The sequence below is a fragment of the Argopecten irradians genome, chromosome 9 (assembly GCF_041381155.1).
Source record: "Argopecten irradians isolate NY chromosome 9, Ai_NY, whole genome shotgun sequence".
Lineage (NCBI taxonomy): Eukaryota > Metazoa > Mollusca > Bivalvia > Pectinida > Pectinidae > Argopecten > Argopecten irradians.
Window position 1 is genome coordinate 19770196 of NC_091142.1, and position 60948 is coordinate 19831143.

General features: G+C 37.3%; 4 protein-coding genes across 4 annotated transcripts; 3 read left to right on the plus strand and 1 right to left on the minus strand.

The window, feature by feature from the left end:
* Window positions 1-18492: 18492 nt before the first annotated feature.
* On the plus strand, window positions 18493-44681 carry LOC138330606 (uncharacterized). The gene is made up of 3 exons (XM_069278164.1): window positions 18493-18575; window positions 19110-19122; window positions 43563-44681. Exons 1-3 carry the CDS (start codon window positions 18493-18495, stop codon window positions 44679-44681), a joined length of 1215 nt encoding a protein of 404 aa, XP_069134265.1.
* A 226-nt stretch (window positions 44682-44907) lies between these two features.
* On the plus strand, window positions 44908-45441 carry LOC138330607 (uncharacterized). The gene has a single exon (XM_069278166.1). The coding sequence runs from the start codon at window positions 44908-44910 to the stop codon at window positions 45439-45441; it is 534 nt and encodes a 177-aa protein (XP_069134267.1).
* Window positions 45442-45679: 238 nt separating this feature from the next.
* Window positions 45680-54675, minus strand: LOC138331721 (multidrug resistance-associated protein 1-like). The gene is made up of 9 exons (XM_069279472.1): window positions 54369-54675; window positions 53832-54031; window positions 53050-53173; window positions 51201-51302; window positions 50402-50545; window positions 49712-49870; window positions 49175-49341; window positions 48430-48624; window positions 45680-47419 (listed from the first exon to the last, which is right to left on the minus strand). Exons 1-9 carry the CDS (start codon window positions 54651-54653, stop codon window positions 47275-47277), a joined length of 1521 nt encoding a protein of 506 aa, XP_069135573.1. The 5' UTR covers window positions 54654-54675; the 3' UTR covers window positions 45680-47274.
* A 4751-nt stretch (window positions 54676-59426) lies between these two features.
* LOC138330608 (uncharacterized) lies at window positions 59427-60656 on the plus strand. The gene has a single exon (XM_069278167.1). The coding sequence runs from the start codon at window positions 59427-59429 to the stop codon at window positions 60654-60656; it is 1230 nt and encodes a 409-aa protein (XP_069134268.1).
* Window positions 60657-60948: the final 292 nt, after the last annotated feature.

A 60948-nucleotide genomic window follows, 5' to 3' on the forward strand; every position in this document is an offset into this window, starting at 1 on the left:
TAATGTGACCGGGTGGGGTGTGTTGCTTGGTGTCTTCGGCGGCATGCTTCTATGATATAGCACTATAAAAAGGGCAACAGTTCCACTATACAAGAAGACACAACACGAACATACCGCAGTCTCCCAGTCCACTTACCTCGCACAACATACACGCAAAACACCGCATACATGGGATGCCGTCCTTACATGACCATAGCTGTTAAAAGGACGTGAATTAATCAATTGTTGATTTTTTCAGTATCAATGTTATTACCTAATACTGTCGAAGGTTGTTGATTTTCTTTTCATGGTATAACTTATCTCTAACTTGCTTTGCAGATCTAGGTCCCTCAACGCAATAATTTTTGGCCAAATTGTAGCAAACACCTACACCATTTTTTGAGCGTGCACAGCACACTGCGCCAGGATTACTTGGTCAGTTTTAACGCAAGGGTCCGCATCGATACCCTTTGAATTTCCATGTGTCCGGTTTCTCATTGCCTTTCTCCCCCACAATATTCAATTAAAGCTTTACTTTGCAGATAAACCAAGTCTTCTGGTGCGTCTACTACCGTCGTCACTCGTCGTTTGTAGTCGGAGTTCCCTTTAAGTGTCGTGCAATATCTGTGCAATGTGATGTACCTAGCTGGTTGTTGCTTTATATGTTCAAAACGCAATTGTCCTTTCATTTTTTTCTAATGCAAAATGCACCGTCACGTTTATGAATTGATGTCATTGTATTTTCATAAGATACCACGAAATGCGAGTTGGTAGTTGTCCCATTATCAGAACCCCATACTCCACAGTCATCGGGAAAATCTGCACGACTTTTGTTTATGTGACCAGGTGGGGTGTGTTGCTTAGTGTCTTCGACGGCATGCTTCAGTGATATAGCACAGTTCCACTATACAAGAAGACACGACATGAATATACAGCAGTCCCCCAAAACACGCACCTTGCACAAAATACACGCAACACATCGCATACATGGGAGTCCGTCCTTACATGACCATAGCTGTTAATAGGACGTTAATTAATCAAACAAACAAACTTTTGTTGCAGTTTCTTGTGTTGTCAAGCACTAGAAACCTGTCATTCTTTGGGCCAAGAGGGACACGTTAGACAGGAGTGTCTGTTGTGCGGAGAACATCGAGAAGGTCTTGATTGGTCATGAATGTCCTTGCATTCTTCGCTGATTGTAGATGTGGACTGGTCTGGAGTTGTACGTCTTTTGGAATCTTCATTGTTGTTTGATTGTCAACTGTCATTATCATCGTCTTCATTGTCTTCCTTGTTCGCAGCCATGTCCATTGAATCGTCACTACTGAGAATTCTAAATGTATTGTAACTTACGAAGCTTTCGTTCTTGTCGCGCGAGTTAGATTCTGTAGCTTTTGGAAGCTTGATTATTTTTTTTTTCCTTTTGGACGGACCTTGTTTTGATGGAATTGGTATCTTGAGGTTTGTGTCGACTTTCGTTTGTCTGTGGAATAGGGAGGCAATGAGTGGGGCAGTATCTGTTTCGAAAGGGCCGCTGTGATTTTGTTGGTGGTGTGGGCAATGTGTCGTCAAAAGAAGGTGTACTGCATCTCGCATATTGTGCTGGGTTGAACGAAACGTTGGCGTCTATGTTGGTCTTGTTTGAATAAATGTTTTGTTCGAGAAGAAGCGGCACGAAATATTTGGTGTCCATAGGAGGATTCGGACTTGTCCTAATGACCTTAATAGGATCTACAGAACTTAATGGATTTAATAATTCAATTATATTATCGTCTTCCATAACTAAGATAGAGATCTACCATATAAGTAACTTTGGCCGATATTTGTTTGAGTTTTACGCCCCATCGACAACTTAGGTCATTTAGGCCCAAATTACAGGGCAGGCATTAGTATTAGGATATAAACAAGGACTGTATCTAAAAGATCAGGATAAGACAAAAGGCAAGTAAAAACTAAAAACATTGTAAATTTTGATTTAATGAAAAGAGTTGCATAATATGAAATAGTTTTGGCTAAAACACATGAGACACTCAGCATACTGCTCAGCAGTAATTGCACATGGTATAAGGTCGCGGGCGAAAAGAATAATGTCTATTGGATCACTCAGGAGAGTGTCGTCCTCAGCTTCTAGAACATTTACATCTCTCACCAATATTTATTCCTTAACGAAACAACGCAATGGGAGAGGTATATATATAAGTTTGGCAGTATGACGACGGTAGCCAATGGCCAATATATCGTATTGCTTTTCACGCATTCGTGTAACTTTTACTACAGCGATATTTTTCAAACAGGACAATATATCCTCATCAGGGAGTTCAGACAATACTCCGTAGAGGCAGGTTCACGAAATGTTATACGGTACACCCAGTATTTTTGCTTTCATAAGTTTTTTCTTATGGATGCTTTCGGCCCAGGTCACAATCAGATCTGTTTCCCAGCCCTCTGATGATTTTTGCCGGGTATTTAGGAATAGTTGCAAATCTTTTCAACAACATTTTAGTTTTTGTAAGAAGGCTTTAATGTATTGTTGTGTAAATTTACGGCGTTTTTTCGTTTGTTTGATTTATTAATGTCCTATCAACAGCTATTGTCATGTAATGACGGCCTCCCATGTATGCTGTGTGTTGCGCGAGATGCGTGTCCTTGGGAGACTGCGGTATATTCATGTAGTGTCTTCTTGTATAGTGGTACTGTTGCCCTTTTTATAGTGCTGTATCTCTGAAGCAGCGTTGCTACTGTCTTCTGGTGACAATTGCAACGACTTACGAATCATATGTATCGACGACAGACGATTGTGTACAACATGGACGACAGAAGAATGCAGGATCACAGACGATTAACATACAAATTTCAGACGATGGACGAAGGCTTGAAACAAGATCGTGGTGATCGAAGTTGTAGGACGCAGGTGATGCCTATAATTGCTAGATCGACGCCCTCTCAAACACCAAGCAGTTAATTTTTTGTCGTTCTTACCATTTGTCAGGAAAACAGCCTCGTAGAATTAATTGTGAAATAACCAAATATCAGTATACTTATTTGTTCAAACAATTGAAAACCATTTGTATCTGATTGGCTATTAAATGTCTCATGGTAATCATAAGCTTAAAGTGAATAGTCGGGCAAAGAAAACCAGTTTAAATGTGTTCATTGGCCTTCCAAAAGTTCTCACATATTAATACGACGGTCAAGTTCTGCTTAGTTTCCCAGTTCTGACCATTAAAGTAAAGAAAAGTTGAAAGCATTGAAAGCGAGGCTACGTGGAAATGTAACCACGGACATAGTGAGCCGGGAGGACGTTTTAGAATTTACATACTTTAAATTAATTTCTTCGTATGCAGACAGATTTTGACGAGAGATTTTATTTTTCCATTTCATAAGAAATTATACTGGATACATTCACACCATTTTTACCGACTTTAGCCATCCTTGCCCGACTGTTCACTTTAACGATAAGAATTAATTACTGGTTAGGTACTCATAGCGATCGGTCAAGCTAAAGAAACATCATTGTTCAAAACCACGACAAGGATTACTGTATAAACATCTCATGTTAATTAATATCTTTGTTTTAAAATCATCTTTTTGATGTCTTTAAAAAACAAAAATCGTCATTGGCCTTTATCAAACACGACAGGATGTTCTGAAGTAATGAAAACGTTTTCCAAGTAAGAACCATAGTAAGTACCACAACACTGGAATGTTGCTCATGTTAATAAGGTAGTAGAAATATTGTGTGTTTTTGAAGTTTTGTAGAATGTTTGAATCAAAACCATGTAAAGTGAGGTTTTTGTAATAGATATCAAGCACCGCAGTCTAAAATAGAATGTCTATTGCAAGCACCACGACTTTATTGACCATCAGGAACCACAACCCCACATAATGATCACAACCAGTGAATGATAAGCATCACAACTTTATTGACCAACAAGCACCACGACCCCACATCATCATAACAACCATTGATAGATAAGCACCACGACCCTACATCATAACAACCATCGAATGATAAGCACCATGACTTTTTATTGACCAACAAGCACCACGACCACACATCATCATAACAACCATTGATAGATAAGCACCACGAACAAGCACCACGACCCTACATCATCAAACAACCATTGAATGATAAGCACCACGACTTTATTGACCAACAAGCACCACGACCACACATCATCATAACAACCATTGATAGATAAGCACCACGACCCTACATCATAACAACCATCGAATGATAAGCACCATGACTTTTTAATGACCAACAAGCACCACGACCACACATCATCATAACAACCATTGATAGATAAGCACCACGAACAAGCACCACGACCCTACATCATCAAACAACCATTGAATGATAAGCACCACGACTTTATTGACCAACAAGCACCACGACCACACATCATAACAACCATTGATAGATAAACACCACGACTTCACATCTTTTGAATCATATTTTTAGGTCACCTGACACTTAGTAAACAATTTACATTTTCAACTGCTGAAGCAATTTCAATGAAATTTTGCACAAACCTTCTTAGGCATAAGACCAATCAAAATTGTGAATTATATGGTCCCCATCCCCAGGGAGCTATGGGAGGGGCCAAAAGGGGTAAAATTGACTAAAATATCAAAAATCTTCTTCTCCAGTCACAGATGTGATAGAATTAAATACTATTCATAGATGGAAAGGTCTTGAGGTCTTTTACAAAAATTGGGAATTATATGACCCTGTGGTCTCGCATTTCCCCCTGGGGAGGGGGTCAAGTTTACTATAGTTTATATAGGGAAAACAGATTTATGAGCATTTTTGCTCAATTTTCATAGGAAATGAGTCAAACTTGTTTAGAATTATTAGCCTGAGATAATTAATATCATAAATATATATTGGTCCTGGTCAACCCCCTCGGGGCAGAGGGGTGGGGTCAAAAGGGGCAAATAGGCTAAAACTTTAAAAATCTTCTTTTTAAATACTGGAAATGGTAGAATCAAATACTCTTCATAGATGGACAGGTCTAAAAGTGTTTTTATGAAAATTGTGAATTATATGACCCTGGGGTTTCACGTTTCCCCTGGGGAGGGGGTCAAGTTTTCTATAGTTTATATAGGGAAAACACATTTTTGAGCGTTATTTAGTCATTATAATAGGAAATTAGTCAATTTTACTCAGAATTATCCCTGTGTGATGGCCATTGAATCTTATTACCAAATGTTCAATGACTGATCCCCAGGGGCCTTTGGGGCCAAAACGGGTCAAATAGGCTAAAACTTAAACAAGAGGCCCATGGGCCTTAACGGTCATCTGACTATTAGTACAATACAACATAGTCGTTTAAAGATTTTAGCCTATTTGACCCCTATGACCTTGAATGAAAATCAAGGTCATTCATTTGAACAAACCTGGTAGCCCTTCATGCCAGCAAGCGACAGGCTTAATATCAGGTCTCTAGGCCTCTTAGTTATTCACAAGAAGTTGTTTAAAGGATTTTAGCCTATTTGACTCCTTTGACCTTGAATGAAGGTCAAGGTCATTCATTTGAACAAACTTGGTAGCCCTTCATCCCAGCATCCTACAGGCCCAATATCAGTACCCTGGGCCTTCTGGTTCTTGAGAAGAAATTGTTTAAAGGATTTTAGCCCATTTGACCCCTGTGACCTTGAATGAAGGTCAAGGTCATTTATTTGAACAAACTTGGTAGCCCTTCATCCCAGCATCCTACAGGCCCAATATCAGTACCCTAGGCCTTCTGGTTCTTGAGGAATAGTTGTTTAAAGGATTTTAGCCTATTTGACCCCTGTGACCTTGAATGAAGGTCAAGGTCAATTATTTGAACAAACTTGGTAGCCCTTTATCCCAGCATGCCATATGCCTAATATCAGGTCTCTAGGCCTCTTAGTTATTCACAAGAAGTTGTTTAAAGGATTTTAGCCTATTTGACCCCTGTGACCTTGAATGAAGGTCAAGGTCATTTATTTGAACAAATTTGGTAGCCCTTCATCCTAGCATCCTACAGGCCCAATATCAGTACGCTGGGCCTTCTGGTTTTTGAGAAGAAGTCGTTTAAATGATTTTAGCCTATTTGACCCCTGTGACCTTGAATGAAGGTCAAGGTCATTTATTTGAACAAATTTGGTAGCCCTTCATCCCAGCATGTCACAGGCCCAATATCAGTACCCTGGGCCTTCTGGTTCTTGAGAAGAAGTCGCTTAAAGATTTTAGCCTTTTTGAACCCTTTGACCTTGAATGAAAGTCAAGGTCATTCATTTGAACAAACTTGGTAGCCCTTTATCCCAGCATGCCATATGCCTAATATCAGGTCTCTAGGCCTCTTAGTTATTCACAAGAAGTTGTTTAAAGGATTTTAGCCTATTTGACCCCTGTGACCTTGAATGAAAGTCAAGGTCATTTAACTTAGTAGCCCTTCATCCCAGCATGTCACAGGCCCAATATCAGTACCCTGGGCCTTCTGGTTTTTGAGAAGCTGTTTAAAGGATTTTAGCCTATTTGACCCCTTTGACCTTGAATGAAGATCAAGGTCATTTATTTGAACAAACTTGGTAGCCCTTCATCCCAGCTACCTACAGGCCTAATTTCAAGTCTCTAGGCCTCTTAATTATTCACAAGAAGTTGTTTAAAGGATTTTAGCCTTTTTGACCCCTTTGACCTTGAATAAAGGTCAAGGTCATTCATTTGAAGAAATTTGGTAGCCCTTCATCCCAGCATCCTACAGGCCCAATATCAGTACCCTAGGCCTTCTGGTTCTTGAGAAGAAGTTGTTTAAAGGATTTTAGCCTATTTGACCCTTGTGACCTTGAATGAAGATCAAGGTCATTCATTTGAACAAACTTGGTAGCCCTTCATCCCAGCATCCTACAGGCCAAATATCAGTACCCTGGGCCTTCTGGTTTTTGAGAAGAAGTCGTTTAAAGATTTTAGCCTATTTGACCCCTGTGACCTTGAATGAAGGTCAAGGTCATTCATTTGAACAAACTTGGTAGCCCTTCATCCCAGCAACCTACAGGCCAAATATGAGTACCCTGGGCCTTCCGGTTATTGAGAAGAAGTCGTTTGAATGAAAAGTTTACGGACGGCGTCAGATGACCTAAAAATCATAGATGGAAAGGTCTTAAAGTCCTTTACAAAAATTGTGAATAATATGACCCTGGGGTCTCATGTTTCTCCTGGGGAGGGGATCAAGTATACTGTAGTTTATATAGGAAAAACACATTTATGAACATTATTTGCCTACTTATCATAGGAAATTAGTCAAACTGGGTTAGAATTATTAGTCTGAAATAGCATTTTAACATCATATCCATATTGGTCATGGCCGACCCCCAGGGGCCAAAGGGGCGGAACCAAAAGGGGTCAAAATGATAATTTCAAAAATCTTCTTTTTGAATTCAGATTTGATCGAACCAGATACTCATCATAGATTAAAAAGTCAAATTTATAAAATCACTGACTTACTTCAAGGGCCTGATGGGCAAATACATAGTGTTTATATGCATGTTTTTGTTTCATTCTGTATCTGAACTCAGGTGACCGTTAAGGCCCATGGGCCTCTTGTTATATAAAACAGAATAAAAAAAGTCTGTGTCAATGTGGCTATGATTTCATATATATTTTTACATAATGCGCTGTAAATGTTGCTAATGTAATGTAAGATAAGAATATCGTCTTTGGAAATTAGGCTACTTATTTTCAAATCATGATTAGAAATGAAAGTAAAAACACCAGAAGTACAGCAATGGAAGAAGAATTGTGAACTGAAAGGTTAATTATTCTGTTAAATCGTTTTTCGTAACACACAAAAAGGACTATGCATATATAACTTGTAATCAGGATTCAATAACAAATTAAAGATCTTGTATTTGTATGATTTTTGAAAAATCCATTCGATAGTACATTATGTTCCTAATGAATTTTTTCATACCTGGTCATATATGAAATTTATAAATTATTAACCTCTTTTGGAGTTCGAAACTCATTGTAGTTTGTAATTATCACTTGTTCGTAGTCTTCACCATTAACTTTGTCGGCAGCATCTTCTTCATTTTCATCGCGTAATGCATTCAACATTGTCAATCTGACGATCGCCTATTTCATCATTAATGGTTTTACTAGTATTGTTCTTAACTTGTTCGTCGTCGTCGGTATGATAATCCGTTGTGGTACCAAAATCGCTGATATCATTAGTGACTGAAGTGCCGTCGTTTCTGTCATCAGTATCGGCGTCATCGTATATGGAAGTGGACTTACGCAGTGGCAGTATCTGGGTAATAAAGATCTGAAAGTGAAAAGTATACTTATTATTTGATATATGTTAGATTGTAATGTATTTGGTTTCTTTTTCCTACATTTTAACAACTAGTTGTATAAAAAAAATTTACCTTATTTTCATCGCCTTCCACTTCGTCGTCTTGTCTTTTTTCTGACATTATCAAGTATCCTGGAAATGTAAAATGTTATACATTTTGTTTCTTGACTGTAAATTTTTTTTTTAAATTTTATTCTGCAAAAAACTAGAATGAAGATAATTACTAATATGGCAATGTGCCATTGGTGTATATAGCCATTGATACTAGTAATTCTAGTTTATGTTACATAAAAACATTACAATTTTATTTTAATTTTGATTAAGATTAGACTAATACATATTGTTGTTTTATGTGAATTATATGTTCTTTATTATATTAATATATTATATTTTGATATGTTTTTTTTTTAAATAACACGAATGAGTACTTCATAATTTACAAGATAAAGTCTAAATTGTGAGGAATTGAAATATCTTTGTGTTAATCGTTATGTTGACAATTAAGTAGCAAAATTATAGCTATATTATGACATTTCTCTTTTTATAAGGACATATGGTCAATTCAAATCATCGATATTGATTAATAATGAATTAATTAATTGTGTTTAATGCTTTTGTTCACGTTTTGAAAATAAGAAGCATAATTTCCAAAGACGATAATCTTACCAAATCATCTTAAACTTACATTATATTAGCAAACATGTACATTGATCTACTACAAAATGTATCATAATCACAATTTTATCGAATTCATTGTAAAAAAACAATAGTTTCCAACAGTAGCGGTAATTAAGTAGTAAGAAGTCAAGATTTTGTCTGAACTCTCTTGACTAACAGACAACAAGTCATATTCTTGTCCTGAAAGTTTTAGTCCTTGAAATTTATTCTTTCCTTTCAATGATTGCTGAATTGTTGGGATTATAAATGATTAGGTAGTATATACGTTCCTAATCGCGGTTTCCAAATTAAGTCGCAAAATGTTTCCACAAAGAAGCAATTAATGATCCATTTAAAATAAGCACAAATATTATATTAAGACTGACCTTTGAAATATTTGTCACTCAGTAGATTTGAGAACGGTCATTTTAGATGCAGCACATTATTTAGGTAGCATAATAAAAATGTCTCGATGCAAATTCTTTTTAAGAAGCATTCATGGATTTGGTATCATTTAACATTAAATATATATATATATATATGATTAAAATAGAATTGTACCTGCTGCCCCTATTGGCATGATCGTAAAAGAGGCGACTAAATTTAGGATTTTATCTTTTCTTTTCTTCCTAACTGACTTTATCTTTCCTAATGCCTTCCTTGGCACCGACTCACTTTTGGCCTTGCGTCGAGCGTTCGCCCCTGTGAGGTAGGCTCTGGGTTCTGTGACCCCTGGCCGAGACACACCAAAGTCTATAAAAGTGGTAGTTTCTGCTCCTGCTTAGCGCTCAGCAAACGGGGGAGTGGGACGACTGGTTCGCCCGTTGTCAGTTTATCGTGACCCGGGTGGGGTGTGTTGCTTGTGTCTTCGGCGGCATGCTTCAGTGATATAGCACTATAAAAAGGGCAAATAGTTCGACTATACTAAGAAGACATAACATGAATTTACCACAGTCTCCCAAAACACGCACCTCGCACAACATACACGCAACACATCGCATACATGGGAGGCCGTCCTTACATGACCATAGCTGTTAATAGGACGTTAATTAATCAAACAAACAAACACTATTTATTACGCTTACATTAACGTTACACGAGCCAAACACGAAGAACAGTTCAATCCGATTGGATAATAATATTTGGTAGCAGTTACTAAAGCATATTGATTAAGCCCAAGCATGAATAGCAGTACATTTTACAATCATCTTTAATAATGGAATCTGTTTTAAACTTTATGTTATTATTTTTTTTTGAAAATCAACATATCATGATATGATATTTTTCTTCCTTTCAATAACCATTTGATTATAGACCAACTATCTGTAATCAAAACATGAACAATCGTTGATATAAAATTGGAGTTTCATCTTTCAACAATGGCTGTTTTAACTATGAAAATATGTTTTACGTGTACGTTTTCAAAAATTTCATCAAAACTTTCAAATTAATATATGACTATCACTTTTCAGTGTTCACACCTATTATTTCTATTCCAAATTATAAAGATTATGTTTTAAATGATAATTTCTTATCACTTTTACGAATAGCTAGTTCAACTGATATGGTGAGTTTGTTAATTGCATTTATTTCATTGTAGATATGTATATAATTTCAAGCACAATGCTACAAAAAATTGGTTTGGATTCTTGATAAATATGGTTTAAGTGTAGAACTATTTTTGTCCGTTCTCAGTTATGTTTGTTATAACATTTGAAATTTTACGTTATGATAATTTGCTTCTTAATTGTCAATAGCATTTGTAATACAAATAAATATTCGTGTGTTTTTGGAAATATCTCTCACGATCTTTATGTTTAAGATGTTTTTTACTACACAATGTTCACAAAATGCACAAATAACGGCAACATGACATTTTGCCACTAAATTCTTTAAAAACAAAATGAAACAAGAAAACATTTGGATTCTGACTAAATAACATTTACCCTTTATTGAAGAAAGTAAAGTAAGAAGAAACAATATCAGATCATTTTTTTATTGTTTTTAAGCCTTCATATTACTTTTAGAAAGTTTAAAAGTTAATAAAACTAGCGCAAATGTCTTACCTGGGCCGTTTTCGATTATGAGGTTTGACTGGTTGGACCTAGTTGTTCGTTAATGAATTAAAGACGGACCTGGTGATTTTTATATTGTTTTCATACGAGCTTTGACAAAGCCCTCACAGACCTGTATCATAAAGTGCATGTCCGTTAGGATTTATACTTGAAATGTTTGGTTGGTTTGTTTATTTTTACGTCCTATTAACAGCCAGGGTCATGTAAGGACGTGCCAGGTTTGTTGGTAGAGGAAAGCCGGAGTAACCGGCGAAAAAACCACCGACCAGCGGTCAGTACCTGGCAACTGCCCCACAATGGATTCGAACCCGCTTCCCAGAGGTGGAGGGCTTGTGGTAATATGTCGGGACATCTTAACCACTCGGCCACCGCGGCCCCTATACTTGAAATAATGACTTTTACAAACGGTCGAATCCGGTATGTTTCCGAATACACTAAAACGGTCCCCCTATAGGGGAAAGCCGGGGTAACTAACCACACAAGCACCAAACCATCTGAGTGGCATATTTTTTCTCTGCTTGGATCCTGCCATGTGCGCTTTGGCGTCAATACGGAAGTGGAAAAAACAAACTGGGACAGATACTTGATACATCGTCAGGTTGTGTTAAATGTTTTTGTGTTGTGTGATTTTGTCCATTTAATATCGCTGAAAACTCAGACTATTATATGCGAATCTAATTAATTGCAATTTATGTTCATATGATGTTAGAACGGAGTAAACTAAAACTGTAATATCTTTGTAGTTCCCACTGAAATGGAAATACAAGAAATAGTGTGTCTCGGTTTAAATTCATGTTATGGACTTTGCTTTATAGCACAGTTACTTACATCCTATTCATCTGGTTTTGATATGGGATTTTCCGAAAGAAGGACGACATCCACGACCCAGACAATGAACTCCAAAATGATAAATATTTGAGTCCCATAGGCCTCATGAATTCTGGACCTACATAGCTTTTTTGTAAATGAATAATTAGCTTGATGTATGGTTTATAATGCAGTTTATTAATACTGGGGTAGAAAAGAATGAAGTGCGGAATACTGAGTTAATTATAGGATGTAGTACTTCATCAAAAAGCATGATATATATATAGGATGTGGTACGTGGGTCGAAAACATGTGGTGCTTCATATATGGTTTGGTAAGCCAATTGATAATGAGATATAGGATGTGGCGCTTAGGTAAAAAACATGTGGTGCTTATTATATGTTTTGGTAAGCCAATTGATAATGAGATATAGATAGGATGTGGTGCTTCGGTAGAAAACATGTTGTGCTTATTATATGGTTTGTCAATCCAATTGATAATGAGATATAGGATGTGGTGCTGAGTTAAAAAAAAACATGTGGTGCTTATTATATGGTTAGGTAAGCAAATTGATAATGAGATATAGATAGGATGTGGTGCTTAGGTAAAAAAACATGTGGTGCTTATTATATGGTTTGTTATGAAGCTGAATACCGAGATATAGGATGTGGTGCTTAGGTCAAAAACATGTGGTTCTTATTATATTATTTATGAAGCTGACAACTACTGAGATATAGGATGTGGTGCTTAGGTAAAAAACATGTGGTGCTCATCATATGGTTTGTCAATCCAATTGATAATGAGATATAGGATGTGGTGCTTAGGTCAAAAACATGTGGTTCTTATTATATTGTTTGTTATGAAGTTGAATACCGAGATATAGGATGTGGTGCTTAGGTAGAAAACATGGTTTGGAGAGTCAATTGATACTGAGATATATGTCATGGCGCGGCGTCCGTCAACATTCCTTTGAATCGCTACTAGTCATAGAGTTCTGAATGGATTGTGACCAAATTTGGCCACAAACATCCTTGGTTGAAGGGGAACAGAACTTGTATAATATAGGTAAATCCTATACATCGCTACTTGTCCTAGAGTTCTGCATGGATTGTGACCAAATTTGGCCACAAACATCCTTGAGGGAAGGGGAACAGAACTTGTATAAAAATTTTGGCTCTGACCCCCTGGGAGCAGGAAGGGCGGGGCCAAATTGGTAATTAGAGGTAAATATTCAAATTCCTTCAGAAAAGGAAAAATGAACCTGTATTCAGAACATTACTTGGCATTACAAACCAGGTGAGCGATACAGGCCCTCTGAGCCTCTTGTTATGTAGCTAAATACTGAGATATCAAATGTGGTGATTAGGATATGATATCTGTAGTTATTAGACATTAGTATGTAGAGAGTTTATGAAATGAACATTAATGAAGTCGTAATTAAATGATTTTATTTATTTTAACATATAGAATGAGCAAAAGAAGAAAGGTATTGGAAGAAGGATGGAGACGTTTGAAGAGCAGAGTATGTAAATTGATTGGAAATGACATTGAATTAAATGCATGAAAATTGTGTTAAATTATGGAAGTATATTAGCATTAGATATGAGCAAAAATGTTTAGCAAGAGTTAAAATGATGTAGTTTTTAAGGCTAACTGTGTAATGCTTGTTACTTGAAGGTGGAGAAATTTGTAAAGAAGCAGGTCCCAGGACCATCAATTGCTGTCCGTTATATGAAGGAGGGACGGAAGGGAGGAATAAAGTTCTGTGGTGAATAATACATTCTTATTTGCATAAATGGTGTAAATTTTGTTTAATGTTAAGGATTTCAGGATTGACTACCCATGAATATGACATTACGTTGATAATTCATGTGGAAGGTAATGCTTCGTTAACGACATAATTGATGAAGAAAAGAATTATATGATAAATGTAGTTAAATTATATTTGTTATATTTTATAACTGTTAAACACCTCATACAATCTGTCATTGGTATACCATTACCAAAAGTGTTACCTATGGTTACAGTTGACTGGAAGTTGTTATTGTTGTATTGTTGGGCCTTACATACAAGAGAAGGTATTCTATTCAAGTTGATGATAGAAAAAAAATGGTGGATAGTGTAATATGTATTAATTACCAGTGACAAACAAATTATACAGTAGCTGCTGATGTATAGCAAAATTGAAAATAAGCATTTTTTCTGATTACAGGTTCTAGCAATATGGAAAAACTTGTTAATGAAGAGGCAGTTCAAGAGTCATTCATAAGTTGTTGTCGAAAGGAAGCAAAAGGTACAAGAATTATATGATGTTATGATGATGTGAAATGTATTAATTTGTAATTGAATACACTATTGATAAAGTAATGTTTTGTTACTGGTTAAAAAGAATATGACAGGTAGAAGGCATTTTTAGTGTTGAAGTCTGAATTACTGTTATGTACATGTTATGTATAGTTTTATTGAAGTTTATAAAAGTAAGCATCACATTAGTAACGACATATTTTTTATTTATCTGAAAGCTTGAAATGTGTATAATACAAAAAGAAACACATAGATATGAAAATTGTTTTCTACACAAGATGAAAATTAAATGATCACATGGACAGGAATTGTGTTTTGTATAATAGAGGTTATGATTTCATTTTATCTGTTTAGATGAAGAAGAGACAGAGGAGTCGGGATGTCTTGAAAGAATAACAATAGAAATGGATCCATTGGCCATAAGCGTACAAAATTTGAGAAAAATCGTTTCAGCCATTGTAAGGCAGCATGGTATGTATCTTCAGTGATATAGCACTATAAAAAGGGCAACAGTTCCACTATACAAGAAGACACAACTAAAATATACCGCAGTCTCCCAAAACACGCACCTCGCACAACATACACGCAACACACCGCATACATGGGAGGCCGTCCTTACATGACCATAGCTGTTGATAGGACGTTAATTAATCAAACAAACAAACAAACAAAGTATACCAAAGCAGCATGATATGTATACCTGTATAATAGATTAACAATAAGTGCAACATATTATGTAAATGAAGTATGATAATTCAAAAGTTTGATCTCAATATTATCAAGATTAATCCTGGCATGTATGAATTATAACGTGTTATATAGTGAATAATATAGGGTGTATGGAAAGATGTTTAAAACTGATTTGATAAATTTTTTACTTGTTTGTAAAGTCAAAAAGATTGATACAACAAAATATGTAATGTTATAGATTTTAATATCCAAAGTTAGTGTTTGTTAGATCACCATAAATTGTTTGTTTATCACCTATTATGGATACCCCGATAGCTCTATGGCATAAGATTGCATAAAGATTTGTTTGGTTAGTGGTAACAGATGGAAATATATATATGGAATCCCTTACATGATATTTCATATTTGTTTGTTTGTTTGTTTGATTCATTAACGTCCTATTAACAGCTATGGTCAAATTGGCTAAAGAAAATCAATAAGTAAATCCCATTGATATTTAAATAGACTCCGAAATGAAAGTTTGACTTGTACAACAGATGCTATGCCTTTGTTGGTGATGTGTCACTAGTGTCAAAGAAAGATTTTTATCAACAGTTGAAAAAGTCGACAATAAAGTGCAGAGAGACTATTGGGGATAGGATAGGTTTCGCCCGCCATGGGTGGCAAGATGATGTACATTTTGTGTCCCCAAATACTGCAAGGTGGAACAAAGGTAAGGATGTTACTCTGAATCACAGGTGTAGGCTAGTTCCTGTGACTCAGAAATGAAAGATCTTCAAATTCGGCCACTACACATTTTCTTATCACTAACAAGGAAATGTGTATTGGCCGAACTTTCAAATCTTGTATTTTAGAATAGCAGGAAATTGCCTTCATCTGCGCTCAGAATAAATGTTATATAGACTCATTAATATTTATGTATCAATTAAAATTTAACGTTTTGTAATAGAGGTGACTACTGTACATAATGTTTTTATCTGTTTTAACTGTTAGTGATATATATTAATTTAAAATAAATTGATAATTGCATGACTTGAAGATGCTCCACCGCCAACAGAGCATAAATGATATTCATCATTTGAACAATAATTGGTGTTTAATCGTGTATAAAAGAGTATAATTAACACAAAAAATAATATAAATAATTTATTTTGCCTTTGGTGCATGCGCATTCAGTAGTTCATTCCATATAGGATATAGTGGTACGGAATTTTTTCGGGGGACGCAATTAATTATTTTTCATATTTTTAACTTGAAGTAAAATTAGATGCTCAAACTTTTCAATGGTGGTAATGGTGTAAAGTAAGTAACTTTTGTAACTCAAGAAAAAATACCATTTATCAGCGGTGGAGCATCTTTAACTTTAATATTTATTTTTACTAATCAATGTTTGAAGTTATTTAACTTTATAAAGGAAGAGCAACTTTGACTGGGCTTGTAGAGACCATCAGATGTTACAAGGCTGGGTAAGAATTATTACTATTAAGTTTGATCATAGTGTAAAGATTTAACATGAAGTTATGTATTGTTCAGAAAGTGACATCATTTGAGTTGTGCAAGAGTATTTACAAGTATAAGATTGACAAAAATAATTAGGGCCCCGCATCGAGATGCGGGTGCCCTATAGTAATCAGGTTGTCCGTCCGTCCGTCCGTCTGTCTGTCCGTCCGTCCGTCTGTCCGTTTTTTTTCTTTTGCACATTAATGATGGAAGGGAGTGGAGTATTTTCCCCATATTTTACATGATGATTTCCCCATCCATCCTAGATCTGCTTGGTAATTTTTCAGGCTGAAATTAAATTAAAAAATCGGCCATCTTGGATTTTAACATTTAAAAAAATCACAATGTTGTTGCTCTTAACTGATAAACATTTTGTTATAACATTATGATGCAAAGTTGTTCAGAATTAAACAAGGAGTTGACTGTCCAAAGGTAAGGTCATGGGCCAAGGTTACTAAGTCAAAGGTCAAGGTCAAATTTAAAAAAATTATTTTCTCATGAACATTTTGCTACAACATTTATAATGAAGCAGAGTTGTTCAGAATTAAACAAGAAGTCAACTCACCAAAGTTTTGACTGACCAAAGGTAAGATCATGGGGTCACTGCATCAAAGGTTGTGGACACATTTTCCATTTTTGGACTTATTAACAATTTGTTATGACATAATAAATAAAATTATTCATTGCTTAATATATTAATTAAAGTCAATATGATTTGAATCAAAATGGCTACATGATATGATTAGAATCAAAAAGGCTGCAAATCAGTCATCTTGGATTTGGATATTACAAATTCAAAACATCGTGGTAGGTACTACTCACTTAGATCCAATCCTTCTTTACTGGCAACATTTAGGACTACGATGTCACAACTGAAAATACTGGTTTATAGATGAAATTTCCATGGTAGGGAGGACCATGTTTACTCATATTCACAAACGCCTACAAGAAGCTAAAGGAACAGATGGAAGTGGAACACTGTTTGGAGGTGTTAGTATCCTTGCAGTAGGAGATTTTTACCAGCTTCCACCAGTTCAACAGCACAAACTGTTTGACACCGAAATGGCAGATTCCGAACGAGTGGACTCTGAAGAATTGTCAGTACTCCTTGCAGGGTTGTGGGAAAACAACTTTAGCTTGGTGGAGCTAACTGAAATTATGCGACAGAAAGGAGACTTCAATTTTGCGCAAATGCTGAGTAGGTTGCGCACCGCTGACCATTCTCCAGATGACATTGAAGTACTGAAGTCAAAGATAATTTCTAGAGCAAGTGAGCACTATCCCAATACAGCATTACATATTTTCCCCACTCGCGCAGATGTTGAATCCTCACAACTCATCACTGTTGAATGCACAGCCCGAGGAAAAAGTGGATATAGTGGCTATTACTAAATACCCTGGGGTGCTGAAAAACTATGACTGCTCTCAAGTTGTTGGAGGTCTCTGTCACCATTTAAGACTTTGCAAGAACGCAAGGATAATGTTGGTTAAAGAATCTTGATGTAGCTGATGGACTAGTCAATGGTGCTACTGGAATTATCCTTGATATTCTGCACAATGAACAATCATCACAATGCCAAAGGCCCTCATCGTGAAGTTTGACAACAGAAATATTGGAAGACTAGCTCGTCAGTCATCAAAGATATCACTTCAATCCTACAAAGATGGTGTTCCTATTCTCCCAGTAGAAGTAAAACAAAATGCTGGAAGGTCTGATACATCTCCAGAAATCACTCGCATACAATTCCCTGTCGTTCTGTGTTGGGCTTGTACAATTCACAAAGTGCAAGGACAGACTCTGGATAATGTTGTCATTTCATTCAAAAGACTAAGGACAAAAGGTCAGGCTTATGCTGCCTTTAGTCGCATAACGTCATTAAGGGGACTTTTTCTCCTGGATTTCAATGCAGATGCTATTAAGAAAGATAACAGCGTTTCTGAAGAAATGACTCGCCTAAGAAATGAAAAAGCAGCCATCTTTTCTTCCGATAAACTGGCAAACAAAGATACTAATAATGTACGGATCTGCTTTTTCAACGCAAACAATTTAGGACAAAAACACAAACAGGATGTCGAGAAGGATCCATACATCAACACATGTGATGTTCTGGCATTAACAGAAACATGGCAAAAAACATGACAAACTAAGCATTATGGGGTTCTCCCAAAGTGGTCTCTACTGGAAGAAACGGATTTGGTTCATCGGTGGTCGGAGCTTGCTGTTGTGTGCTATCACGTAACTCCTTAACTCTGGAGAGCAATTCAGCTTATTCACCTCTACCCCCCACTATTGATGCTGTTGCAGTTACACATTTATTGAAACACAACAGCACCTTTACATGTTCCATTATTGACTACCTTTATTGTACCCCCGCAACGGACACAAAACTTCGGAAGTCCAGACCATCATTCAGGAACCTTCTTACAGATGTCTCACTTTTCATCTTATCATAGGATGGTGACTGTACACATAGATCTTCGAATCTTCCACAAACACATACATTGCAACATTCCTATAGAGGGGCTGGATTTTCCCAAATCACCAATTGTTCCTACACATCGCACGTGGGTCACCACATAGATCACGTTTGGATTAGAGAAATTCTTCATTCCACAAGTTATACAAACTATTGGACCTACTTACAGTGGGGACACAAAGCAAAATATTTGTAGATCTTATGTGATGGGTAAAGAAATAACATTTACTATGAACTAGTATACAATATTTCACTTAGAACAGTTTCATCTAACTTGATATTTTTTTTTCCAGAATTTATCCTGAAGTAAGTTTTTCCAGAGAGACAAAGAAAAGAGTATTACCATTCCACAGAGTTTATTTGCAGATACAAACTCTTTATGAAAAAAAAAACTTTTACATGATTAAAATATTTGAGCAAGACCTTTATTCCCTTCCTTTCACATTTGTTATGTGTCTCTTCAGCAAAACTATGAGGTTTACCTTGTTTTTAAAAGGGGTATTTGAGTTAATTGTATGCTTCTTAATGTAATGTTAGCTTGGAATCAGGATTCAAGTTTAAATACTTGGAAGACTTTTTCACAAAGATTTATAATAATGCTACCTTACTCCGGTTTCCAAATTAATGTTGAAACATTTAATTATTTATCTAGGAAAAATTTAGCTAACAACGGAAGAATATCGGTGTCTAATTACTACTTTTCTTCATACACCTTAAGCACGTCAGGACACATAGCGGCCGGCACCTTTCTGACCCGTGTACAAAGCTGTTCTAGTTGAAATTATAACATTAATATGAAAGGTTTTGCTCTATAAATTTTAAATATTTTAATTTGTTATCTGTTTGACAGGTTTTGAATAAAGGTTTCTGTTTAAAATAAGCAATTATTTTTAATTCAGTAACTGTCCAGTTAATGGACTGGTTTCTTTTCTCCATGAAGCACACGTCAACTTCAGTGATTTTGAAATGTAAAAGCTAAGCAAGTGTTGAAGTATATTTATTGACATTGTTTTTAAGGTCATGTGACCCCAAGTGTCAGGATTACTTAAAGTCATCAATCTTTCGTTCTCCACTGTGCATTAACTTTGTACATTTGAACTCCATCTCCAGTTATGTATTTTTTTTCATATTGTAAAAGAATGTGATGTCAACCAGTTTATCATTGAATGAAGTATATTGTAAATTTTAATTAAGTAATACATTTTTGTATATATATATATATATACAATGAAATAAAACTCAACGACCTTCCTCTAGTACTTTCGTCATTTCATGATTTTTTGTTTGTTTGTTTGATTAATTTACGTCCTATTAACAGCTATGGTCATTATGATGGCTCTTCAGGAAATGTTTATTTTTCAAAGAGCAAATCAATGACGTCACACATAGCGTGAGGGTCGCAAGGAACACACGTTTACATTACAACAATCTGATTAAACTACAGATCCTTTATTATCACTACGTTTGATGACGGAGTGGTTATATGGATCTGTATTTTAATCAGATTGAGGATACCGCTACCGAATTCATTACAATTTCCTACACTTTGTTGCCGATTCAGATATATTTTTTCTTTATCTCGCACACTTTCGATTCAGCCATTTTGTTTACTTTTAGTGCGTACGTCGACAATGCGCATGCGCGAAACTTCGACAACACAAATCCATCGCAGCTTCATTAGCATATCTATTATTTTGTCTGATCGGACGCCGTAATAGAATCAAGGATTTTGTATTCAAGACACTTTTGTTCAATCTCAAACGCATAAAGAAATTAAATTGAGGATATTTTTAATATGTTTTTCCATATTTTCTTCCGTTTATCGCATTTCAACAAAAAAAATAATTTCTTTGGTTGGGCCGAATGAACCTACTTTTTAAATTGATCACCTGCACAATTATGTATATGGCTTATTGACATTCAAATTACATAGATAATCCATGTTTTTGTTGACTTCAGAATGAACAGTCATAAGTGTTCTAAGTTGATAAGTACTTTGTCCGATGTAACAATCACCACAACGAGAACAAATCGTAGGCATATATCACACACTTCAATTAAAACCAATTCATGTGTGCCCTTTACAGTGAAATGCAAGCCATTTTTAAAACACTTGTACTACATTTTAATAATAAAACTGGACATGTAGCGCATCTAGGTGTCTTGCATTTTCGACACCACGCGGGTCAGCCATAAGAGTTATTGAACACTGGACTTGTTAACATGTGTTTTTTAATTTTTAGGTTTGTCTTCTACTCTGCAAGATAGTATGGTTTTCAAAAGTCTTTCTCATACGATCACTACTTTGCATTAACTGATTACATTTATTTTTAATCACAGGAAAAAAAATATTGAAATTTCTTGGGTTGAAAGTAGCCAAACAAAAGGGAATCAAACCGGTATTTACTTATTTTGGAAAAATGAAAGTATTAGTCACTCAATTAATTATTTTCATTGTCATTCGAAGGATTTGTTTTGATATTATTTTATGCAGAGAGCTTCACTGACTGTTGATGACAATCAATTAACATGTGTCAAAAGGTATAATATTAGTGGATATCAGTGTCTGGGTTACATCTAATTTAATTCTGAATGTTATACAGTGTTTACTGGTTATGACTGTTCTTACCCATGGTAAGATGAAATCATCAGTGTTACAGAAAGTAACGACATCAGCATGCTTTGATGACACTTTTTGCTTTTTGTAATGCATAACGTTATGAATGATATGCATTCAAACTTGATTTTTTTTTTCCTGTTGTATACCCTAACTTAACAGTTAGATATTTAGAACGATACCCAAGATTTCATTTTTCATTTTATAACAAACATTGCAATAGCCATTGAACAAGTTCAGATTATGAAAAACATATATTAATTAATTAATTAATTAATTAATGGGAAGGTTTTGTTATTAGAAGTCATGATACAAATCTGTTAATGGACCAATTGTAAGAGTGTAGTTAATGAAAATAATTTTGCCTTTGTGTGGTTTTGCAGCAGAAAAAAATGGAATGAGAATTAACGTCTTGAATGAAACATGGTATACACATTCAAGTCACTGAAATATATTGAAATCTTGGGTATGGCCATGTACATACTGGTATAGATGTTTGAGATGTTGTAAGAAATATATTGACCTAAATATCATAACCATAATATTAATAACGACACAATGCTTATACTCTTCTTATTTCATATCTTATATCGGTTATGTGGCCCTAAAGTGTTATGAAACTCATATATATCAAGCCGAAACTTTTTCTGTATATTTAAAAATATTTTTATTCATTTTTCAAAAATATGTACCGTATTTTCCGTCTTCTCGGAGCATTATAGTACTTCAAAAGGAAGATCGATTGAATCAGAAGCATGAACACACAGATGGTTACGTGGCGTCTCAAGGGGCCTTTACTCTTTGGATGAGGCGCTTAATATAACAGGTGCTCGTCTGTATACGATGTACCAAAACCTGAAAACAATCGAAAAAAAAACAGGGCCCCTCTGCGGATTTTACATAAGTTGGTGCTCGGTTTATTGTACCGGAAAATACTGGTACAAAAAAAAGAAACATGTCCTGTTTTCGGGTTACATTGGTTATGTATTTGTTACTTATTGTATTCTGTTGAGAAATTGTTCTTTATGTTACATAAGTTGAACCAGGAAATTTAGAATGTATGGTTTGTTTGTTTGATTAATTAACGTCCTATTAACAGCTAAGGTCATGTAAGGACGGTCTCCCATGTATGCGGTGTGTTGCGTGTATGTTGAGCGAGGTGCGTGTTTTGGGAGACTGCGGTATATTCATGTTGTGTCTTCTTGTATAGTGGAACTGTTGCCCTTTTTATAGTGCTATATCACTGAAGCATGCCGCCGAAGACACCAAGCAACACACCCCACCCGGTCACATTATACTGACAACGGGCGAACCAGTCGTCTGCGGTAGGGCGTAAGAATTGTACCTGCTGCCCCTATTGCATGATCTTAAAAGGCGACTAAATTTAGGATCTTGTCTTTTCTCTTCTCCCTAACTGACTTTATCTTTCCTAATGCCTCCCTTGGCACCGCCTCACTTTTGGTCTTGAGTTTTGCGTTCACCCCTGTGATGAAGGCTCTTGGTTCTGTCACCTGGTCGAGACACACCAAAGTCTATAAAAGTGGTAGTTTCTGCTCCTGCTAAGCGCTCAGCATACAGGGAGTGTAATCTTGGATAGAAGAAAGAATACCACAATGAAGACTGGTGCCATATGGACCTGGACTCCGGAGCCCCATGAACATCCAATTCAATCCAAGAGATGTCACAAACCAATTTTATTGGTAATACTATCAACACGCAAGTCTTGATATCCACTATGTCCACCCCGATCGACGGTCACTCGCAGGCTAAGTACTTCCATAAGTACTAACGTCCTAGCGATGACATTTTCGTCATCTCTCGAAGTGGATACCGAATTGAGGAGATGAGGAATGAGATTCGGGATGTTATTTACATGTATGACATTGTTGGTATTCATTGTGGTGCGAACAATCTCCCTAGAGATTCTGTCCCAATCATTCTTAATCGGTTTCAACAACTTTGTGAGAAGATCTGCTCCGTTTCTCCAACTGTAGAGATCGCCATTTCAGCACTCCTGCCACATGTTGATTCACGTTTTGACGACGCCAGACGCCGACCAACATTCATCAGCAGCATCAACATCAAGGCCAGACAGTTCAACGTCACACTACGCGCCCAAGCCTCTATTATCACAAACCTCCACTACAATCCGCATTTAGCCTTTGCATGGAACGGAAATATTTAGCAGCACCTACTCAGCAGAGACGGCCTTCATCTTAGCGCTCCCGGTACAGATAGGGTCGTCAAGGATTTACTGTCCGGGATATCTGACATCCGTTTACCTACGCAGACCCCTTCTACTTCGATCACCCCTATTCAGACTCGGTATCTTGATGCCTTGTTATCAGTACCCACTGAAAAGACACAAGATAATCCCGAGGTCCCAACGAGCTTTTTATTTCACGATGACCCATAGTCTTGGCCCGCATTGACCACCACCCTTTTTCAGAAGACTACTACGCAGAAGACTACTACCAGAAGACCTCTATTCAGAAGACTACTACCAGAAGATCCCTACTCTACCATTTAGTTTCATCACAGAAAGGTATACAAATCGGTGGGGGGAGAGGGGATGGGGACGTAGCTGAATATCGTACTGTAGATTATTCATCTGGGTTAGACATTTTTAGAAACAGATGTATTTTTGTCTATTCTTACTAATCCCGAAAAGCATAAAGGTAAGACATCAGTTGTAACAACATTAAAACCTAAGAGGGGAGCAGCTTTTCTGACCATGGAAATAGTGATAGAAAAGATTATTAGTCTTGTGACGGGTATTTTTGGGTAAATAAGGGTGTTCATAGTATTCCAAAAGCTTTTGTTTGTTTGTTTATTTAATTAACGTTCTATTAACAGCTATGGTCATGTAAGGACGTCATCCCATGTATGCGGTGTGTGATGTGCAAGGTGCGTGTTTTGGGAGACTGCGGTATATTCATGTTGTGTTTTCTTGTAAAGTGGAAGCATGCCGCCGAAGACGCCAAGCAATACACCCCACCCGGTCACATTATATTGACAGCGGGCGATGCTGAGCGCTAAGCAGGAGCAGAAACTACCACTTTTATAGACTTCGGTGTGTCTCGACCAGAAGACAGAATCCAGAGTCTTCCTCACAGGGGCGAACGCTCAACTGAAGATCAAATGTGAGGCGGTGCCAAGGGAGGCATTAGGAAAGATAAAGTCAGTTAGGAAGAAGAGAAAATATCCTAAATATAGTCGCCTTTTACGATCATGTAATAGGGGCAGCAGGTAAAATTCTAATACCCAGCCTGCAGGGCAATATTCCAAAAGCAAAACCCCGGATATGTAAACGGGGTTTATATATGATGTAATGTATATGATAAACAATGATGGGGTTATATACAGATTTAGTAAGTTTATAGGCGATGAAAATATTTTTGCACCTAGAGTTCATGGTAATGGTGGTGTAGCAGGTCTTGATTATAGCTGAATTTTCCCATCAAGTTAAAGGGAATCTTCAGAGTATAGCTAATCTTAGGTCCCCCTCACAGGTCAAATTTCAGATGATTGTTGATTATTTTAACATCCTATTAACATCCAGGGTCATGTAAAGACGGCCTCCCAGGTATGCTTTTGTTAGTGTGTAGCGTGTGTGAAGTACGAGGGGCGTGTTTCGGGAGACTGAGGTATGTTCGTGTTGTGTCTTCTTGTATAGCGGAAATGTTGCCTATTTTATAGTGCTATATCACTGATGCATGCCGCCGAAGACACCAAGCAACCCAACCCATCCCGTTACATTATACTGACAACGGAAGATCTTCCTACTACTGGTACTTCTCAGTTTGGCGATGACAGTATTATCTGGCGAGAACAAAAGAGCTGTGTACTACTGTCAACATATTACAAGTGAAATTAACAAAATACAAAAATGGTTCAACGCTTCGGGTTTTTTAATTTCTCAGAACAAGACTGCTGCTGATTTTATGTAAATTTCCAAATAAATATTCAAATTATCTTCAAACAGTATTCTCTTTAACATCCCACAGTATTTAGAAAAACATATTAAAAAAATACAATAGTCAATAGTAGGTAAAGTTATTGAAACATGTGTCTTTAAATATACTTCATCATTATTGATCATCTAATCAGTCTTAGGACTCCATCACCAACTACTAACAATAACTAACGATATCTTTTCGACACTTGAAACGGGTATAGAAATTCGAATGGTGTTTTGCGATATTAGCAAGGCTTTTGATAGAGTTTTGCATCGTGGCCTTTTCAAAAAAATATTAAACTTTGATTTTGTGGTAAACTCTTCTTATGGTTCAAAAATTATCCCAATAATCGTAAGGAAAGGATTGTTATTAATGGAAAATGTCATGTATGGACTAAAGTCACTGCAGGTCTACCCCAAGGTTCAATCCTTGGTCTACTACTTTTTTTGTTTTTATACACGACATAGTCGATAATATTATTATGTTAATATTTGCCAATGATACGTCATTATTATTTAAAGATGCTCCACCGCCGACTTATGGTATTTTTATATATATCAAAAACAGGAGCAGGCAAATTAGTATTTTTTCTGAAGTTTTCCTTCTTGAACCTGGTTGGCAAACTCTATCCACTTGACGGAAAAATAATAAAATCATCCAATTTCATGGTTCATAGATTGTCGCCCTCCTATCCCACTGACCTTCTTCCGCTTCCTCAATCGGATATGCATCACGACAATACTAGAGATGCTATTACATGTACAACTCTGTTAAATACAAAGACTCATTCTTGTCCTCTGAAACATCATCTGAGAAGTTTGGCACCTTAAATTCCTGTTAGGTCAAATTCATCACTTCCGTTTACAAATGAAGTGTGGTGCACTTTAAGACACTCTCTTCATTAGAAATCTCATCGCAACTCTTGCATGTTTGTTTGATTAATTAACGTCCTATTAACAGCTATGTTCATGTAAGGACGGCCTCTCATGTATGCAGTGTGTTGCGTGAATGTTGTGCGAGGTGCGTGTTTTGGGAGACTGCGGTATATTCATGCTATGTCTTCTTGTATAGTGGAACTGTTGCCCTTTTTATATAGCTACGTATATCACTGAAGCATGCCGCCGAAGACACCAAGCAACACATCCCACCCGGTCACATTATACTGACAACGGGCGACCCAGTCGTCCTACTCCCCATATGCTGAGCGTTAAGCAAGAACAGAAAGTACAATTTTTATAGACTTTGGTGTGTATCGGCCAGGTGAGAGAACCCAGAGCCTTCCTCACAAGGGCGAACACTCAACGCAAGGCCAAAAGTGAGGCTGTGCAAAGAGAGGCATTAGGAAGGATAAAGTCAGTTAGGAAGAAGAGAAAAGATAAGATCCTAAATTTAGTCGACTTTTACGATCATGGTGATGACGTCACACGAAAGTACATCAGGACGCTCAAAGGTTTAACTTCGTATATCTGTACACATAAACATGGTGGGAACACAGCCGCTTGCGATGTTTATTTACATTTTATTGTAATAAATAGTATGGCAATCCGAAATCTATTGCGTTACTTTAATTTCAAAAAGTGTAAATAAAAATATTTAACAATAATATATAAATTTAAACATATGGTATTCATATATTTTACCCTGTTTATACTCCATTTTCGACCGCCACTAGAAAACACGGTCACCATTATGTATAAACATAGACTGACATATGGCGAATATCAACTTGAAATTACAAATTCAATTCAAATTTTCTCAAAAAATCATACCGACATTTTAATAAGCGATTACTGTTTTCTAACTTTTACTTGGTGAAACACCTACGATGTGTGATTATGACCGAATCAAAATTTGCTTTCGTAGATGTACATATACAGTACTGCTGAGATGCCGAATTTCGTCCTTTTTCAGAGTCACAGAATTACGAATTCTGGATAACTTTTTCGTGAAAAATTTTGGAATTTAGTTATGACATACAAATGATTCAGTTCACAGTTACTTTTTATGATATTTTTAAACAAAATTTTAGTTATTTAGAATTCTCGAAGCCGCAATGTGTCCTGGTCGGCATTTGCAGTACTACGATCTGTATTCATAAATCTAAATGTAGTCTATCTAACATGTATTCAAATTATTTAAAAGTAACATCACTTAAATTTGAGACTTCACATAACATTCCATACAATAAAAGCGACTAAACACAAGGACATAGTCATTCAGATCCCCCGCAAATGGAGATATCAAAGCTGAAGTTAGTTTGATTGTGGAGACTTATGTGTATGAAAAAAACCAGGAAAAAGGAAGTTGAGCTAAAGAAAGATGGAGTATAATTCAAGTAGAGTGGGGCTGCAATTGTTGAATCAGGTATACAGCCTTGACATTTATATTAGACTATATACACAAAGATGGGTGGAGTTTTGCAAAGGAACATTAACCATTTACCATGATATTTTCAGCAATGTTTCCATGCGGTAACGGAAAAAAAGTGCAAAAATGAAAACTATAAATAGCTAAGGTACTACTAGTCATAAAAATAATGTGTTTGTTTGATTTATTAACGTCCTATTAACAGCTATGGTCCCCATGTAAGGACGTGCCTCCCATGTATGCGGTGTGTTGCGTGTATGTTGTGCGAGGTGAAGTGTACTGGGAGACTGCGGTATGTTCGTGTTGTGTCTTCTTGTATAGTGGAAACTGTTGCCCTTTTTATAAGTGCTATATCACTGAAGCATACCGCCGAAGACAGCCAAGCAACACCACCACCCGGTCACACATTATATACTGACAACGGGCGAACCAGTCGCCCCACTACCTGTATGCTGAACGCTAAGCAGGAGCAGAAACTACCACTTTTATAGGACTTTGGTAGTGTGTCTCGGCCTGGGGGACAGAACCCATGAGCCTTCCTCACCGGGGGGGATCGAACGCTCATATCTCAAGGCCAAAAGTAGAGGCAAGGTTTTGCCAAGGGAGGCATTAGGTGAGATAACCGCCTAGGGAGGCATTAGTCAGTTAGGAAGTCTGTTCAGGAAGAAGTGAAAAGATAAGACTCCTAAATTTTAGTCGCCTATTACGATCATGCAATAGGGGCAGGAAGGTTACCATATTTCTATTACGCCCTACCTGCCAGGGGCAAAAAAAGAATGTGTCTATGAAGGTTTCCTGGAAATTACTGCTCTGCTGCGTATTTACGAGTTATTGTTCCGGAAATCGGCAGAGGAAACCTGCCAACAAAAATATGATATTGTTTAGCAATGTTTCATAATGGTTACAGAAAAAAAGTACAATAAAAAAGTGAAAAACTTTAAAATAGCAAAAAGGCACTACTAGAACCATAAGGACTAATGTGACTATTGGAGTTTTACCGTGAATATTTATCTCTAACCAGTTTTTTCCCAGTTATGCTGCGGAAACGAACCCCTGGTACAAAACATATGATTATTTTCAGCAATGTTTTCCCATGGTTACGGAAAACAAAAAAGGCAAATTGAAAACCTAAAAATTAGAAAAAGGCACTACTAGACCATAAGAACAATGTGTCCTAGATTGAATGTTTCATGGAAAATATCTTCTGCTGGTTTTAGATGTTGTGACGCTGGAAACGGATTCTTACACAAAACAAAATATCTGCCATTTCTCAGCAATGTTTCCATGGTTACAGAAAACAATTACAAAAAAGTGGAAAACCTTAAAAATAGCAAAAAGGCAACTACTAGACCATAAGAACCAATGTGCCTCATGGAATTATTCCGGTGCATAATATCCTCAACCGGGTTTTAGAGTTATGCTGCGGAAACGAACCTGACCATGATACAAAAAATATGATATTTTTCAGCAATGTTTGTTTCCATGGTTACGGAAAAAAATGCAAAAAAAAATGAAAAACTAACAAATAGCAAAAGGCACTACTAGACCATTAAGACCGATCGTGCGTATGAAGTTTCGTGGAAATATCTTACTGCTTTTAGTAGTTATGCTCCGCGAAACCAAACCATTTCGTACGAGACGGACGGAAACCCATTTGTTTATCGTTGGGCTGGGGTGATAATAACACTTTGTCGGGACCATGTAAGGATCACTATTATGCAAGTTTCAGCCAAATCGCACCGGTTAGAACTTGAGAAGATCGTGAAATGTGTTTTCAAGATTCTTGGATTTCAGATCGACCACAATAAGATAAACAAACACTTTGTCGGGACCATGGTCAGGATCATTTTCATGCAAGTTTCAGCAAAATCGCACCGCGCTAGAACTTGAGAAAGAGCTTCAAAATGTGTTTTCAAGGTGGCGGCCATCTTGGATTTCAGATCACCCGAAAAATAAAACAACACTTTTTCGGGACCATGTCAGGATACTATTTCATGCAAGTTATCAGCTAAATCGCACTGGTTAGAATCTGAGGGAAAGTTTAAAAATGTGAAATGTTAACGCACGGCGGACGGCGGACGACGACGGACGAAACATGAACGCACTATAGGTCATCAATGACCCTTCGGGTCAGATGGATACTAATAAATTATAAATGTCTTTAACCTCCAAAAACCGTAAAAATATCATTTTAAAATCAGAATTTGCCAAGTTTTGATAAGTGTAATACTTTTGTTAATAAATCGGATTGTGTAGCAGGGATTTGTGCTTATTATGTTCATGTTTTTATTAGTCGCCATATTGTGTGTGTTTCATTTGAGGGACACGGATGTTAACTTTCTAACAATTCTACCCGCCCCTACCTGCAGGGGCAGCAGATGTAACTGTTCAAACGGTCTCCCAATCAACCAATCAGAATGTCCTGTTAGAGTAGACACAAGTATCCCCCCCTGTTACCCAGTACATCAGCAGGCTCACAAACCCACTAAAGGCAGACCGATGTATGTAACTGTAGTCTGAATACCTGTACTACTGGTGTCAGCCAAATGACAGTCTATTGTCTTGACATCCAAGCCAGTCCTATTCAGTATAATAATATAAAAGTGTCAAGTGTGTGTGGAATGGCAGGAGCCCACTATATACATACCCATTTTCTTTCATACCCTACCGGGTTATACTCTGTTGTTTTGTTGTCCAGTGGTCAGCATCGGACAGTTTTTTGTATCAGATTGGAGCGGTTTGGGAACGAGGGCGCCGATCTAGCCATTTAGGCGATGCGTTGATATACAACATCCGTTGTCCAACATGTAACATCGACGATACTACGCCATTTTATTATGTGGGATCTGACAATGTATTAGTGAGTCAGGATGTTTGTGCCACGTCCGCTCGTCTGACGGGGAACGGAACTAGTATGAAAAAAGCTGTCCGAATAATTTTCGTGGTGGACTGTAAGTCATTTCGCCCGTTAATCGTCTGTTCATGCTTACTTTTGAAAGGTGTTCTTGAACGCTGGAAATCGTAGAACCGTATTTGATCTAGAGTCCATGGTAAAAGGTCACCGTCGTGAACCCCCATATGGGTGTTCTATATTGAAAGGTAGTTGTATAAGGATCTGTATTTCAATCAGATTGCTTAATACAGCACGATCGCCTTTCTAGTGGTATATTGGTATTAGTGACTTGTTTGTTGCCACCGTCCGTCGTCTGTCTTGGTTGTGTAAAATTCCGATTAATAGCTCATCGTACTTTTCGGTCCGCTTTCCCGGTTCTATCATTTTCATGACCGTTGCGTTCCAGTAAACCAGTATCGGATCGGGTCGAAGTTCGAAGATCTATACCAAACTACAATCGTCTCAAGGATTTTGATACTTTATTACCTCTGTAGGAAGACTAAACTTCGACCACCCCTGAACTCTCACAGCGAATGCTAAGAGAAAAAGAATAAACTCCCCCGAAAGACAATGTAAGTAAAGACGCAATCATCATACATTGCAAAAATGTGAAAAAAATCGCCAATGTAACCCTATTAAAAATCCAAAAACTTATTACAGGTGTTATAGAATACCCAGTGAAAAGGCATCAGGGGCTTGGGAAACGGAGATTTGATTGGTAGTATGTACTGATGACATGCAGAAAAGTGAAACTATTAAAAAGAAAAAACAATTGGGCGAGTATCGGATCATCTGTAAAGGAAAACTCCAGTCTCAACAGACAATAGTTGAACGCGTAATATACGGCGTCTCTCCAGACATACTAAATCTCGGATTGCTGATAATTTTTACAATGCCTCGAAGAGGCAGAGGTTGGTAAATCGTCACCCCGCATGAAAGGGTGCAGTAAGATAGTACTGAAGGCAGGTGACAATCTGTCAAAATATAAACTTTCTAAAGCTGTGAAAGAAAAACACTTGCCACTTTACGCCGGGTATCCGGTCTACATAAAGGGTGTATCATTGCCACCCTGCCTAGTGTGCATTTTCTTTTCTTTCTCTTCCTAACGTATATCTAGTATAATTATAATATATGATTATATTATTGGCCGTTATTGGGTAGACAATCGGTTAAATGTGGCAGGTTTAATCAGTTGATCCAAAAAAACATAAATTATATATGATACAGAATAAAGCAAGACTCTATATCTACATCTTCTTTTTTTTTAAAACGATGGTAAAACTACTTTCCTCTTATCACTTTTACATTTATGATATTGTTTTCATTTTTTTTTTAATTTAACGAGCGGCCAAATGTTTGCTTCTTCTACTTTCTGTCTTCCTTCACTCTCGTATATTAGTAACGCATGAAAATTCGCATCACTTATATAAATTTAAAAAGTACAGGATGTACACAACTTATTCAGGAACCCCCCCCCGAGGACGAATCAATAAACCGAGTCGGGTTCAAGTCCAAAGCAAGGAACCCGGTAAACAGGTGCCCCTAAGGGTACTATCTCCATTAATAGAAAACGGAAAGCGTGGTGTGAAGGGGGGTCCCGCTGCTACCTTGGTGATGCTGTGTATTGGCATTAAAATGCCACATGCCATAACCATAGCAATGTATGGCGTTTTAGAATTGGTAGCCGTGCTGGCCCTCAGTCCCCGGGCCACCTATAATGGGGGTCATTGATCGTAATTATAAAAGGACCGACTAAATTTAGATCTCTTCTATCTTTTTCTTTTCTTGTCCTACACTGGACTTCATCTTTCTTTATTTTCCAAATGCCTACCCTTGGCGGCACCCGCCTCACATTTTTTGGCCCTTGAAAGTTGGAGCGTTCCTCCCCCTTGCGGAAGGTGCACGGGGTTTCTGGTGCTCCCCCTTGAGCCGAGGGACCACCAAGTCTATAAAAGTTGAAGTACAAACAATGACCATACCGCAGGTCTCAGCCACTGCATCGTAAGACCCTAGGCACTAACCCAGCCCCCCCCTCCCCCGCCAACAAGCTACGCAGTCTCACCCAAGCACGCCCACCACCCCTAGCCTCCACAACCCCCACCCTCCCCCCAACCTCCCCCCCAACACAAAAACACCAATACCCGCGACACACCCCTCCATCCCAAAACACTGCACCACCCGCACTGCAACAACATACAATGCAACAGAAACCAGTCATACATGGGGGAGGTCCGTTCCATTACATGACCATAGCTGTAAATAGGACGTTAATTAAATCAAACCAAAAAACAAACACAACCCCTACTGTCGAATGTAACTGGTTATAACTAGACCCTATGTTTGATTTAATAAACATCCTTACTGAACAGCTCTACCGGTCGATGTAAGGACGGCCTCCCATGTCAGGGAGCGGTGTGTTGCGTGTATGTTGTGAGAGGTCGCGTGTTTGGTAGAACTGCAGAAAAAACATGTTGTGTCTTTCTTCTATAGTGGGAAATGTTGCTCTTTTTTATTAGTGCTATATCCACTGAAGCACTGCCGACATTGTAGCCGCCACAGAGCCCTAAGCAACAACACCCCATCGCGTTTACGAATTATACTGACAACGGGCGAACCCAGTCGTCCCTCCCACTCCCTGTAATGCTGGAGCGCGTAAGCAGGAGAGTAACTTACCTACTTTTATATAGACTTTAGGTGTATCACGGGGTAGGGGGACAGGAACCCCGAAGCCATTCTTCACAGCGGTGCGTAAAACGCTCACCACTCAAAGCCCAAATGTGTGGCCAAAGAGTGAGGCGTGTTCCAAGGGAGGCATTAGTGAAAGATCCAATCAAATTTTGGGGAGAAAGGAGAAAAAGATAAGATCCTAAATTTAAGGTCGCCCGTTTTACGATTCATGCAATATTATGTTATGTTTGTTTGATTAATTTAACGTCCTATTAACACAGATATGGTAATAGTATAGGACGGCCTACAATTGCCATGCGGTGTGTATAGCGGTGAATGTTGTTCGAGGTGCGTCTTGTTTTGGGGAGACTTGCGGTATATTTATGTCTGTGTCAACTTTTATAGTGGAATCTGATTGCCCCTTTATTATTAGTGCTATATCAATGAAGCATGCCGCCGAAAGACACCAAGCTACACACTCCACCCGGTCACCTTATACTGACAAACGGGCGAACCATTCGTCCCCGTTCCCTCGTGTGCTGAGCGTCTAAGGCATGAGCATGAAACAACTTCACTTCTTATAGACTTAGGCTGAAAGTCACGTGCCTAGGGGACAGGAACCCAGATCCTTCCTCAACATGTGCGAACGCTCAAACCTCAAGGCCATAAAGTTGAGGCAGGTCCTCCCCAGGTTGGGCGTTAGAATTTGTACCTGCTTGCCCCTATTGCATGATCGTAAAAAGGCGACCTAAATTATAGGATCTTTTTCTTTTTCTTCCCTAACGGGACTTTATCCTTTCCTAATGCCCTCCCCATGATCATGCAATAAGGGCAGCAAGGTACAGAATCTAAAACGCCACTACCTTGCAGGAGCAACTCAAGCGGCTGCTGTCTAATGTTTTCAAACGAGAAAGGAATGCGATCACCAAATAAGACTTGAAACATGATGTTTATGAACTAACAAACGTCCTAAGCCATGAACGTGGCGTAACATATGGCATAAAATGTTGATAATAGTGACATAAAATTTTAAATAAACGACGCAGAGAATTGGTCGAGACACGGAGGGTTAAACACTACGGTCAAGAATAGATATCGCTGCCCCACTGAAATGAGTTAACCGCCGCAATTATCCAAGATATAACAAATGGGTTTCCGTCTGGTCCGTCCGTACGAAATGGTATATCCGAGCATAACTAAAACAACTAGTATATATTATTCCACGAAAACTGTAGTACCTTTTGCTTGGAAACATTGCTGAAGAATCATCATATTTTTGTACCATGTATCGATTCAGTTGTACAACACTAAAACCAGAAGAGATATTTTCCACGAAACCTTCATTAGACACATTTGTCTTATGGTCTAGAATTGCCTTTTGCTATTTTAAGGTTATCCTCTTGTTCTGTGCTTTCTGTAACCATGGAAACAAATGCTGAAAATGGCAGATTATATGTGAAAGAATCGTTTCTCCGGTTCACAACCTCTAATACCGAGGCAGAGATAAATTTTCCAAGAAACAATCATATGACAGCATTGTTCTACTTAATGGTCTTGTAGATCATTTTGCATATTTTATATAGGTTTCATTTTTGCACTTTTTCCAGTAACCATGTGAAACAATGCTGAAAATATCATGATCAAATGGAAAAATGTTTACTTTGCAAAACTCCACCCAACTTTGTGTAGATATAGTCTAATATAAAATGACAATGGCGGCTTGTATACAGATTCAAACAATTGCCATGCCCCGCTCCTACTTGAATAAATACCTCCATCTCTATTCTTAAGCTCAACTTCCTTTTATCCTGTAATTTTTTTTCCATGACACATGAAGTTTTCCAACAATCAAACTGTCTGCTTTCAGCTTTGATATCTCCATTGGGCGGCGGGATCGTGAATGACTATGTCCTTGTTCAAATTATCTTCAAACAAGTATTTCCACTAGTTAAACATCCACAGTTTTAGAAAAAAAAACTATATACAAACTACAATAGTTCAATAGTAGGTAAAGTAATTGAATGATGCGTCTTTAAATGTTCTTGGAACATTCATTAATTGATCGATCCTAATAATTTCCTCAGGACTCCATCACCAACCTACTATACAATAACCGTGACTAAAAATTTCGAATGGTGAGTTATTCGATATTAGGTTATTGCCTTTTACAAAAAATATTATAAACTAACAATTGTGGTTAAACTCCTTATAATGGTTCAAAAAATTCTCGTTAATAAATCGTAAAGTAAAGGGATTAATAATTAATTGAAAACTCTCTAGGTATGGACTAACGTCACCGGCAAGGTTCTACCAGAGGGGTCATAATCCTTGGTCCCATCTAGAACCCTACGAGGGAAACAACTTTTTAATAATAAAACCATAACTTGAATGAAAAAGAATTTGTATTACGAATGGTTTTTTTAGGAAAAATTGCCCCTCGGCTTATAGGTGATATACACAAACAATCTATTTTAATTACAAACGTGGATCAAAAACAATAAAAGTAAATGTATAATACTATCGTTCGAACAAGTCTGACATTCATTCCTTGGCAATATTATAACAGCGGATCATAACGGATTCTGTGAACGAAAGCAGTCTGAAAACTGGTAACTATGCCACGTCAGAACTGGGGCGAGTTTTACACATTATACTGACTGAAAGGTACACATCAGCGTCTTAAAAAGAGTACTTTGTGTAAGAAAAACACTACTTATGCTATGGCTATGGTATATGTTGAACGTGGAAGAGTTTCTTTATCTATTAATAAAGCCCTGCAGGGTCAGGGCGTTAGAATTGTACCTGCTGCCCCTATTGCATGATCGTAAAAGGCGACTAAATTTAGGATCTTATCTTTTCTCTTCTTCCTAACTGACTTTATCTTTCCTAATGCCTCCCTTGGCACCGCCTCACTTTTGGCCTTGAGTTGAGCGTTCGCCCCTGTGAGGAAGGCTCTGGGTTCTGTCCCCTGGCCGAGACACACCAAAGTCTATAAAAGTGGTAGTTTCTGCTCCTGCTTAGCGTTCAGCATACAGGGAGTGGGACGACTGGTTCGCCCGTTGTCAGTATAATGTGACCGGGTGGGGTGTGTTGCTTGGTGTCTTCGGCGGCATGCTTCAGTGATATAGCACTATAAAAAGGGCAACAGTTCCACTATACAAGAAGACACAACACAACACGAACATACCGCAGTCTCCCAGTACACTCACCTCGCACAACATACACGCAACACACCGCATACATGGGAGGCCGTCCTTACATGACCATAGCTGTTAATAGGACGTTAATAAATCAAACAAACAAACAAACAAATCAAACAAACAAACAAACAAACTAAATTAATGGATGAAACTAAAAATACTAACTATTGCATTTTAAAGGAATGTCCTAATGAAATGGAAGAAAACAATGATAGCTAGATTTTACAGTTGAAATTGAAAGTTAATAATTGTGGTTTTGGCTAGATATGTACGTGAATATATGATTTAAAACTGTTTCTTAAATCTGATTCTGATCTATTTAAATTCAAGTTAGAAGATCTTTTTAGATAGGAATGTATACGTTTGATAAATGATTCATTTAAAGGAAATGTATACAAACATCTTATTACAACTTATTTTTGTTAACCTTATTTAGATAAATCTTTTGACATTTAAGTTAAGAGAAACATATCTAAATTTCGGTTATCTGCCCATGATTTGAATAGAGAGAGGGGAAGATACAGGAATATACCTAGGAATGTTCATTTAGTAATGATGATATTGAAGATGAAATTCGTTTCTGCTATAGATACTACAAAAGATATAAAATTTAATGGGGTTTTTTTTTGTCAAACTTTTATGAGTTGGTGTGAAAGTGTATAGGTTTTGTTATGTGAACAATGTCCTAATGTCTTATGTATTATTGTGTATGTATTTGTTAATATGTTGTAAAACTTTAGCAAAACAAAGGATCTGTAGTGCTAAACATGGTTATGAAAATGATTCCCGACGATGCAAATTTCAGAACGACGTCGACAATATAAGTAAATGGCCTGAGACGTGGAATATGAAATTCAACAACAGATATGTGTAGTATCGTGAGAGTAGATTTTTTTGTATTTAAACTTTAAAGTGTATTAAACAATAACAAAAGAATCAGTCGGAAGTATCTGAGAAATCAGGGCGCTTAAATATTTATATACCAATGCTGATCAACTTAAATAAAATGGAGGAGCAATTAGATCCAAATAAGTAAATCCAGACATCATACGAATCATTAAAGTTAAAGCCAAAATAATAAATAAGTGGTTATAGAATCAGAATACAACATCGGAAACCATTTCTCTGTTGAAGAAAACTTTGGTTTTATTAGTTTATAACGTCCTGTTAACAGCCAGGGTCATGTAAGAACGTGCCAGGTTTGTTGGTGGAGGAAAGCCGGAGTATCAGGAGAAAGACCACCGACCAGTACCAGGCAACTGCCCCACATGGGATTCGAACTCGCGACCCAGAGGTGGAGGATTTGAGGTAATATGTCGAGACATCTTTTTTTTTTTAAGGATAAGAATAATTTCATTTTTCCCATTCAATAGGGCCTCGGGACATCATAAACCTCACACACGACCGAGGTCCTTCAATGAAACATGGACGATGAGACAGAACCATATTATAGATGAAAAAAACACAAAATAACAGCGTGGGAAAATGGCGAAAAAAGTCAAACCCAGGAAATTATTACCAGCACTAGCATACAGACTGATCAGAGGTGACATGATCCGAGGTTTTTTAAAGTTTAACAAGTAATTATGTAACGACAAGGAGAGCCGCAGATAATATCCAAACATCTTGTGCAACAAATAAGTATATAATTGTCATGAAGACACGTAGGTCTACATCACTCAAAAAGCTTTAAGCACACACAAAGCAAGAAGGAACATTCGGAAAAGGTTTATTTAGCATAACAGTGATGGTCATAGATAAGGGACAATCGTCCAGAAGATGTGATACCGGCCAACCACAGTGAATATTTTTTTTCTATAACTACATATCAGATATATTTTAGATTGGAAACTGTGGTCACAAACACTTTTATCCTCACCATTACCAAGATGTAATATTTGATTCCAGTGTAGAGGATCTTAGGATACTGTACTGGTAATAACTTAAAAATAGTTACAAAATTGGTACCGCATCGGTATAGCTCAGTGATCATTGAAAGAAGTAAACCTCACAATTAAATTGCATATTTTTAAGAGAAAACATTTTTGATTATACCAATGAACAAAGGGAAGTAACTCTTACTTCAAAAAACTTGAGGACATTGAATAATTAGGCGGTTTTATTAGTGAAAGACAGATTATTTCTACATTAACTGGTCAAGTACTTTTAAGTTTATCAGTTCAAACATGTTATTTTTGCATTTTTTATCACCTGCGAAACGCGTTTGCTGGAATTTAAATTGTGCTCTTTTCGTCCGTTCGAGATTCTTTCCCAAGGCTGTAGCTCCAAAACCATTCAACGAAACTCCTTGAAGCTTTCCTTTTATATCAGAGAAGTGCCCTAGTTGTGCCTTTTGATATTGCGGACCTTTAATGGTATTTGTTGCCACCATAGAAAATAACTTATTAAAAAATACCAAATTATGTTTGCTTTGTTACCTCCTGTTATTTTTTCGGTTTAAAATACTCACATATTGATATTTGTGACTTTGGACAACTGCGTACACATGAGATAAAAATTATAAAATGTAGCTCTACTTATTTATTTGGACAACTGCGTTCAACATATGAGATACAAATTATAGAATGTACATATTTAGGTATTTAATATAGCTTTTGTTGTGTTTTATAGTGTCGATTGATTATATACGTCGATAAAAAATTTAACTATTGTATATCATTATTACACATGGAATATCTCGAAGTCCATGCACGTGTTCCCCTAGGACCATTGTTGTGTTATTTGGGACAGATTGGATAACAATACGGCCGGCATGCCGCCATCTTGGATTGTGATCATTGAAGTATGTTACCGCTATTTTCCGAATTAGGCATCTGTCTAAAATTGTATAGGTTCCCATATGCTAATCGTTTAAACAGCCGATCTTTTTTTTTTATAACATTATGTATTCATGGTTAAGGTAACTCAAGTAACTAGAATGAATACCATTTTAATAATTGAATTGGAACTTTTTTATACGCTTATCAAACTGAATATTTCATTTTATATCTTCCTCAATATTCCAGGGGTTCCGATCACTTACGATCTCTACACCCCTGGATTATCTCATTGTGAAATTGAAGGCAGCTCAGCGGAAAACATTTAACCAATCACAGGCTAGCAAAGATTTCCTTTGAAGATTACAGAGAGAGCGACGCCTAACATCAAAGCCACACAGTCCTTGCAGGCATTGCAATCTCCGGTGCACAAAATCGATAATCCTCTGGTGATGCATGTATTAGAAATTCTAACTACTGTCCAAAATTCCATACAGGTAATATTAAGTTGGTGTCCATCCCATATTGGCATCCCGGGGAATGAATTAGCAGATAAATCAGCTAAATTAGCCCTACAGAAACCAAACCCAGACAAACCGATACCATATAACAAATCGGAAACCGTCTCTGTGCTAAATAACATCTTTTTACAAGTCTGGCAGAACAAGTGGACCACTTCCAGTGTAGGTAAGCTAATGAAAACACATGTACCCTTTGTTAAACTAAGTAAATCTAAGAATAAAGTTAAAAATGTATCTAGAAATATGATGACCCGCTACACAAGATTAAGAACGGGACATTGTGGCCTAAATTATACTTTATATAAATACAAAATTCATGATACCGGAAATTGTGACTCATGTGGGGTACCGGAAACAGTCACCCATTATATATTACATTGCGACAAATTTTATTTACAGAGACAGAAACTTTACATGAACCTAGACATTGCTCCAGATACTGTACCGGACATTAGCCACTTCTTTACGGACTCCCCGAAAGTGGTTGCAGCGATGCTGAGTTACATTAAAGATACACCCTTGTCACAGATTTTATAATATTTTATACCTATATTCTCCTTAATTAACATACATTTAGCAACATTACACAAGAGTCCAGAGTTTGTAGGTAGGGGATATCCCAATCACTGCTCTCTCTTTCTGATTGTTGCAACATGTATGTCACTCACCTTACTGTATAGATTTTTCTAGACGAGATATCTAGTCTTAACCTTTACTATAAATTTTGTACCTTATTATACCAATATAGTCATGTAGAGCAATGTCCGTCGGTAGGGGACACCCAACGACAGCTCAGTTTTACCTAAACTAATTTCCACAGTCTGGCCTTTTTCAAATTGTTATATACCTCGGGTTACTTATAACCCATATACATAGTTTAAACTTTATAATACTTCGAATGTCAAGTCGCCTCTTTCTATATCTACTTGTTAACTGCTGACATCTCCATCTTCAGCTTTCATCAAATGATAGGTCGCCCAGTAGGTTAGTTACTGGATAGTTATATACATATAGGATTAGGGGTCAAGGCCGGGGTGTCACCGTATCAGTCGGGGACACATTAAACCCGAATTTGGCCCACCCCACCCAAACCCTCTCCTTTTAAATATCATTAAATTAGGGTTTGTTTGGGTTTTTTTTAGGTTATCTCCCTTGGACCGTATAGGGCGTATATTTTTCAGTAGGATTTTTCACTAGATTTTTCGGCCCGATAGTTAGGAATAAATAGAAATAGGTCACAGTCTACTTACCTCTTGAGATCTTGGTTATTTCTCGGTTTCTAAATTATTATATTGATACCTCGGTTTTGGGTACATACACATATCGGTGTCCTATCCAGTCATAATCTCTGTACATCCTTAATAATTTTGATTACTGACTATAGTTCACTGATATTTCATATGCACAAGATATTGTTTGTTAATCAGATTCTGGTTTTCTTTCTATCATGGTAATCTCATAACCGATCTCAATGTAGGAAATTCACTCTAAATAATTGTAAACTAAATTCGAATAATTTTTATTGTAATATTCGAATGCAGAACATTCGTTACTGGACAAACCATAGCACCACTAATCCCTAACCTTTATCCAGTGATCAGTTTGTCCAAGTTATAATTATTAACGGGAAATTCTTATTGATACCTACTACCAGTAGATATCATATTGTCTATATACAACGTCATGTGAGTGTGTGTACTAGTGTTTGTGCGCGCACGTAAATTTGCATATATTATTTATACTTAAATATTTTGATTTAAACATATTTTATTGTGTAATTTTTATATACAATGGGATTAAATACTTAAATAATTCAGTAAAACTGTTTCTGTTATAGTTATAAATAGCTCAGGAAATACAGATATATATATATATATATATATAGCAAGAATACGTATAATTGCTTAAGTAACTTTTACCCTCACTTTTTCCATGCGTGAGCAGTTAATAAACTAAAATAATATATTTAATTAATTGAATTAGTATTATACACCACTATGGGAGAAGCGTTATGGGTAGGCTAAGCCTGTTATCTTATCCATATTATATGTATTTGCATATATAATAAAATTAGTTGAAATAAATTATTCCTAATTTCACTTCATTTGTAAAAATAACACAACACTAATGTTTCTTCTTGATTGTATAATCTGTATCTCTTAGATAAAACTTTATTAATTACAAAATTCATTAATTATCTATCTATCAAAATCAAGAAAGAGTCTTTGTACAAACTGATTCTACATGTAATAGGTGGTCTTCCCCATTCTTGAACCCACTAATGTTGGCACTAAATGTGTTCTTGTCATAATTTACAAAAGCAAAAACATATTTGCTGTAAAGTTTATATGTGCTGTAATTTTATACCAATGAATCAAGAAGAACTTTTAATATAGTATAATAATATTCATCACAAAAAATTACCAACATTTTGAGAATTACAGTACTTTCAATACATAGATTTTTATTTTACAAGTACAAATCAGAGCTGAAAATGATATTTGGCAGCGCTGCAAAAAAAAATCATTATATTTGCATCAAAAGTCATGTGAAATGAGTACCTACGTTTAGACCATGAAGCCAAATTGTGGTCTACTATTTCTTTTCACATTTTTTTTCAGTGGTATTACATGTACTATGATTACAAAGTGATTTCTGCAAATATTTTTGCCAACTAAACATACACAAGCCATAAAAAACACCAGTTTTACAGTACATAAATTCTGTGTTTTAACGGTTATAAGGCATTTGAATGATTTTCACAGCTAAATTCATCAAATCTTATGGTTTTCATAGATTACTGAAAGAAAAACATGTTAAGCTTACAGCACATTGAACTTGAATAAAACTTAAATACATGTAAAGAGAAAGTGTTCTTGTGACAATACAATGTAAAATTATCTTTATATCATTTATATTGTAAAATTATCAATATGAAATATTTTACTGATTAAACAATTAACAAAAATAACTTAATCATTGAAATGAAACAGTCATATCAAAAAGCATGACAGGAACATATTTAGTGGGTACATAAAGAATGAAGCTATAAAGCAATAGCACTTGCAATTGGGAAGACCATCCATAACTAAAGGGCAGTGGCGCTGGTGTGAGAGTGGATTGTGATCAGGAGTAATTAACTGGTAAACAGTAGAGAACAATACGACAGGTAAACAGTATCATTAACTGATCCTCCTAGGAAAACATTAGTCAGGTGTGATAAAAACAGCGTGAGGTAATTTAGTCAAGGTAACAGTGACCCCTAACCTGTACTGACGAGCGAACAAAATAGACATGGTTGTAGGCCAACATCCAGGTGAGGTAATTTAGTGATGGTGGTAAACAGTACCCTTACCTGTTCCTACAAGAGAAACAATAGACAGGTAAAAGCTGACTGACTACAATTACATATTACCTTGATTACAATTCCTGTTCACATAGGACAATTAGGATAAGGGTCCTAGTGATTACTGTAAACTCAAAGTCCACCTTTCTCTAGACCAAAACAGTAGCGTGAGATGTAAATGTTAACCCTCTCCAATCAAACCAATTCAGAATGTCCTGATACAGTAGAACAGTTACTTACCTGTAATCATATCGGGCCTCCACCAATTGGGAGGACCGAAGGTTACTGAAGTCTGAATACCTGGTTACTCTGGTGTGATCAGCCCAATGGACAGGACCTATCTCTTGGTATACAAGCCAGGATTATACAGTATTAAAAATAAAAGTGTTCAATTGTCAGAAAATAGTCACCAATCACTCAGCTGTCCAAAGTTTGACATCTGCACCAGCTAACCTTGACGATCACTCAAGAAACTACTTGCCATGTCTTTTTGACTTTCCCATTCACCGACGCCATTATGAGGTTAAGAAACCCGAAACAACCTTGTCCGATATCATTGAAGCCACCATTCTTGATGGACACACTCAACTTGATGACCTGCTAGATATCCTGACTGAGGGAGTTCCACCACTAGAGACCACTACCCAACCCCACTGCATGACCACCACTACCCGTCCCCACTGCGAGAACACCACTACCCGTCCCCACTGCGAGAACGCCACTACCCCTCCCCACTGCGAGAACGCCACTACCCGTCCCCACTGCGAGACCGCCACTACCCGTCCCCACTGCGAGACCGCCACTACCCCTCCCCACTGCGAGACCCGCCACTACCCGTCCCCACTGCGATACCGCCACTACCCGTCCCCACTGCGATACCGCCACTACCCGTCCCCACTGCGATACGCCACTACCCGTCCCCACTGCGAGACCGCCACTACCCGTCCCCACTGCGATACCGCCACTACCCGTCCCCACTGCGAGGCACCACCACTTCCCGTCCCCACTGCGAGACCGCCACTTCCCGTCCCCACTGCGAGACCGCCACTTCCCGTCCCCACTGCGAGACCGCCACTACCCGTCCCCACAGCGAGACCGCCACTACCCGTCCCCACTGCGAGACCGCCACTACCCGTCCCCACTGCGAGACCGCCACTACCCGTCCCCACTGCGAGACCGCCACTACCTCACCCGCCCCCCCCCACCGCCACTAACCCGTCCCCCTGCGAACCGCCACTACCCGTCCCCACTGCGATACCGCCACTACCCGTCCCCACTGCGATACCGCCACTACCCGTCCCCACTGCGATACCGCCACTACCCGTCCCCACTGCGATACCGCCACTACCCGTCCCCACTGCGATACCGCCACTAACCCGTCCCCACTGTGCGATACCAGCCCACTCTCCCGTACCCCACTGCGAAACCACCACTTCCCGTCCCCACTGCGGAGGACCACCTGCTACCAGTCCCCACTGCGAGGCCACCACTACCCCGTCCCCACTTCGAGACCACTAAACGCCTGCAGCCCTGTATCAGAATCCCGGCCTGACTCCATCTTCAGTTTGCTGTCCATCCACTTCACCACCATCCACTCCACTACTCAACCACCCATTCTTCTGTGAGCTCAGATCTGTCCTCCTAGATGAGTTGAAAGAAGTCTAACCACTCCCGACTCCCTTCTGTCTGCCTTCCAACCCAGTCCTACTCCTCTGTTTCTGACCGAGAGCGTCGTCTACAGCAGATGTTCAAGAAACTCCACTGTGTCCATGGTGATGTGATTCAGCAGCTGTCCAGCTTCTACCGATACCAGGCCGGAGCAGTGGTGATGGAGCGTCTTCAGAATCTACGTGATAGTCCCGCCACCTACCACCCATCCATCAACAGTTACTATGACAACCAGCTTAACCTCATCATGGACCGTGTGGAGACCAGTCTTGATGGACTTGACACCACAACCCGTGAGAGGACCCGCCACCAGAGTGAGCCACTGTCAGCCTCGACTCGTCCGCTGTCCAGACCCGTCCTCTCCAGGAAGGCCGTCCGTCTGATGGAAGAATGGTACTACCTCAACACCGAGCACCCCTACCCATCCCCAGATGTCATCTACCGCCTCGCCGACCAAGGACGCATCAAAGAGGAGCAGGTCAAGAAGTGGTTCAGCAACAAGAGAAGTCGTACCAACAACACCAAGACAGTCTCCGAGATCTCCAAGAGACGCCGCCGACTTCAGGGATCCCCCGGTGTGATCTATCTACCCAGCTATGACTATTGCTGAAATGACTAAAATCTAATTTTGATGCATTGTATTGTGCTTTGATTGTTATGTGCTGTATAATTCATTGATGTATGAAATAGTGCTTGATATGTATTTGTATCAATTTATGTATGACTATAAACATGAAGTGCTAAATGTATTTGTTATGTGTGATATGTATGACTATAAATGTGAAAGTGCTACATGTGTTATGTAAAAAAGTGCTAAAATTTCTATTACTGTACTATTTATGCTTTACTGTGTAATAAATATCACTCTAATCTCATGTGTTTTATTCATCTTTTTCGTCCATAGATCCTGACTTGCAATAAAGTTGAATACAGATTTATCATATTAAACAACATTAATCGGAATCAACACTTTAATTGTGAAAATGTATTCAAAATGTTGCAAGTTCTTTCGTCTTTAAATAGTTTTTATGCAATTTTTGGGACAAATTTCAGACACTGACCATTTGTACTTTACTTTGACCTTGATATTAATGACAGACAAATTTCTGGTTTAACAGATGGATATGGTGATCAATAAGGTAACAAACATCATGATAGAGATACATATTTTTAATTCATCACAATTATTACATATAAATACTGCAACTTATTTGTTGATGCCTCTACAATAACCTTGTTGTGTCATCTTCCCCCCCCCCAAAAAAAAAGAACATCAAAACCTGTCTTTGTGACCATGCAACTACTTAATAAGACATGTAACGTTCTTGGAGTATCATTTGTACATTCTCATGAAAATTTCTGATCAGCAATTCATGATTTTGGATCAAAAGAGTTCAAATACGTCTAGGGGTGAATTAAAATTTGACTTAAATATGAATACCACTTACTTATATACGTTTCTGTTTGTGGCTTTTCCAGACAGTTTTCAACTCTAGTTAATACATGCAAAGATCTAGATTCTTGTAATGATTTTTTTTTGTCAGTGCTTTTGGAATAGATCCTCACCAACTTCTAATAGTTATTACAGTAGTGAGAATATTTTGCGAATACATTGTTTGTAAATTAGTCATATGGAGTATTTGCTGCTGTTAATTCCAGTGCACCTTTTAAACAATATTCACCCTCGGTTAACACATTAGAACATATTTATATATTAACAATATGAGTTAACATCCTCTTCTGTTTTTTGCATACCACAGAGTTATCTGCCCTTGCAGGTAGGTATTGATTGTGACGTTATATGTTTAAAAACAATATGGATTTCACTCACAAAATAATGGTGTCACAATGGATACCTACCCGCAAGGGAGGAAACTCTGTAATATGCAGAGACAGAATATTTACAAGGGAGGTACAAGTAAATAATCATGTAATAATAATTTGAGCATTAAAACTCTAGACCTCTTACAAAACAAAACTGACAACATGCACATAACATACCTTTCATCAGAACAAAGCTCTCTTTCTGTGATTGATTTTGGCTTTTGGAATGTGTATAATGTAATATTTAACATTTGTAGTAGCAAGCTGACATTTCATTTTTTGAGGATTGTAAAATATTTCTGGTGTTCAATAACTATCATGCATGTCCTTCAATTAATACATCTTCCAAAAACAGCAAAAGTCTTTCAAGGAAATGTTGGTGATCACACAAAATCACATAAACAGCACTGATTCAGACAGTACACTGTAAATGTGTCATAATAAGGGTTTCAAGATCCTAAAACGATGTTGGTAGAGTACGATTTTCTGTCGATTAGTCACATCTATTCCAGTGATTATCACATCACAGAAATCACGTCAAAATATGACGTCATAATTACAGGAAATGAGACTCATTGACAGCAAAGTGTGCCATACCATGTAGGCGATGGTACAAACATCAGGATTCCTTACTCCCTCCATTTTGAAAGTTGTTCACAAGTTTTGCGTCTGCTGCCATTCCATAGAAGACAGAATCTTGATTACTAAGGAGTTTGGCAGGTGAATCAAACTCTGCTATCTGGCCGTTACTAAGGACCATTACCCTGGGAAATTAAAAGGAAAACAACATACATTTAAATATACACAATATCTACATACATTTCTCCATTAACCATTGACTTGAAATTACATCCGGTTTTTTTCCCTATTTCAACAAATGAAGTGGCCTTTCATTACAATTAAACTTAAGATTGTGATAATTTCATGATGCATTAACCTTTTTTTGGTTATACTGTCAGGAGTTTTGAGAATTTCAAATCCATTTGACATTCATGTTGTAATCTACATTGTTGGTTCATTAGCAAACATGTCAAGATGTGGAAATCTTGGCATGTGAATAGAAATATTAAAGATGCTCCACCGCTGACAAATGGTATTTTTGCACTATCAAAAAGAAGAGCAGACGATTTAGTATTTTTCTTCAGTTACAAAAGTTACTAACTTTACACCATTACCACCATTGAAAAGTTTGAGCTTCTAATTTTACTTCAAGTTAAAGATATGAAAAATAATTAATTGCATCCCGAAAAATTCCATGTCACTATATCCTATATGGAATGAAGTAATGATTGCGCATGCACCAAAGGGGAAATAAATTATTTTATATTATTTTTTGTGTTAATTAGACATATATATACACGATTAAACAACAATTATTGTTCAAATAATGAATATCATTTATGTTCTGTCGGCGGTGGAGCATCTTTAAAGTTATAGATGCATAACAAGAAAAACTACCATATCGCCAACAGTTTTAAAAGCTTAAGTGAAAATATCAACACAGGTAATCATGTCTGCCAAGTGTATATATGTAACGTTTGGCTAGCTGAGATTTTGTTTTGGGTACTCAATTCTGTGTTAGCCAATTACAGTTATCTACCCTTTTTGGTAGGTAACAATTGTGACATCATTATTTCCTCAGCAAAACTCAAAACATTTTCTTAAAATATGAGGTAGTGCATGCACATACACATGCAGCGTCGTAACCAACACCTACACTCGCAAGGACAGATAACTCTGTGCAGATACAGAATAAAACACCCTTGAAACTTACTTGTCATAGTCGAGTACCGTGTTAAGACGGTGTGCGATGGACAGAACTGTACAGTCGTAGAACTCATTGTGTATGGTCTCCTGTATCAAAGCATCGGTCTGCATGTCTACAGCGGCTGTAGCTTCATCCAGGATCAATACATTGGTCTTCTTCAGTAACGTCCTGGCCAGACACACTAACTGTCGCTGTCCTACACTGTTAATGTACAATACGGCTTCAATGATAACTTTTCACAAAGTCTAAAATTATTTCAGGATTTCTTTGATTACCTCAGTGTCTCCTGCCATCTAATAGTGTTAAGTAAAATCATGATCAGTAATCTATCAAGGGTAACCCACTATTTATTGTTAATATTTAACCTGCAAAATAACAATTTGAATTAATATTTTTCAGTTTTCTAGTTTCCCTTATGTTGTATGGTATTTCTAAAATGTTTCGAAATATGGTGAAGCTCTTGACACAAAAACTTTGGGTTTCAATTTTTCAAGGTGTAGACGTACCAAGGACAGTTTCAAATATGTAAACAGGTTATCTCCCCTTTATTTTGTTTTAAATAAATAAATTATCAATATTTTAGCTGAAAAATAACTTTCATAAATGCTTTCAAGACCATAAACCATGAAATATAACGAAATAATTAATTCAGCTAATTTTTCAAAAGGAGACGAAAACAAGCCAAGGTATTGGTAACCTTATAAAACAACCCGGGTGGTGTAAGTGCTAGGAGGAATAAGAGTAGCATTACCTGAAGTTCTGTCCTCCTTCCCCACACTGGTAACTAAGCATCCCCGGTAACGTCTTGATGAACTCACTAAGATGAGCCTGTTGTAATGCGGTCCATAGCTGGTCATCATTGTACTGGTCAAAAGGGTCAAGGTTCATCCGTAACGGCCCAGAAAACAACACAGGGTCCTTGGGTAGAAATTACAAAAATAAATTTCACAGAAAACAGAACTGGGTCCAAGGAGTGAAATCTTAAATGACACAGAAAGTAGTAAAGGGATCTAGCACCGTAAGTATCAATTAAAGATAATTCAAGAAAAATGATGTCCTAGAAAATAAATACGAGACACAATGCCACAAAACAAATATTGGTAAGGAGGAAAGTTGGAGTACCTGGAGAACAAACACCACCCTGTGTAGCATCCGGCAACTACTCCACCTAGGATTCCAACTCCAAACCCAGAGATGGAGGGCCAGTGGTAAAATTTCAGAACATTTGAACATATTTCCACTTGCTTGCTAATAACATATGTATAACATGTATGACTTTAATCCTTACCTGTGGTAGTATAGTGAGTTTGTCACGTAAGTTATGTAAACCGATGTCTGCTATCCTAACACCGTCGATGATGATGCTGCCTCCAGTGCCTTCAATCAGTCTGAACAGTGACAGTGTGAGGGATGACTTCCCCGCCCCAGTCCTCCCAACGATGCCAATCTGTAAATGAGCATGATTTAAAGGTTAGAAGAATTAAATACAATTCAATAAACTTTTGTGTGAAACAATTCATTGCTTACTTAGTAAAGTAAATTAGAAGCAAAAGTACACCAAACTAAATTTCTCTTCTTTGGGTCAAAGGTTGTGGAATGGTCATTATGACCGACATTAAGCCTGAATCAAAGATAATTTTTCCCCATTTTCAGGACAGGACAAAACTTACATAATTACTCTAAACTTAATGACAGTAATAAACAATATCACACTTTACAACAGTTTTAAACCTTCAAAAACAGACTCTAAGTGGCTGATACAATTTGATTTTCTCAGCGGAATTTAAATATACCTTATCTCCCCCTAGTTTGAAACTTCTAGAAACAGATATGTCTCAAGAGGAAACATCAAAACTGAATCCAAAATTAAAGTGGCTATTTGAGACTGGCAGCCTGTCTACATTTGAAAATACAACAATAATATCCAGAAATATTGAAAAGTGTGTCTCTGATAAATTTTCTGTTGCCTGTAGCTTACCTTCTCACCATGGCGAATGTTGACAGAAATTCCCTTGAGAACTAGGTCAAGGTCATGTCTATATCTCATCTTGTAGTCCTGGAAAATTATCTCCCCTTGTCGTGGCCAGCCGGGAGGTGGAGGATTCTTACAGTGCCATTCCGCCTATAGATAATAAATTAACTTAATATTTCATAACATTATGCTTGATTTTTCAGGGAATTCAAATATTCTGATTGTATGAAGAGAGTGTGTATGACATTCAACATTTAAAATAAAGACAAAAACAAGAGGCCCCAAAAAAAATAAACATTTAATATCAATATAACAATATGCCAGTTTTATAATATTTTATTGAGACAATGTAGTTAGCCAAGTCTGTGGTGTATCAGAGTTATCCGCCCCTTTTTTCCGAATCACTTCTGTGTATGAACTGTATCACTTCTTATTATATGCCTACGTGACGGTAGCTAGTACAAACAAGATGCTCTGTGTATCCATAACATATTAACAAATACTTTGGTGATGTTGGAAATTCTTCATCAAAATAAAATATTTTACCAGGCCACCTCAACCTGAGCCCAAACAAATCATGGCCATGGTAATGTTATAATTCAGACATATTCCATCTTTGCACATTACAGAGTTACCTCATTTATGGGTATATAACCATTGTGACATCATTATTTTTGTGAGCTAATTCAAGTTGTATTTTCTGAAATGTATGATGTTACCCTCAAAAACACACAATATCACAATCCAGACTTATCAAAAGGGCAGATAACCCTGTAATATGTAAATACAGAAATAAATGGCATACCTCTGACTGGACTTCAGAGTACTCCTTGATCCTCTCCACAGACACTGTATTACTCTGTAGGTCACTAATGTTTATCACCAACACGTTTAGTACACTCGTCGCCTGGCAACAGCAATGACATCAGTATATCAGAGAGTACAAGACAAATATTTAATCACAAATATCAATAAATCCTCCCAAACATATTCTATAGGCTGGTAATTTTCTCAGGGATTTCTCAATTCCACATGATATTGACTTGATTGTGGAAGTTAAGTCCACAAACTAATGAATAATGGGTATTATATAAATATTAATTTATTTCCTCCAAACTGGAGATCACAATTTCACATTACAATAATATTTATATAAATAAAGACAATGATATATGCAAAATTCTTATTGCCATATCATGACAAATTTGTTCAAATTGAATTTTCTTGTTTTAGGTTAAATTGTGAAATTATTAATTGAGACATTCTAACTTCTCTTCATTTAAGCCAATGAATCATAACATATATCCAATCTGATTTTTTTCTTCAGTTTGCTTTTATTAAAAGAATTTTAAAGACTTTTGACTATTGAATGTAGAGCAAAGAGGACATTTCAGGGGAACAGAAAACAAGTTAAAAGTCAGAAACATATCTGCAACTAATTTCAGTTTCATGTTGTATAATGAAACAAGGACATAGTCATTCAGATCCCCCGCCAATGGAGATATCAAAGCTGAAGTAAGTTTGATTGTGGAGACTTATGTGTATGAAAAAACAACAGGAAAAAGGAAGTTGAGCTAAAGAAATATGGAGTATAATTCAAGTAGAGCGGGGCAGCAATTGTTGAATCAGGTATACAGCCTTGACATAAATATTAGACTATATACACAAAGATGGGTGGAGTTTTGAAGTAACATTTACCATTTACCATGATATTTTCAGCAATGTTTCCATGGTAACGGAAAAAGTGCAAAAAATGAAAACCTAAAAACAGCAAAAGGTACTACTAGACCATAAGAACAATGTGTCTATGAAGTTCCATGGAAATATCTCTGCTGGTTTTAGAGTTGTGCTCCGGAAATGAACCTGCTACCAAAATATGATATTTTCAGCAATGTTTCTATGGTTACAGAAAAAAGCACAAAAAGTGAAAACCTAAAAATAGCAAAAGGCACTACTAGACCATAAGAACAATGTGTCTATGAAGTTTCATGGAAATATCTCTGCTGGTTTTAGAGTTGTGCTCCGGAAACGATTCTTACACAAAAAATCTGCCATTTTCAGCAACCATGGTTACAGAAAAAAGTACCAAAAGTGAAAACCTTAAAATAGCAAAAGGCACTACTAGACCATAAGAATAATGTGGCTATGGAATTCTGTGCATATATCTCAACCGGTTTTCCAGTTATGCTGCGGAAACGAACCTGGTACAAAAATATGATATTTTCAGCAATGTTTCCATGGTTACGGAAAAAATGAAAACCTAAAAATAGCAAAAGGCACTACTAGATCATAAGAACAATGTGTCTATGAAATTTCATGGAAATATCTCTGCTGGTTTTAGAGTTGTGCTCTAGCTGGAAACGATTCTTACACAAAAATCTGTCATTTTCAGCAATGTTTCCATGGTTACAGAAAAAAGTACAAAAAGTGAAAATCTTAAAATAGCATAAGGCACTACTAGACCATAAGACCAATGTGTCTATGAAGTTTTGTGGAAATATCTCTTCTGGTTTTAGAGTTATGGGCCGGAAACGAACCTGGTACAAAAATATAATACTTTCAGCAATGTTTCCATGGTTACGGAAAAAATGCAAAAAAATGAAAACCTAAAAATAGCAAAAGGCACTACTAGTTAGCACACCTGTCATTTTTACCTGTAACGCATATGATATAGACAGACCAACCACTGCTCCGGACTGACCAGGTGAAAAAACACCAAATAAAGCTGCGGCTAGGATCAGTAAATTTCCCAACAGCTCCAGGCGGACTCCCAACCATCTACAGCATTCAAGGGGATTAAATTCTAAATTAGTTATATATTATCTTCTTTTGCAATTCATTAAATATTTCAATATACAGTAAACCACATTTATAATGGACATACTTTTAACACGGTTCCTATAAGATATACATATGTAAGCAACACCATATTTGTACAACAAATAATGGTAATATCTTAATATTCATAGCAAAGTAATTTTGTTGGTCCCTTGAAATTCGATTGCATGTTTTAACATAATGAACTATCATTACTAGTTGTAGATTTTAAGGAATCGATTTAATGTTATATTCATATTATAGAATAATGTATGTCATTACTGCTGACTAGAACACCTAGTCATTTCTTTTTAAACAATCATTCCATATTTTAATTTAGAAATTAGAAGCTAAAAGACTTTAATATCAGATTTGCATGAGAGGACACTACTGAGATACAACAACAGCAGTATCTTTCTTATCTTAACTAGCTGTGAATTTTAAAGTTTTGTAGTGATAATTATAGACGATGGCAGATGCCACATACTGGCTACTGGTCAGTGGTTTTTCTCCTGGTACTCTGACTTACCTTCACCAATAAACATGACATGTTCTAATAATTGACCCTGGCTGTAAATAGGATGTTAAACTAATAAAACAGATATAATGTAACAGAGACCTAGCTGACACAAAGTATGCATAGTAGAAGACGAGGTTTTGGTCGACGCGATCCATGGATTCCTTGATGAAGCGGTCCTGTGCTCGGTACGCCCGGATCACACTCGCCCCCGACACACTCTCGCTGAAATGATTATAGACTGGAGACCGCGTCATTGACTCAAGCCGCTTCAGCTGCCTTGATGTGGGGATGTAGAATTTCTATCATGGAAAAAAATGTAACAAAAGCTTTAAAAATATTAGACAATGAAATCATCTCAAAAACACAATCAAAAATATACTCTAACTCGTCAGTATGGACATCAATTTCACCTAAAATAGATGGTTCTAGACAAACATAGCATGGTTAAAACAAATAATCTACAAATCTATTAATAACTTTAACTATTGGGTAAGAATACTTGAAAAACGGCTGTTCATTTTCACATGATTCTAAGATCTAGTACACCTAAGATTTCAAAGAGAACACCTTGATATCTAAGAGTACACCTAAATTTCAGAAATAACAGGTATAATTACAGGTAATAAATTTCCTCACCAGTATGATGAAGTAGAGAACTGCCACAGGTACAATGATGATGAGAAACTGCGGGGTATTGACACTGACCACGATCACTGTACTTAGAGACAGGAAGAAGGTATTCAGTGAGATACGACACGTGATTGGCAGATTATTGTCCATGATATCCACATCACTCGAGAACCTGTTTATGATTCTACCGATCGGTGTCGTGTCGAAGAAGGTCATCGGACACCGCATGATTGTGAGAAGCATTTTCTGGTGAAGTTTACCGGCGGCGACCACCATCCTCACGGCTAGCATCAGACCATAGATCAGGACAAAGACAGCTGTGTGGGATCAAAATACTAGTTAATAGTGTAATCTCTAATTATATATAAACTTTATTTATTTTACATCTGTTGCAAAACAAGTCACACAACTTGCACAAATCACTTCCAGAGGTTTCAATATCAGGCAGTACCCAGTACTTTTTGCCAGGTAAACTTAGCCGTGTAAAAGTACCCCCTGAAATTGCAGTTGTACCCCCTCTCCTGAAAGATAATGAAACCCCTGTGGCCCAGATGAAAGCTCAAGAGGGTCTTAGATGGGAAGAAACAGGAATGAACTGAAAACCCATATGATCGGGAAGGTGACCCCTGATCTTTCCATGTCCTTACAGGGAATCAAATCCCAGCCAGCTAGGTGAAAGGCTAGTAGCGTAACTACATCACCTGATCACCTCATATAATCTCTAATTCTTTTAGTGTTTTTAATTTTCACAACATTCAAAACATAACGGTCTAGTAAAATTTGAAAATAATAGGACCAAGATTTTGTCTAATCTTTCACAAAATTATTGCAGAGAGCAATTTAAAATAAGAAATCAAATAGAGAAACCTACATTATATGTAAACAGCCCTCATGGTTTCAGTCTGGATTTAAGTCAACATACGATTTAGTAAAATTGGGAAAAAAGAGAATCAGCGGTGCTTATTGGATCAAACAAGGACATAGTCATTCAGATCCCCCGCCAGACTTCCGGTTGTGCCATCTAGAAGATCAGACGTGTTCCAGAGAGCTCTCGTCAATCTATTCGATAAATAACTAAGTATTGCCCATCCAACCTCCAAAAACCCATCAAAATGTGAATTAAGTTTAGATTGTACAGTTCATCATCTTATTTTTTTCATTTTTAGCTTTTAAACCCATTATTTTTTGCCTTCCCGTAAAACAAAATGTGACTACGTAAGCCGCCATCTTGGTTCCTTTGTCCGGCTGGTAAAATTAGGTAGTTGTTAATACCTTTCCTCCTCTACTTTGGTCATCATGATGTAGTTAAATATCATAATTTATCTCGTGAATAACGTGTATGGTATAATTTACCACAACTACTCGGGATTTTTGGCTATCAGTTTCAATATAATGGATTCCTATAGCCGGTCATCGTAACGCCTGTACTACTGAACGAGCCAACATGTTGATTCGACCTTCACAGAAATAGATAAGTACCAATTTAATACCCTTCATCAATCAACAAATACGTTAATTCCCATCTCATGGCTAATGTACCAATGGTGATTTATTGACTTTCCCCAGTACCACATACTCTGTATCTTGATACTTCGTATTGTTTACATTGCGGCTGCGAGTCGGCCTAATGCCATGTGGTAAATTCCCTCACCTTGTAATATTATACGTAAGCCATAAATAGTGGATAAACATGTAGGTTGTATAATGTGTAACTAACTATGTTGAGTCGGTCAATTAAGATTTTATACTTGTCCTTGTACTGACTACCACTCGCCGTTGTAACTTGACCCCATTGTTAAACAGTGTTTAGTGTACACGGAGATGTAGTAAACAGGCTAGTTTGAGTAAGCCGTGTGATACAATATTACAAGTCATATATAGTGGATAGATATACATGTTTTATACCACGTAATTAATTATGTGGAGCCTGTCAACTAAGAGTTATATCTGTACTGTATGAGCCCCACCACTCGCCTGTAACCTGTAACTTGACCCCATTGTTGAACAATATAAAATTTAGTGTATGTGGAGATTTAGTAAACATGCTAGTCTGAGATAGCTTGGGTTAAACAGTTTTTGATATAGGCCTACCGAATATTAGTAATTAGTAAACATCATCATGCTTCAGTAACATACGGCTATATCATGAAATAATTCATTAATAAACAAATTGATTTAAACCAATAGACTAGCTTGGTGATATATCGACATACATGAGCGATAAGAAACTAGACAAATTCCTTCAGAAGGCACGCCAGGATGAGGAATCACCACCACCTAGAACAGTGCGCGCTCCGATCCTTCTGACGGATAGCAAAGGGTATAGTCTATCTAATTGTGGTGTCAACAATTTCCCCTTGACAAATTGGTGTGAGGCGGGAGCGAACTCTGCCAGATTAGTAGACATCCTAAAAAGGAAACTGAGACCAGCTGTGGAGAAGGATGGCAGTGTGTTAGTCTATTTTTGGGGCGGTACATGTGACCTTACAACTAAGTACGGCAAACAACTATCTGTACGCAGTAAAGATGATTCTACAGTAGAAGATATTTTGCGACAGTACAATATCGCTTTAGACTTTGTTAATAAACAACCCAAGGCATTTATCAAATTCGTCGACTGTCCTTACATTTCCGTCCAAAGATGGAACGACTGTAAAGGAGTACTTAAAGAAAGCGATGAAACAGAAGATGCTGAGCTTCGGCGACAAGTGGACCTTCTGAATAACCATATTAATGAACTTAATGATAAACTTGCAGAGTCGTCAGTCAAAGTCAACAATCTTACTAAGAAAAGTAAAGGCGGTAAACGTGTAAAGAAAACATTCTATAGGATCAATTTCTCTCTGTACAGAGACGGTGTACACCCCGGCCCTAAGTTAGCCGAATCCTGGAAACAACTTATTCGCCTAAACATCAACAAGAGCTGTCAGGTACCAGAACAGGATATTCTCCAACTTGATACAGATGATGACAGTGAGAACATCTAACTAATATATTCGTCTGGTATATCACCTGGCTAATCTTGTATTTTGTATTGGTACATTAACTGTGTTCATTATACACAAAATTGCAAACAAAGCCGTTACTAGAGTATGAACATTTTGTAGTCTAATTAAGACCTTACTTATATTATTAGGTTTAAGCTTAATGGTCGGCATAGTAACTGTGCTACCCATAATCTATTTTAATACTTAATATGATGTCTTGTGTCCTGCTCTGTTCACCGAGTATGTAAATAGACAACAGACCTATCTGTTTGATATCACATTTACTATGTATATGTCAAGGTGTAGACTTGTGTTATTACATTCTGCCTACATGATATCCGTGCTAGTCTAGCTAACAGCTCATATTGTATATATGATAACTTGTTACTACTCATTAACTGACAGTCACGGAATCTTGCTAGTTGGGAAACATACTTTAACTTGTTGAATCAGATCAATCTTGCATCTATAATACATAGTTAACGTGAAACCTATCTACTATCTATGGTATACAGACCGGCATGGTATCCGTGCTAGTCTTAGTCAACTGGTCACACCTATAGTCCAGATAATTACATGCATAGGACTGTTTCGCGACTACTTACAATTTGACCGGCATGGAACCGTGCTAGTCGATTTAAGATTTCCGGTCTCGGATTGATATTCACCGAATCTGTGCTGTGGTATAAACTATCAACCATTACATCATCACATGGACCACCAAGGTATCCGTGCCATCTAACCAGTTAAAAATACATACTTTTTAGTCTGGAACATTAATTCATCAGTTTGTGTTGTATGTCTATAGAAGTTCGTTATCTTGACCGGCATGGAAACGTGCTAGTTGAGTGAACACATATACAACCTACTGTTAACTCTATACCTAACAATGGACCAATCTAGGAAGAGACCCTGCCCTTCTCCTGGAGGAGATGAGTGTGCAAGATGCGATGGGAAACTTTTAACCAGAATGTTTATAGTCTGTAGTGGTTGCAACTTGAACTTCTGTCCTATATGCGCTAACGTTAAAGAAAGCGTTGTGAACTTAGTCGCGGATGGAGAAATGCCAGGATTTAGATGGTCATGCTTTGCATGCACCAACACACTACCAACTCTGAACAACATCAGCAGAACTTTGTCAGAAGTCAAGGATACAAACAACAGACGCTTGTCAAATTTAGAGAACAAAACCGCTTTGCTCAATACCAAAGTACACACTCTAAAAATGGAGCATGACGACAAAATATCACAGCTATCTAAGGATATAGAACAGGTACGCCTAACAGCTGTTAATGAAATATCATCAGATATTGAAAAAGTCATTGATGGCAGAGTGAGAGAATTAGATGACAGAAGGAGAAGGAATACAAATATAATCATATTCAACATCCCTGAGAAAACCAGAGGAGATGGTCAACAGAAGAAAAAAGAAGATGAAGATGACATCCGACTTCTGACTTCGAAAATAGGTATAGCAGATTTAGAGTTAATTACACACTTTCGACTCGGTAAATATGATGAAACTAAAACCAGACCACTGAAAGTAATTCTAGGGAACAAGCAACAGAGGAAAAAGATACTAGAAAACGTTATGAACATCTCTAAGAACTGTCCATCACACCTTAAAAAAGCTGCTATTAAACGAGACCAAACTAGGCAACAACGAGAGGAATTCAAAGAAAAAAAGACTAAGAAGACTCCACTTCCTAACACTAGTCAAACAATACCAAAGGTGCTTCATCACACCCACTTAGAATTGGACACAGAAAGCACAACAGACTTGTCCTCAACAAGGCACAGTCTCCCGATTTTCAGTCCTATCGGGATAAATCACCATCTTCAGGATAACAATCTATATTCCGAGTCTCACTATTATAATCTGAAAACATGTCTATCATGTCATGACATCGACCCTGATCAGACTATCCTTGGGAATGCTCCAAACATGCAATTGTTCGCTACATCAGGGCAACCTAGCAGTGCAGAATAGGAGAATAGTTTTACCACTGTACATAGTGATTCTTTTAACGACCTTCTCATATTTTATTCAAATGTAGACATTTTATCTACTAGCAAGATGGATGAACTTCAGGAACTTGTAGAAAAATCATTACCCAGTATAATCCTACTCACTGAAATCCACCAAAAAAATAAGATATTACCTCTGGACAACAGTTTTTATAAAATACCTGGATTTAGATGCTTCACCAACAACAGCGAAGGACGTGGAGTAGCCATTTATATCTCGGAACAAATGACTGTCCAGCAAGTAAAATTTACAACAACCTTTGAAGAGTACCTAGCTGTTGAACTCAAGTTGAGTAATGGTGACAAGCTACTTATTGTGAATATCTACCGTAGCCCCAACAGCACAGCTGAGAATTTCAGCTACCTAACAAACTTAATGAGAGAAATGTCAACTAGAAACGCAAAACACATTCTGATCACTGGAGATTTCAACTTTCCTGAAATAAATTGGACCGACTGGACAACATGTACGTCAGAAAACCATATATCTACTCGTTTCTTGGAGTGTGTTCGAGACACTTTTTTATACCAACATATCCATAAGCCTACCAGATATAGGGAAGGTCAAAATCCATCTATACTGGATCTAGTTTTTAGCAACGATGAACAGATTGTCAACGATGTTAACTATCTTCCAAGTATCGGAAGGAGTGACCATATTTTATTGTCTTTTAAACTGAGTGTATCACATAGTGATAATCATACTAAACAGGAGAGGAGGAATTATCACAAAGGGCATTACGACGCTATACGCGAAGAACTAACCTCTGTCAACTGGCTAAACATCATTCAAGTTGAGGACATGTCAACGACCCAAGCATGGAATGTTCTTGTTGAAACCATAACTAAACTAATTGAAGATAAAATACCCGTGAACAAGACATCCCCAGTTAGGAAGCGTTGGAAGCCCCATCTTGACAACGAAGCCAAGCAGTCCATCCGACAAAAAAGGCGGAAGTGGGTCCGATACCTTCATTGTAAAACAGAAAGTAACTTTAAAGTGTATCAGAGAGCCAGGAACACTGCAACACGACAGATCCGACGTTCACACTATCATTATGAAAAGAAACTAGTGCAAGACATCAAAGATAACAGCAAGCTCTTTTGGAAATATGTCGGAGAAAAAACACGAACAGGAATGTCTATAACCAACGTGGTAAAAGCGGATGGTACACACACCACTAACCACTATGAAACCGCCAATGAGCTGAATAACTACTTTGGATCAGTCTTTATATTAACCCACCAGAAAGTGAAGATCCACCACACTTCCAAATGAGACCATATCAAACAGAACTTCATGATATCGAATTCGACAGGAGTTTAATTGAAAAAACTATAAAGAAATTGAACCCTAATAAATCTCCAGGGCCTGACGTCTTTCATCCTAAACTTCTTGTTGAAACTTCAAATGAAATATCACAACCCTTGGAAATCATATTCAGGAAATCTTTAGACGAAGGGAAAATTCCAGACGAATGGCGAATTGCAAATGTGACTCCTTTATACAAGAGTGGAAACCACAACAAAGTGGAGAACTACCGTCCAATAAGTCTGACTTCAATCCCAGG

What these genes read in the sequence shown, in the direction of transcription:
- LOC138330606 (XM_069278164.1), top strand. Translation starts at nt 18,493, where the DNA reads ATGGGGTTCTCCCAAAGTGGTCTCTACTGGAAGAAACGGATTTGGTTC.
- LOC138330607 (XM_069278166.1), top strand. Translation starts at nt 44,908, where the DNA reads ATGTTCAAGAAACTCCACTGTGTCCATGGTGATGTGATTCAGCAGCTG.
- LOC138331721 (XM_069279472.1), bottom strand. Translation starts at nt 54,653, where the DNA reads ATGCTAGCCGTGAGGATGGTGGTCGCCGCCGGTAAACTTCACCAGAAA. An exon ending in ACATTCGCCATGGTGAGAAG is followed by an intron (nt 49,871 to 50,401) that starts GTAAGCTACAGG and finishes GCTCATTTACAG; the next exon opens with ATTGGCATCGTTGGGAGGAC. An exon ending in AACTCACTATACTACCACAG is followed by an intron (nt 49,342 to 49,711) that starts GTAAGGATTAAA and finishes TTTCTACCCAAG; the next exon opens with GACCCTGTGTTGTTTTCTGG.
- LOC138330608 (XM_069278167.1), top strand. Translation starts at nt 59,427, where the DNA reads ATGGATGAACTTCAGGAACTTGTAGAAAAATCATTACCCAGTATAATC.